Below are 72,089 nucleotides of genomic sequence, written 5' to 3' on the forward strand. Positions count from 1 at the left end.
TTGATTCACCACTTCAATTTGATTCATCTTCCTGTAGGGGGAGAAGCGTCCACACCTGACACCAGAATTTCATTTAGCCATATAGAACAAATCTACACGGTCTCAGTTAGTGGAGATGGGACTCTCTTCTCTGTTGCAGCCTCATTTTGTGATTTAAGATGAAAAGACTGGTGTTTTTAAATAAAAACCTTGCCAATACTGCATTTCAGCAAGTCATGCGTCAGTGACTTGATGCATGACTATATGCTGACATGCATACATTATTTTATTTTTTTTACATATTTTTTACATTTTGTAGAATCCTGCATTTTCTAAGGGCTGAAAGTAATATCAATTGACATTGAAAAGTATTTGGATAAATTGTTTATTTAGTAAACCACAGAGTAATTGATGATAGATATAGAGAAGATATTCCCCCACTTAATAATAAAACATCCAAAGTAGTACGTTACTGTGTATCATTTAACATGTGCTGAGATTCCCTCTACTCCAATCTGCATGTTACCTTGATAGATAAAACCATTGCAAACATTAATGGATATATTGTATAAAAACCAGTAACCATCATGCCATATACTTTATCTGTCACCAATTCTGCAGAAAAAAGAACTCATACATGTTATCTTTGTCGGAAATGATGCAGTAATGAATAGATATACACTACCCTGTCATATAGAAGAACATATAATCCTAAAAAATGTATTGAAGATATGTGTTATAGGATAGTTAAGCTCATGAAGTTTTGATGTCACAGATGCCATTGTTCACCATTCAAAGTTACAATACATTGTCAAAGCAAAGCAGAAAATGCTTTATTGTACAATTTGGCTCCGTGTACAATATCTGGTCCTGTAATTGCAACTGCATTCTTCAGTCCATCTTGTCGGTCAGGTTATGTGTACATCGAAATATACATCCACTGGAAATAAAGAAGGAGATGGGTGATTAATGCATTTCAACGGTACAGTATCTGCAGGACTGGCTCTGCAGGACTGGAATAAGTTTTATTACCTCTGATTCTCGCAGAGACATGGTCATTCCGTCCGAGAGCTGTTTGAAGATTTCTGTTGGGAAAAATATCAATTGCGTTATTCGGGAAAAATAACAGAATGAAGGCAGGAAGGAATGGCAACGACTAGATGTGTCTGTTATATATTCATGTACAGGTGAAGGCTGTACTTTAGTGATTCCTGCTGAAAGGGACACAGAAGACATGAATGGCGGATTCTTAAAGGTAAACTAGAAAAATGGGGAAATAATTGCAAATAAACTGCAAAAAGTTAGGTGCCCAACTTAAAGGTGCAAATGAAAAAAGAAGGAGCAAATGTTTCAGCTACTAGATAAGTCACCAGTGCTCTTAAAGGTAACACACACTTTTTCTTAATATACTGTTCACCAATCAGTGGTGAAGACAAACAAAAACATGATCTGTTTTGTGCTTGCATTTGGGACAATTTAGAGGGTTAAAGTAATAATCAGTGACATTTTCACTTGGGTTAGTAAATGTCCATTTTGCTGCTCTCTATCACTGATGGATAGAAAACAATAGTGATTCAACCTATATTCAGTTCATGAAAGCTTTTATATTTGCTGTTCTGAACACCCCGTGTCTGGTAGCTCTTTCCTGGGAAAAATCCTCTGCGGCACAGGAAGTGATGCATTTTACAGTTCGCATTTGTTTGGAATAAATAGAAGAAGAACTGGGTAGTTAGCATGAGCAGCGATAGCCACCATGGCTGAACAGACAAAGAAAAGAGAAACTCAAACTTCATCCACAGAAAATCCAAGGAAAAAGTCACAGTACTGGACACACTGTTTGATTGACAGGTGATCTCTGGGAAGAGCAGTGCAGAAACACCACAGCAATGAGCGCTGAGCAACAAAGATGGCTCCATTTTTATTTTTTTTATTTTTTTTAAAACTCACGGATCACTTTTAAGATCAGATTTGCTGCAAAAACCTGTGAAATAATTTGTGGCAGCCTGGTAGATGATTGCTTCAGAACCAGCAGAGAGAGGAATTAATGAATTCTACTGAAAGAAAATAGCAATTTCATAGTGTTATCTACTGTCATCAGTTGTCCGATTGAACTTCACTTACTGCTCATGCAGTCCATGCGAAGGACCAGACTGATGAAGCTCTCCAGCGTCATGTTTCCAGTGGAGGCTCCGTAGCGCAAAGCCATCAAGTTCAGCATGTCATCGCTGACCCTCATCCCTGTCCAACACACAGAACAAGGACAGGAGCTCATGGATTTTATTCATTCATTTCAGCCACTTGAGACATTATAAAAATCAAGCAAAAGTAAAGCAAAATATACCACTGAAATTGGGCCAGCAGCCATGTGAATAAACAGCTGGACTTGGATTCACTTTGTTTTCCAGCCAGGACTTAATTACCCCATTTGGGCGAATTAAAGGATGTGAATTGTTGTGTCTCTAATCTGACAAAATTGTGACTTTGACAAACAAAAAGCAGAGGCTTGAGTCACAAGCCTGAAATACCGGTCAGGTGTAATTTCTGTTGTTTAGTTTAGCCAGACAAGAGTGAAGCACCACTCTTATTACCCCTGAGGGGTTTGATTAAAAGGTCTGGAGCACAACAGTAAACAGCGCCCCACCTTTCTGTGCAACAAACGTCATGAAGATAATTCCTGTCACCTGTTGAATCTTGTCTCCCACAACAAATGAAAATTCCCACACTTCAAATAACACTTGGGTTTCATAACACGGTTTGGCACCATAAAAATTGTTTGAAAAAAATTGTTTGAAAAAAATCGCATATGTTGAAGACATATGCGATATTTTAGGCAATGTAATGGGGGGATTGGTATGAAGTCAGAGCAGATAATTACGGTGAGAAAAAAATTGCATAACAGCGCATCAAAAGGGCATAGCCTAGGCTACTACAGAGTCGACAATACGAAAATACTCAGCATAAAACACACAACAACGTCGACCGCACAAGTACAGTCATCCATATGCATCACATTCACAGCTGCAACACCATGTCAATCGAACAATGCCAATATCACATCTACTGTAGAAAGCACCAGTGCATGAAGACCTGGCTTCGCTCTTCAATGTCACAAATCCGACTCAACAGCGTGGCTGTTTGTCATGTTCACAGAGAGAGAACGGAAAACTTGGACAAGAAGAAACTGTGTCAAGAATGTGTTGAAGTTACTGATCGGCGCATGTACGTTTTAGGGTCATTTTAGAATCAGTGTCCCCAGCGTCCCCAGTGTAAATGACACCTATGCCCTCTCCTGCTCTTCAATCTCCTTTTTTCCTCCAGTGGCTCTCTCCCTCTTCCTCTTCCCTGTAAAAACTGTTCACCTCAACAAATAATTTCATCTCTAAGTAAAGTGTCCACCACACGTGAGCGGAATGAAATGCTGGTATGTTTAATAGAGACTTTGCAATTGCAGCCACAGCAGGTGCCATGGAGGTCCATTCGAGAACTGGCTGTGCACAAATAATGTGAAATATAGAACAAACTACATGGATTTTTTTTTTTTTAGCTTACGTTACTTTTTTTGGACAATGCGCATTTGTTTCTTCTATATTTACATTGCATTGTATGTTTTCTTATTGTGCAAATAAACCTCTCAAAGCGTTCTCATTTGTTAGTTAACATTTCTTGGTGCAAGCTATTTTTCAGAACATTTTTAACAAATTATGCTTTTAAAAAGTGATGGGGACAAAATCGGCCATTTCAAAAAGTGGTGGGGACATGTCCCCAGCGTCCCCAGTGTAAATGACACCTATGGGTTATTGTCTAGTCAATCGCAGTTTGAGAGCAAAGCCCTCTAGCAGGCAAAGCTCTCTGCCAGATAGGCATAGTTTTTCTGATTTATCCGACAGCACATGAAGGCACCATTCCTCTCTCTCAAACTTGGAAATGCTTTCCATGCAGAGACACCCACACAACAGAATGTATGTCTCCGCCAGAAAAATAGTCCCTGAAGAAAAGATTGTTTTACGAATTAAATTCAAACGGCCATGACTTCTAAACCCAGGCACAAATGTTGGCTGAAGCAGCAGAGAATAGGTTTATCACCTTAACGTTTGAATAAAAAATAAATATTTTTTTTTAAAAAAAGGTAAATTGAGTGAATATTCCCAAATCTAAAAAGGTATGTTATGCTTTGGAAAATAGTCAGTAGTAATGTAAAGTACTGCATGCAGTGTAGTAAATGGGCTAAAACATGCAAAAACACTGGTATGGTCCTTTAAGGTATTTATTGAACGCAATGTTTTTTGCTTTCCAACTGGTTTGGGGAAGAGTTTACTTTATCGAACGTGGCCAACCGCATGTTCTCTACTCAGTAAAGACTTCCCTCATCAATGGGAAGGAGATGCCAAAGAAGAATCTTCATTTCGAAATGGAGATTCTGTCGGGAGAGATTATTGTATAGTTGATAGTCTACCTGAAGCCATGATTGCATTCCTCAGCTCACTCAGTGACAAAGTTCCTGTTCGGGAAACGTCGGTACTGAAGAAAATGTCCTGGTGAAAGAGAAGATTGTTAAAACTCTGAGGTCAAGAACACAAGAAAACACAAATCATGATCAGGGAAATCTAGACATAAATCTGGATGAACCTGCATGGCAGTACAGTCATTGTCAAAACAATGATAAAATCATGCTAGTCTTTTAAGCAAGTATTTTCTAATTGGTGTCTGTCATTAGAGGAAGCCACTAATCATCAGCATGAAATGTTCTAGCATGTTCTACACCTTCAGCTAGAATCATCCATTCACCTTGTATGTGCCGACTTTCTTCCACAGCCGAACAAATTCACCACTGTTCAGCTTGCCAGTGATTGATGTCTTTGAAACCAAAAGTTAAGGTGTTCATCAAAGGTCTACATGTTGTTGCATGTTGGACCTAAAATCTAGTAATATGAGTTATATCAACAGATGGACTTGCAGTTTTCCCTGTTTCCCTGTAGTTATATGTTGTTGTTTTTTCAAGCAATTTAGCAGAAATGGAGAAACAAGGGCAAAAATATATATCTTTCTTTCCAGTGGAATGAAGTTTCAGATTCTTGCTGTATATACAGTATGATGTAGTTGTGCCAAATCACAACGAATAGCTCATGCATGACAGGATACGTCCATCAGAGCAACCATACTGCGACAGGCATCCAGGCTAAAGCCTCCAGCTTTCAAGTCCCCTGCATGAAACAGAAAACTTATGTTTGCATCCACCCGCAATGTATCTGTGTGACACCACATTAAAGTGAAGCTTATTTCTATTCAAATGTGTTATTAAGCTCTCATGCCATCTGTTTGTGTGGAGTTTGGCAGTCCGCACCTTGGAGGATGTTTTGATTCAGAAGCCTCTGGAGCTGCTCAGCATCCACTTCCTCATACTTGAAAATAAAAGAAAATAAGACAAGTTGACTTTAGTAAGTTTTCTGTCAGTGATATTGCCCCCAGAGCACAACAACGTCCTGTTCATGTAGCAGAGTAGCATTGCCACTGCGCAGTGATTTTTACCTGTAGGCTACACATTCTTTCTCACCACTGTCACTTTCTATGTAAACAGGGAATGTGCTCTTTGATAGTTATTTTTGTATCATATTTTATTACTAATCCCATGCACAAACTAGCTGACTTGCATATCATTTAAGATTACTTACCATTTAGTTCTAGAGCAACAAATTCTATATCATGCTAATCACCTACTATCACTCACCATAGTGTATGCTAAAGTGTTAGTATGGAGCCTACTATCACTCTATATAGTGTATGCTAAAGTGTTAGCATGGAGCCTACTATCACTCAACATAGTGTATGCTAAAGTGTTAGCATGAAGCCTACAGTCACTCAACATAATGTATGCTAAAGTGTTAGAATGGAGCATGCTATCTCTCAACATAGTGTATGCTAAAGTATTAGCATGGAACACTGGAGCCAACGATCTACCAGGGACAAATGGATGATTTTGGTGTCAGTTGACCAACAGGCTAATCTCCTAAAAACATGGTGTACTCCTTCAAGATCCTTACATGGGATGCCCAGCTTCAAGTCCCATCTGTCACAATCACAAAATTAGGCTACACTATCTCTTTCTCTTTCTTTTCACAAAGAAAAGAATCAATAGCAGGCTGTGTATATTTGGGTTTGATAAGCATGTCTCATGTTTCTATGTCAACACAACACAAATAAATGTAGCTGTATTTATCCTCTTGGGAGCGGCAATTACTTTTGGTCTGAAAGGTTCAAATACAACCAATACAAAAGACAATCACAACTTTACAGTGCAGTGCAATAATTAATATTCTGCAATATTAACAGGATGTTCAGTCCAGATTTCAAACTGTTTTTAAATTTGTTGTTTGAGTTTCAAGTCTCCTAAGCTATATGTAATTTGGTGGACAAATAAAAAAAGTGCCTTACAGTACCATGGATGCAAATATTGTTATGCAAACCCCAGTGGAAATCAAACCCCTGGCTCTGGCAGTGCACTTAAATTACAGTGAGACACAAAATACCTGGTCAGAGTATTGACGGAACAAGTTTTTCTTATTTTCGTCATCAGATCCATTCTTTGTCCCTTTGGGCTAGAAATTAAAAGAAGAAGAGACATTAAGCCCTTTCAGTTCCAATTAATAAATGCAAAATGCAATACTTGTTTCTCAGACAAAAAGTAACACAACAGCAATATCAAAATATTATCAATATTACAATATTTTAAAATCTTGCACACCTTTTCAACCTCCACACTCTCATAGCTATGGTCGCCAGAATTCTCACTGAGGGGAAAGACAAAAGACTTGTATTTAGTGTGCATTTTTTCAAATAATAGACCAGTAACTTGTGTTTTTCTAAGCAGAGAATTTTTACGTCACTTGAAGTTTTCACATTCCTACTGTCTTTCTCATAGCTGCCATCCCTTCATACACTCATAACAACATTCAGACAAGCTGTGGGTGGAGAGACTGTGCCTACTGGACATGGGTCTCTCCCTTGGAGAGGATGGAGAGGATAAAGGAGGCTGTCTCGTTGGGCTTGAAGGTGGACGGCACAATCAGGTATTCCCCAGGCTTCAGCATGAACAACTCCATGACTTCACGCGCATTCATGTAGGTTTTCGTTTGGGCGACAGGCAGGTTTGTGCTGAAGAAAGACGCTGGGAACTTCCCCGTCAGCGTCTTGTACTGTAATAATAAGTGGATATTTCATTCCTATACAGTGTATACCCATCACCATAGCTACATAATGTAGCTGAGGGATGTGTACTGTGTAAAATTTGTAAAAAGCAATTGTTGAAAAGGTTTTGTAAAAAAAAATGTGACTTACTTTTTCAGTCACCTTGGAAGAAATGAAAGAGAAAATTAGTTCATGTTGGGGAAAAAAAAAACAATTAGTTCAAATACTTCTTCAAGTGAAATAACATGACTGATACATGCAAATAACCACTCAAAATACAAACCAGACTCTGACCCGGACTCAAACCAGACTCGCTGGCCAACTGCTGTCTTACCTACAGATAGTTTGCATGGAAAGACTTTGACTGTCCCTTAACTGTGATCTTCTGCTTACTGTGACTGTCCACTCACTGGTCATAGTCTACAGTCCTTTCAAAAACAAGATAAGTTTGTGGGACTGATCAATTGTTTAATGTCTTTTTGCTGGTCATAGCCAAAGAGTCTCAAAAAGTTACAGCCTAATCTTAAAAAACGAATTCATCGAATTTAATACAATTTAATACACTTGCTTGGAAAGCCTAGCATAACAAAATGAAGCGAGGGCAAACCACACTCTGGACTGATGCTCATATTCACCTATTTCTTCATGTGTTCTTAAGCACTATGAACATTAGAGAAGGTCAATTACAGCAAGTCCATCATGCTTAGCTAAAGTTACAGCTTCCACGTGAGTGTATGGCATTACCAAAATGGCCTACACCACATAACAGCAGCATTAAAAGGTAATATTTACCTCATATATAGAGAAACCAATGTGGAGATTTTGGACCAGGCGTCTGTTTCTCTTGTCAGGCTTTTGCATGAGAGACACCAGTATGTTGTTTCCCCCCTGTTCCTCAGAACATTTTTCAAGTAAACTTCCAATTGAGACCCGAAACTGTGGGTTTGTCCAGAAGCTGTCTGAAAGGCAAAGAGGGAAAAAATAGCATTTTAACATCTCGGCAAGAGTAAGGTGAAGCTTGCAGCTCCAGCAGATCTCTCTGAAATTCTTCCATATACTGTATAACATACAACGTAATGCAATAAGTGTGTTAAAAATGATGGGGTAGAATGTGACATGGGTGTTACCTGGCAACTGTGTAACTGTAACACCCTGCTGTATAACATATAACCTTGTGCAATATGGATAGTCCATTCCTTTGGGTAGAACAGGACATTGCTGCAACATGGCAACTGTGTGTGCGGTGAGTGAATGTGAGAGTATATTCCAGAAATTGCTTAAGCAATTGTATTAGTCAGTGTTGCAATCAGTGTTGTATGTACAGTGGTCATGCTGGTATTGTGGGAGACAATGACTTTTAATTGCAGCTGTATTTATGTATTTTTATGGTTTTACTGTGTTGCTTTACTGTTTATGTGTTTAACTGTGTGCCTGTAACTGTTGTTTTGGACACTCGATGCAAGATGAGTTTCGGTGTAAAAGATTGCTAAAGTGGGGTCATTTCTTATCTTATCTTAACCACTTTTCAATGTCCCTGGTGCTCTATTGTTGTTCTACTGCTCTAGTGGAATTTGGGTTTTCATAAATGTTAAATGTGAAGAATATTTACATTGGTAGACCCTAGCATAGAATTCTCTGGTGCCTGCAACTCTTTAGCTTCTATAAATGGCTGTCTGTTCTTTGTCAAATATAAAGCTGCGCTAGGTAAATTTGCACTTTGGCGACCCCAAGTGGCAGCAGGTGTTTGAATTTTTGAAAGTTTGAAGGATCATGTAGCAAGACATCAGTGACTGTGCACTCCTGCAACCTCACATTTAATTAAATAGTAACTAAACCCCAAACCCAAATCTATGGTGAAGCCTGACACCTAATGGTGAAAAGTAGGATACTGAACTGGCCGTCTGCTATTTGCTGGTCTTTGGTGCCATGTGATATCACCAACTGTTGTACTCTATCCCCTGGCACCAAAGACCAGCCAGTAGCAGATGGCTAGTTCTGTAGCTGGTGGCTTCACCACAGATTTGGGTTTGGGGTTTAGTTACTTAAAATTAAAATTCTTCTTTGTGGCTGGTAGGAGTAGAGATTGTGAAAAACAATATTTTCTCAGCAGGTTCAGCCATCATTGGTGAGTCCAGCTTTCTTTGATTGGAGCACTCACTCACTGCTGTTTAGGAGACACTTTTGTATTTTGCTCTTAAGTTTTGCATCAAGATGATTTCCCACAAGTGTCCATACCTGACACCTGAAATTAAATGGGTAAATGGGGCGAATCTATGGGTCACAATTAGTGGGGATGGGAGACTCTTCTCTGTTGCAGCCTTAATTTGTGATTTAGACTGATGAAATGGGTGTAATTTTTCACACAAAAATCTTACCTAGTGCAGCTTTAAAGCGTTTTCCAACAAATAGAATGAAAGTACAACAAATATACAACAAAATGCATGAGTCCTTGTTTTAAATTCAAGACCATATATTCTGTAAGTACCATGATAATTCGTGCATCCTCCAGCAGTGGTCCCTGCAACCCATCTGCCGTCATTGAAGGAGGACTTCCAATGGCAAGAGGAGTTTCCATCAAGGAAGTCAGGGCACAGAGAGCAGATGTCAAGGTCTGCATAGAACTTACAGAAGTCTTCCATGGTCATCCTATTGAACACATTGAACACATTGAACACACATTATTGCTTTTTCTCCTGAGCACTGTGCTGAACAATTATGAAATGCATCACGTCACATCACGATGCGATTCAATGCGAGTGGGTGGGAGTCAGTGTGGCGTTTAGCTATCTGAGGCCATCTCAGGAAGTGTTGATGACTGCCTGCCTGTCTGAACTGAATATGCCTCTTGATGTCAAGTTCAACATGGCCAGGGGATATTGAGGTAAAGCTTTATATTATGGTTGTCTTTAAAGAGTATGCAAATCCTGATTCTTATAATTGAATACTATTTTTGCATTTGCCACACTGCAATGATTTCTTGATCTCCTGATCATGCAGTTAGAAACACTGTAACTGTATATCATCAGCATACTCCAAATGTTAACTATTTGATGTGCCACCCCCAAGAATATGGAGCTTCTAGTGTGCCAACTTTATTATTATAAACTAGTTCAGTGATTATTATTGATCAATTAATAGATACATATACCAATAAATATAGTGATTAATTAAAATGTTCATTAAATGTGTAAATAATTCCATCTCATAATTATGTTTTTAAACAATGAACAAATTGTACTGAATACTGAATTCATGAAATGATTCTAAAATATAAAATTTATTTTTATGTAGGTTGGACTTTGCATTATTTTGAGCACACTGGCTGCATGGGGTCTAAATAAAAACAATAATCTTAAAATAAAAAAGTGGCCCAAATATTAAGTGTAAATAGAAAAGCATTAGATAAATGAATTGTAAGATGGAAAATGAATCGTTCATTTTCAATAGTTTTAAAAAGTTTTAAATGTGACTGAGACAATTAATTGGAGGGTGTGCACACTTACGCAAGCAAGGTGTTGTTGTTTTCCATTTGTGTTTCCATAGTGCAGTAGCATTATGGGAAAGAAACCAAGGAACATTTTACAGTGTGTGGCCTTTTGAGACCCATTTTTTAATGTATGTTCTGTTGTACTATAGCAGCCACATATATCATATGTGTGTGTGTGTGTGTGTGTGTGTGTGTGTGTGTGTGTGTGTGTGTGTGTGTGTGTGTGTGTGTTTTGGTTGGTTGATGTAGAAAACATGTTGCACATTTGGGTCTGTTAGAAAGGTCTATTAGGTTTAACTTCAGTTTAATTTCACCATGCTTACCAAAACTCTCCATCATCACCCACTGAAAGGCACATTTTACGATCTTCAGGACTCACAGTTTGCCACAGAGGAGACCTTGGAAGACAATATGTAAAGGAACTAATTAGAGAGGCAAAATGTCATTATCAAAATCATATGTTCTTAGCATTAAGAATAAAGTTACAGCACATGTCCTGGGGGTAAAACTGAAGTTGTTTTAACTTTCTCCTCATCAAGTATGCATATATCGTATTTACATGTGAAGATTATCTGGCTTGTCTGTTGGTGTGGACCCAATATTTTAAGCTGCCTGTAGGGCAAGAAGTGACACTGTAATATTAGGCTTTTGTAACATAGCAAAGGCATGGCAAAACCGGTTTTTGATGATCAGGAGGAGATTATCATGAGACAGCTAGGCTGGATTCTCATGGTTTTGTGCCAATATCCTTAACTCTTTCATGCAAGAATCTCAGGTAAAAGGTAAAAAGGTGGAAAACAAACAAGGGCTCCCACATTGCCCAAAATACTAAGCAAAATAATGGGAAGAGGGAAACCACGTGTAATGCAGAAAGTAAGAACATTTATTTATTTAAACATGGGTTAGCAGGCTGTGGAATGCTGACTTAATGCACACTTGGCAATGTGCTGCAAATCAGTATACTCTTCCTCAGGCAGCAATAAAGAGTTAACTACAGGGTAACAACTTTATAGCTAAGGGGAAGAAACATATGTTTTTAGGCAAGAAGAAGAAATGTCAAGTGTTCTCTTACTTTCTGCATTACAAGTTTCCCTCCTTTCATTATTATGAATTAGAAAAAAGCGTGTATTACTAATAAAGAGCTCATACAGAAAGAGACAAAGTGGAAACATCAATATTTTGTTTCTTGTGGAAACCTGTAGGCTTTAAGCTACAGGCAGCAGTGCAAACATGGTCAAATGCAGTCTAAAGAAATGGGTGTGTATGTGACAGAGACATGGTTACTGAGAACTGAAGGCATCCTTTTGTGTCTTTTTAATAGACGCAAGACAGAAGGATTTACAGTAAAACAGACTCACAGAGGATCATGTCACACCATGCCACAGACCCACCTTCGCAGTTCTGTTGTTGTTGGCAATTATACTTTTTTTATTATTTTTTTTTCTCTGTGTAGTATGATGTTCGTGACTATGCTATCTTTTATTTAAATTTTTTTTGTATGTTAGCACCTTGGTCCGTGAGGAACGACATTTCGTTCAGCCGTATACTATGTGGATGAATGACAGTAAACTTGAACTTGAACTTGAATCATACAGCCAGCACTCCAATTACATTCTAAGAAACTGTGCAACATTTTTAGGGACTGTGCCATACATTTTGTCAAAATGAATAATGTGGATGTTAGGAGTTTGCACTGTATTTTTTCGAATCTCAATATTTCATCATCTGCAAAAAGGAATCAGAGCAAGTGCTTAGTGAAACAATCACTGATTGGGAGAAGTTCTTACCGATCGCTCCAGTCCCCGTTCCACTCTCCTTTGCCCCAGGGGTTCCACAAACGAACTAGATTGACTGCTTTCCCCCGGCTCATCATCTGACCAGAAATCAACATGCTATCATCAGTGGAGAATAGTCATGGAGCTCCCCGACCCAAAAAGTCCCGAAATCGGTCGACATCTTCCGAAAGTGCGGGGGAACAAACCATGGAAGTGGAGATATCCCTGATGCAATCAATAAATGAGAGACTTGGCAAGTTGGATATACTGGTCGAGCTGCAGAAAGATCTCCACGACCTGAGGATAAGTTTGGAATTCAGCCAAGCTCAAATTGATGATCTGAGTAAGGAGAATGACTCATTGAAAGGTACTGTGGCTACTATTCAGAGAACAATGGGGAATGTCACGAAAGAAAACAAACAGCTTAAGGAAACGTTGCTTGACGTGCAGAGTAGATCGATGCGGGATAATCTGATTTTTTCGGGGATTCCTGAGAGAGACAATGACGACTCAGAGCAAACCATATGGGATTTCATGTGCCAACAACTGAAATTATCCCAGGAATCAGTACAAGACATCTCCTTCTCGAGGGTCCATAGGCTGGGTAAGAAGGAGAGGAATAAAACTCGCCCCATCATCGCTCGGTTCGAGCATTTCAAACAAAAGGAGCTAGTGAAGACCTACGGAAGCGTAATGCATTCACTTGAGAAAAAAAATGTTGCCCTGTTTTTCTGAATTAACGAGATAATTATCTCAGAAAAACAGAGCAGAATTTTTTTTTTTTTTTTTAAATGCTCTGTTTTTCTGAATTAACGAGATAATTATCTCAGAAAAACAGAGCAGAATTTTTTTTTTTTTTTAATGCTCTGTTTTTCTGAATTAACGAGATAATTATCTCAGAAAAACAGAGCAGAATTTTTTTTTTTTTTAAATGCTGTTTTTCTGAATTAACGAGATAATTATCTCGTTAATTCAGAAAAACAGAGCAGAATTTTTTTTTTTCCATGAAAACTTTTCTCAGAATTCTGAGATAATTATCTCGTTAATTCAGAAAAACAGAGCATTTAAAAAAAAAAATAATAATTCTGCTCTGTTTTTCTGAGATAATTATCTCATTAATTCAGAAAAACAGGGCAATTTGTTTTATCTCAAGTGAATGCATTACGCTTCCGTAAAGACCCGAGGCAAGGCCCTTAAGGGTACAAACTTTTGGATGAATGATCAATTCCCAATGGAGATTAATGAGAGGCGGCGAAAACTTACTCCCATCTTTAGGGAACATAGGATTAAAAACCATAAAATTTCCTTAGTTGTGGACAAATTATATATTGATGGGCAGTTGTACAGAGATTCAGAGATCACTCCGTGGCTGTTTTAAAGTTTTGACTGCCTTGTCTGTCTGTTTTATCTTTTAGAATGAAAACGCGACCTAGTCATACTGACTCTATTAATTTACACTTGTCAAAGAAAGGTTTACATATCGCTCATGTGAATGTGAACAGTTTGGTAAATAAGGTGGATGAGATACTAAATGTTGTCCAGAAGAATAATCTGCATGTGCTTGCTATTACTGAGACTCATCTTGACCAAACCATAACAAATGGACAAATTGATTTGAAAGGATACAATATTATAGGAAGGACAGGAACAGAAGAGGAAGAGGTGTTGCCCTATATATTCAAGAGCATCTGCTGTTCAAAGTGCGGGATGATCTATGTGTGAATGGACTAGAGATCCTGTGGATTCAAATTCACCTCCCTTTCCAACAACCAACGTTAATTGGATGTGTTTATAGGCCCCCAAAATCAAACACGTTATACCTGGATAAAATATGTGAAAGTATTGATCTTGCTCTGGATGAAAGGAAGGAATTATTTATGCTTGGGGACTATAATATTGACTGGAAAAGTAGTCACTCTGATGGGAACAAGACTAAGTTTACTCAATATATAGAGAGTCGTAATTTATTTCAAATGGTACAGGATATCACAAGGTCCTCAAGAAACAAATTTGGGCACAGAACTGAAAGTATTATTGATCTGATATTCTGTAATGCTCCAAATAAATGCTCAAATGTTAAATCTGTCCCGTTATCGTGGACAGATCATAATATTGTGTGCATTACTAAATACACCAAAGTGCCAAAAAGACCTCCTAGAGTGACTATAAGACGGAGTTTTAAAAATTTTAACTTAGAAGACTACCAGACAGATTTGGCCGCTGTTCCATGGGACCTTGTGTATCTTGAGCATGATTTGGATTGTGCTGTTGATTGTTTTACGAAATTGTTTACTGATGTTGTTGAGTACCATGCTCCTATAAGGAAAAGTACAATTAAAGCCAAATCATCCCCCTGGATTGACCAACAACTAAGAGAAGCAATATCTCAGAGGGATGAGGCAAAAACTGTAGCATCTAGGTCAAGATTAGATTCAGATATTATGCTATATAGAAAATGCAGAAATTTTGTTGTAAAATTGAATCGTCAGAAAAAGACCCTATATTATAAAACAGCTTTTGAGGGATGCAGAAACAATTCAAAACAGATATGGCATACAGTGAATGGTTTGCTTGGTAGGTCAAATAGTACAAGTCCTGTTAGTGTGGAGGTTGATGGAAAGATTAGAACAAAACCAGTAGACATTGCCAATTACTTTGCTGACTATTTTGAATCAAAGATAAATGATCTCAGGTCCAATATGAATAACAATGCCTCAAATGAATTACTGGTAGGTGAAGTAGACAAAAAGATTATGAAGGGGAAAAATTGCAGTTTTGTATTACCAGATATATCATTAGATGACATTGAGAAAATCTTGATTTCACTTCCTGATAATAAATCCCCAGGGTACGATCTTATTGACAACAAATTGTTGAAATCTGCAGCCCCATATATTGCTAGACCTGTAAAGTATCTATTTGATCTTTCTTTGCAACAAGGAAAGTTTCCCACAGAATGGAAACATGCAAAAATCTGCCCCATTCCTAAGGATGCTAAAATAGCTTTTACTGCACCCAACAGTCGCCCAATTAGCTTACTCTCCTCCTTAAGCAAAATTTTGGAAAGAGTAGTAAGTGATCACATTTGGAAATATATGGAAACTAATAACCTTCTAACCCATGCTCAACATGCATATCGTAAAAATCTTTCTACTGAAACCGCTCTGTTACATATGACGGATGAGTGGCTAAGTGCCCTGGATCAAGGTAAACTTGTGTCGCTACTTCTTCTTGATTTCACTGCAGCGTTCGATTTGATAGATCACACAATTCTACTTAAAAAATTAATTCATTATGGCTTCAGTAAGAATGCTATTAATTGGATGAAATCTTATTTAAACGGTAGAAAGCAATCTATTTATGTTAATGGCTCCTTTTCTTCTCCACGTATGATTACCTGTGGCATCCCACAAGGGAGTTGCCTCGGACCATTGTTATTTATTATATACACAAATGATCTTCCCTTAGTGTTAGCCAACTCAAATGCACATATGTTTGCGGATGATACAACCATCACTGCAGTGGCAGATTCACAAACTCAGTTGCATGAATATTTATCAAATGATTTTAAATGTGTCATCAAATGGGTGGAAAACAATAAATTGGCATTAAATGTAAATAAAACGAAAAATATGATTATATGTACTACAAGAAAGAGGAAGAAATTGAAGCCATGGTATTTAACATATGGCAGTGTTCAAATTAAAGAGGTTACAGAAGTCAAATTATTGGGAGTTAAAATACAAAACAATCTCTCATGGATGGCTCATATTACAGATCTTTCTAAAAGAGTGATGAAAATGGCAGGAATGGTTGGACGAATTGCAAAGTTTTTATCTAAAGACATTCTAAAGGTAATATCTCATAGTCTAATCTACAGTCACATTAATTATTGCTGTGCAGTGTGGGGCAATGCAGCTCAGAGAGATATGAGGAGACTGCAGATCACACTTAACAAGGCAGCAAGAATGGTCTTAAGGTGTGGGTTTGAAAAAGGAGTGAGTGAACTACATATTACAATGGGATGGCCCACAGTAGTAGAGCATGTGAGACAACATTCTATAGTACTAATTTCAAAAATTCAAAAGTTTAAAAAGCCAGTTAGTATTAAGGACAAACTGCTATTAGTACGTGATAAACATCAAGTTAACATAAGAATAAGAGATAAAAATCATTATGTACTACCAAAAATAAAAACTGAAATGGGAAGACGGACTTTTATTTTCAGAACTGTTAAATTATGGAATTCATTACAATAACTCACTCAAGAACAGTACGGCGGTTGGATTGTTGATTGCAAGATTTCAAGATTTAAATGTAGTTATCATCACACTATTGTATTGCACTGTCAGTAGGTTTGTAGAGTGAACACATGTAGATAAATATGTGTATATATGTAGGTCCATACGGGATAAGTGTCAATGTATGTAGGTTATATGTGTCATGCATGTATGTATATGATATATGTGTGTCAACAATTATGTGTTGTATAATATGAATTATTGTATGCTTAAATGTTTTTAATGTGGACTCTTGGAAGATTAGCCAATAGGCTAAAAGAGATCCAAATAAAATAAAATCAAAATCATCAGTGGAGAAAGCATCATCTTGCTTGCCATAAAAGGATCACCAAATCCAATTCGCTCAAGGCTAAATTAGATGTTGTCAAAGTCTTGTTTATGTCTTGTTTGTATGGGAATATTTTGAGATTGACTTATTTTTCTTACACAGCTTTAACTGAATTTATCCATGACTAGTTTAATTTAGAGTCACTGATAAAGTAGAAATACACCCATAGTCTATACAGGCCTGCACAGGACATGAGGCCTTACAGTAATACAGTAAATACCCTACAAGTCACATAAATGATTCGAATCATTTGTCAAGCTGCGCTTCAAGTGGAAGCTTAAAAAATTGAGCACAAGCTGCTGGGAATACAAAATTTTAGGATCATCATGAGAGAAATGTAATAGAAATTCTACAACACCGACAATGCAAATATAGGTGTTTACCTGTTTGACACCAGTGACAGTGTAGGCATGGCCTTGCACCAATCCATTGGGTGCTACTGTGTTGGCAGATGTCTCCTACAAGACACAGATATGTATTGTTACTAGTTGACTAGGCGTGGGATTACACAAATAAAACATACAGAGACGGCTGAATCAGTCATTATACTGCAGTAGATTCTTATTTAACTCAATAAATCAACCACATAACCACTAAAACTAAACTTTGCCATGCAGTTTTCTACATGTGAAGAACTCATAAACAACTAATGAGATGGCTTATCCAAGTCAATCAAAGAAACAGAGACTGAATAGTTTGAGGAACCTTTACCCATAGTTAATTTTCAAACGGTCTATCTAGTTCTCTTGTGTAGTATAATAGTTTTTTAATCACATAATATGTCAAGTTAACCACAGAGCAACATTGAATTATCTTTACCAAACCTCATACTGAACATTGAATTGGCATTGACGATGCAATCACACCCTTTAGTTATAAAAACGTTTCTCAGAGGCAGAGCTGTTCTAGAGTTCTAAACCTGCAATAAGTGATTTCAGACCGTATAACCAATCCTGAAACTTGTGTTGCTGTTTTCACCTCTTTTCTAAAGTTTGTTGTCAAAACCCAGCCCAACTCAGTAGCTTTTCACTCGCTGTTTAAAAGCAGCGCTCACCCCCCCATTCCTGAAAAAAATGATCGTAATGGCGGAATCAAAAAAGCAAGCGAGTAAACTTGCTATCTACCTCTTCACTTGTCATTGTGGGACATGTAACCTTCAGCGGGAGAAAAATCTGGCAATACTTGTAACCGACGACACTTCTCTGTAGGTGCATGCAGCTTAGCTACTAGCCTTTATGTACGGTTTGTTCTTAGGGGCTTCCGCAGTCCAGCAGTTTTACTGTGCTTTATTTACAAATGTGTTGCGATTTCTGTCACCTTCTAGTGGTCGGAAAATCGCTTATTGAAGTTTTAAACTTCAAACTGCCAAACAACCACAGTTTTTCTAATGTTAGACCGAAGCCAAAGAGCAGGTAATATTATGAAGCCTAGAACTCTTGACTGAAGAAAATGCATAGCCATACTAAGTTATCTAGGTTAGCTACTTAACCTAGCTGATCTTCCAACTTCAAACTAGCCATTCTAGCGTATAGCTATCTAGGTGAGCTAGGTAAGCTAGCTGCTGACCTTCTAAGATCATGAATGAATGAAAAAAAGAAGTCATTGCCATTTATGTTTTATTTATATTTTGACCAGAATTCCTTCTTTGCTATACAAGTTTGCCAGTTAGCTAATTTGCACTCTTAAAAACTGGTTCTTTCACTCCGCCCATTGAGGTTTAACTCAACCAATGACATAATTTCTGCCTCCAGAGCACAGGCTTGTCTCGCAAAGCAAATTTAACATAGTTAAGGTAACTTTGTGATAGCTGCCTTTACAAAACCTAACAATGTCAACCCTGGATTACCAGTCTCACAAAGGCAGTTATCAAGTTACTCTGTCAACTCCAATCCGCCAATCCAGCTATGAATGTGTTTTGTAACAAATAGCCAATCACATGCAACATGGACAGATCCAGACCAATATGAGATAATATGAGATAAGATGAAACTATTGATCCCAGTGGGGAAATTAGGTTGTTGCAGCAGCAAAGGTAATATGATTCAGTGGGGAAAAGAAAATATCATATAAGCACACAACTAGAATATAAAAAGAAACAGTAAAAATGGTAGAAAATAATAAAATAATCAAACAACAAAAAGCCATATACAATAAATAATTGTGGGGTATATAGGCGTAAATGCATCAGTAAAAAGGCTTATCTCTGCCCCATCATTAAGATACAGTGGAAATACTTCTTGCTACAATACTGTGTCGTCACATTGAGGCTGTAAAAAGATTTTCTTTTCACAAAGGCCGCCTCATATTCGCCAGGGCTGCAGTGATTGGCATATGAGTCACAGTTATCTTTTATAGCCAGAGTGGGTACATGGCCTGGAAACACTATAAACATTATTTTATCTCTGATCTAATAAGTGTTATAACTCTGATATAATAAATCATTGTGGAAGACAAAGTTCTACTGGTCTATAAACACTGTTGCCCTGTGTAAACTGTCAATTCAATAGTATACAGTTAGTGCACAGTTAGTTAACAGTTAGTGTACAGTTCTTTGTATCACTTGTCACTTTCATTTGAATGCAATGTTTCTGTTCAGATCAGGTTTTGGAGATGAAATTGTTGCAAAAGTCCTGAAGGAGAGCTGATGCCATTTTTTCAGAGAGCTGATTGGTGAGGAGGCGGGCTTTTTCTAGGTTTGGATTCGATAGCCTGAACATAACCTGCTCCGGACCAGATTAGCTGTGCAGCCTCAGTTACTATGGTGCTCCACCCCGCTATGAAGTGAACTACCTTTGTGAGACCAAAAAGCCAGAGTTAAGCCCAAAGTTAGCTCACTAAACCACTAATCTTGTTTCGTGAGACAGGCTCTGCCTTTGAGAAATGTTTGTATAATTAAAACTCCAATCTGTTTTTTTCTTGAAGTGACATATGTGTGGGATGTTTACGCTTACCCCCTGAGGTGTGCCACACCCCATCAATGATTTGGATTGGGCAGCTCTGTACATGAGCTGCCACAGGTTTGGAGGGGAATCTGCCAACTGGATACACATATGAACACCACCGGTGAAGTCCACCAAAGCCTCTGAGGGAGTTCCAGCACTCATGTCTGAGTAGGAACCACACACCCTGACAGAAGTGGATATGATAAGACTTTGATAGGCGCTTCAAAAACAACAGATTTCATGCATGTATTTTATAAGTTATGCAGAGAAAACACCTTTGTGACTGAGACAGAGGAGAATGCTATATTTCTCCATTCATCCTATGCTGGCAAGAGGCCGGCATACTTACTAATTATCACTTCTCTATGTGGTTTATGTTACTACTTGGATCACATACTTGGCATAGGCCTTCTCCAGCAAAGCAGGCCAGAACTCATTTGGGGTTTTGGAGTGAACGAAGATAAGTCTGTCATCAATTGTTGGTAGCTTGTCATCGATGATAATATCCACCCACCTTCCAAATCTCCAGAACTGAATAATGAAGGAAGGAGAGAATATGAAGAGTTTCATTCTACAAGTGAGATATGCACCACGTAAAAGAACTCTTATAGAATGATTGTTAGCACGAAGGTGAAGCATGATATGGGTTCATGACTTCAGTCACTGTAAGGCATTTGCTTACAATAATTACTCTGTTTTTGAAATATTGACTGAATGCAGTCCTTTCCAATAGTTTTTGTTGATGGTATTACAATAAATCCTTTTAATTTCAATATACTATATTCAGTTCTAGCCTCAGTCATACAAGTTGTGCTGTGACTACTTACCCTGAAGTGGAACAACCCGCAGTACTCCCCATCAAATGATTGCTCAAGTGGCACAACCTGCTCAAGGATGTGATTCTGGAACGTCAGAGCTCCAGTTGAGGCAAGAAACCAGCAATTTCCTGAAGAAAAATGTTCATTTTGTCAGAAAGGTATACAGTAATATGTGGGCATGCCAGTAAAGTGTGTATAGATTCTTATTAATGAGGCAATTCCCCTACCAACTATCCCTTGACCAAAGTCAAACCTGGAGACACCGTCGACTATGAAGGATGGGTTTGGAACAATTTTCTGAAACAGAAGGAGAGCTGATAAGAAAAGAGAGATTTCTGAAGGTTTAATAGTAAAAAACCAACTTTCACATATTGTCAGTAAATAATAATGTCATGCTAAGCTTTGTCAGGTTTGCTTTTTGGCCATTGCTGTTCATCTTAAAATCGGAAACCCTGAGAGTTCGTGGACATTCGTTCACTCTAGTTGAGAGTGATTTGGGATCTCTACGGGTGAATCTTTAAATGTAGCCACCATCACACTTACCCCTGGTCTCAGCCACTTCACTCTGGTGGAGTCGGAAGGGCTTAGTAACCCCTGTCCGATGGAGTTTTTGTCCGGGGGGAACATCTCGTCAATGTACCTTACCCCTCGGGCAAGGCAGTACTGCTTCAACTGTTGGAAGTCTTGGTTGAAGAACCTCTCGGGGTTGGCGAGGCTCCCGTAGCCGTTCTTCTTGTGACGAGCCTCCATGATGTTCAGACACACACCGGGAGGAGGCATCGCTGCAGTGTGTGGGTTCTGTTCAAGAAAAGGGGCAACATGAACGGTCATATGATTTTGCTTTCAAGTTTGTGTAATGAATGGCGAATGTTGGAGCAATACAGTAGCATTGGTCACCTTTATCACTTTCAAATAGTTCTTCCCAAATCTAATTCTGGCATTTTGGCATTTAGTATATATGACATACTGGGGACAGGCTGCATCCCTTCTTTAGACTCAGTAGGCTTCATGATACCTAAATTCATATGATGCCTTTATATCTCAAGGTGGTCCTCATTTCTCCAAAGTGAGATGGGATATTACATATGACATATTTCTGTTAGAGTTTGAAATTAATGCCCAAATCTAACAAGACCCAGCTGGATCTGATGGGTTTATGTCAGGTTGGGTCAAGCTGAATTTCTCACTTCATTGCTCAGGTTTAGTTCAGAATCTGGTTGAAAAATAAAATACAGTAACAGCAAAAATAGTGTTCGCTGGGCTTTGTTCAGACTATTTGAATCCCAGCACTGGTTCAGGTTCATAGAAAAGCTTTTTGGATTCAGGTCAGTTCTGCCCCACTCATGGTAACCTGCACCTCCTCTCATGTGTCGCACCCACCTGCATGCTGTGCTGGCAGCAAATTTGCACTGGAGGGGCAATGATCTCTAATCTTTCTAATCTGAAAAACTAGTCACAGCTATACTCATGTGATTTGGAATAATCTAGTCAATTATTATTATTAGTAGTAGTAGTAGCAGTAGGCTTCTAGTATTATTCTTGTCGTTATTATCATTATTATTATTGTCATTATTATTATTATTGTTATTACCTTATTATTATTAATAATATTATTAATAATATTATTAGTAGTAGTATTAATATTAGTGTTATTATTATTATTATTATCATTATTATTATTATTATTGCTATTATTATTGGTGCAGGCAGTGGTGGTGTTTACAAAGAAGGATATAATCTAGTCTACTATGATAATATATAAGTATAAATACTCTTTATAAGTGATTTTTCTCCAAAATAATCAAATGGTCAGTAGCCTACAGTAACTGCCAAGACAGTTTCTGTAAATCTTCAACCAATTCAAGCCGCATACCCCAAATAATGAAGTGTAAAATAACAAGTACGATTTCTTGAACCAGTTAAGCACCACAGGTTCAAGTCTAGACAACTCTTCCATATCAGCGACCTCTGGTTTAACCTAATGGAAAAAAAAGATAATAAAGGCGATCATATCGTTTTTCGTTCAGATACGTTCAGATCAGGACGAAAATCTTGTGGCTTTTAATGTTTTTCACTGTCTTAGGGCACAGATAGTGATAAACTGGCAGAGCTGCCAACCTGCTGCTGCAGGTTGGCTATTATCACATGAAGTCACCGAGCTCTCTTTCTGCCAGGCCTACATTTCGAGACGAATTTGGAAGTTTTATGCAATGAAATGGTTTAAATACTTAGTTATGTAAACGTCCGAAGAAAAAACCGGAGCTATATTTTGGCTTATGATGAGATATGCATAAAACATATTTTAAATTGCGAAAACGCATGCGCTCCATCCAAGGTACCAAAATAATAAATAGTATTACTCTGAGTTGCATGGTTCCCTACAGCAAAATTGCGAAGTCTGAATCAACCTGCTGATGAAGAGCTTACCTCACCGGCTTGAGAGAGAGAAAGTGGGAATAACGAGGAGTCCTTCAGTAGGCTGGAGGTAGAGGCTGTGCGTCGGTGTTATATCCTGCCTCAAACACCTGAGGCTGCTGACGTCGGCAAGGTGTCCTACTTTTGCTTTCAAGCCATTTCCAAGTTATGATAATTTATCCAGGCACAAACTCCGCCTGCGTTTGGCGCAATTTGTCTCCAGATGAAGCCGAGTGCGTTATTATCCTTTAGACACTACATGTAGTGTATAGATAGATAGATAGATAGAGAACATATAAGTAATATGAAATATAGAGAAAATATAAGGACACAAGAAAGAGACTTATAGGTCAGTTTCCACTGCTGTAACCTGTAATTTACAATGTAACTGCAAAGCCTATAAACCATCCCACTCTGGACTGACTGGACTTCTTTGTGGTTTTGGCAACGTTTATCTTCAAGGATTTGTTAATATAACACACTGTAACTTTTACAGTTTTGGCAGCATGCAGTAAAAAGGCACAGTTTGGCCTTGTTATAAGGCGTCCTTTCCAGTGAACTAATTTAGCAGGGATAGGCTGCCTTGGAATTGACATAAGCATAATCGCTTGTTTATTAAACCAAGTTGCACAACTTCAAATGCATAAAATGACTATTAGACCAAAAGAGGCATTATGAAGTATATAATATACAGTATATAGGGTTAAGCTTTTTGTTTGTTTGTTTGTTTGAGAGAGAGAAAGAAAGAAAGAAAGAAGAAAGAAAGAAATTAACACACTACACACCATTTCTTACCACATTGTACATTGGTATAATTTGTTTCTCCCCAAGTGAGTATATCCGATTGACTATTACCAGTGTGTAACAAGGTAAACTCAGTAGAATATCACTGAAATTAAGCAGGCTATTCAGATGTTTATTACCAGTGTTAATTTGTTTGTACACATGAGACATTAATGCCATTTCCCATCATGAAAGGAAAGCATGAAGAGCCTGTGCCAACCTCTTAATGAGATATCACACTGATGAAAAGTGAAAATCAAAATGGCAAAGACATAAAAAAAAAGTGATTTTAACAGACAGTAGAGGGAGATTTTCTGGTATTTTCTTGTGTGAAATATGGCTTGTAAAAGGTGTAAAAGGTAAAGAGAATTCTCTTAATTAATGCTACATTTAATAAAACTGTTACTACAAAAAAAATTAAGTGTCAATTAATAATTGCATTTCATTTTTCTGTCTTTAAGTTATGGATACATTACTGAATTTATAAATTGATTTGTAAAATCATTTTTAAAAAGGCATTTAAATTTCACTTTTTACTTTTCCATTTACTCCATCTCACAATTCATTTGTCTAGCTTCAGCATCTACACTTTCTGCTTGGGCCACACTTGATTAAATGACGATTTAATTAGACAACATATATAGTAGAATAGAATAGAACCCCTCTTGTTAGGGGTGTGTTCAAGGAGAGCCAGGACCCAGATGCAGAATCGAACAAAAACAGTTTATTTTCAAAAGTTAACAGAAAATCACCTTGCGGGACAAAACTAAGGCAGAGTACAAAAACCAAAATCCCGAGGTAACAAAGTAACAAACAGAAAGTTGCCTTGACGGGAAAAACGAGACCATGAACAGGCAAAATAACGTTAAGTGTCCAGGAGGGAAAAAACTCACTAGAAAACTGGGACTAGAGTATCTACAAGAGAGACGCTGAGGAAACACAACGACAGGAGATCTTCACGAGAGCGAGAAGGCATGAGACACGAGCATGTGCGGGAATCATCTGGCACTGGGGAGAATTTGGAGCAGGCTTAAGAAGCCGGGCTGATTGCGGGATGAGAGACAGGTGTGCCTTGTGAGCCTCACTCCCGTGAGGATCGGCCCCGCCCCTCTGCATGTACCTGCTGAGGGAGAGGGAGAAAGGAAAAGGATTAGGTGGGCGGGCAAAACACAAAGAGCCAGATCATGACAGTACCCCCCCCCCTCAAGGGACGGCTACCAGACGTCCCACCAGGCTGGTCAGGGACACCGAGCAGGGTGGGTGGAGGGGTTCCGGAGGAGGGATTCAGGGGCAAGTGACCTGGGGGCTGAACAGGGGCGGAGCAGGGAACCTCAGGCGGACGACCTGGAGGCAGGACAGAGGCCGAGCGGGAAACCTCAGGCGGACGGCCTGGAGGCAGGACAGAAGGGCAGTGTAGGTCTGGACGATGGCCTGAATACTGGCGACGAAGACGGGGCAGCTCCGGAGATCGACCTGGAAGCTGGCGATGTAGGAGACGCAGCTCTGGAGGACGAGCCGGAGGACGACCAGAGTGGCGGAGCAGCTCTGGAGGACGGGCAGGAGGACGACCACACAGGCGGAGTCGCCCAGGAGGATGACCTGGAGACCGGCGACGTAGGCGGGACCGTGCAGGAGGTCGGCGACGTAGGCGGGACCGCTCAGGAGGTCGGCGACGTAGGCGGGACCGCTCAGGAGGTCGGCGACGTAGGCTGGGCTGCACAGGAGGTCCACGACGTTGGTGGAGGTCAGGAAATGCAGCAAGCACCAGAAGATTCGGCTGCAGGTCGGGGCAGGTTGCAGGATCTGCTTCCAGCGTCTGGAGTACAGGACTGGAGCCCGGCGGCGGGAGTGCCGGACCAGAGTCCGGAGACTGGAGTACAGGAGCAGAGGCCGGAGACTGGAACGCAGGAGCAGAGGCCGGAGACTGGAACGCAGGAGCAGAGGCCGGAGACTGGAACGCAGGGCCGGTACCGGTGCTACAGGGGTCACTGGAGACATAGAAGTAGTCGGTGTCACTGGAGTAGTCAGTGTCACTGGAGTCGACGGTGTCATCGGAGTCACTGGAGCTGGCCAGAGACTGGAATGCAGGACCGGAGTCCTGCAGTGGCCGTCGGCGGAGATGGCCGACGGGGAATAGTTGGGCGTCGGCAAATGCGGCCGACGGTTGGGAATCTGGCCGGATGACGGCAGGCATGGCCGGAGGAGCCAGAGGAACAGGAGACCGCCGCAGCTCGAGGACTGGGAGCTCTTGCGGCGCAGGAGCAGGAGATTGCTGCAGCTCAGCAGGAACTGGAGATTGCTGCAGCTCAGCAGGGGCAGGAGACTGCTGCAGCTCAGCAGGGGCAGGAGACCGCCGCAGCTCAGCAGGGGCAGGAGACCGCCGCAGCTCAGAGACTGGGAGCTCTCGCGCCGCAGGAGCAGGGGACTGCTGCAGCTCAGCAGGAGCAGGAGATTGCTGCAGCTCAGCAGGGACAGGAGATTGCTGCAGCTCAGCAGGGACAGGAGACCACCGCAGCTCAGAGACTGGGAGCTCTCGCGCCGCAGGAGCAGGGGACTGCTGCAGCTCAGCAGGAGCAGGAGATTGCTGCAGCTCAGCAGGGACAGGGGACTGCTGCAGCTCAACAGGGACAGGGGACTGCTGCAGCTCAGCAGGGACAGGCTGGACATCAGTAGTGGCGCTGGGGAACGGAGACTCTGTAGCGTGGAGCAGCGGAGACTCTGTGGCGCTGGGCAGCGGAGACTCTGTGGCGCTGGGCTGCTGAAAGAGCCAGTGGCGTCGGAAACCATGGGGACCTCGCCTCCTTTTGGAGACTCCGCGGTTCCCCGTGAAGAAGGCAAGGCGAGTCCCTTCATAGGGTGACCGCTGGACGTCAGGGTGGCTCCACAGCTGATCCATATTAGTCTCAGGGAATGCAGAATCAGGACAGGTAGGAGGCGGGCTAACCGGCTCAAGACAGGCAGGTTGCAGACTCACAAACCCGAGCCTAACCGACTGGAGTGCAGGCGGGTTGCGAGCAGTCCGAGGAGCAGGCTGAAGGCTAGCAGACTGGGACTTGGACTGGTAGCTCGGCTGCTGCTGGGGCCTGGACTGGTTGCTAGGCTGCTGCTGCGGCCTAGGCTTGGGCTGATGGCTAGCTGGCCGGTTGCTAGCAGACAAGGCTGCTTGACGGGCTAAGTAAGCAGGCAGGGAAAGGGGCTGAAACCCCCCGGAGCTTTCTTCCACTGCCGGGACACGAGAGGGTTGGGGCTTGAGTGCGCTGGGGACAGAGCGCAGGCGAGACAGGCAAGCGGACAGGGAAAGGGGCTGAAACCCCCCGGAACTTTCTTCCTCTGCCGGGACACGAGAGGCTAGGGGCTGCCACCCGGAGGCGTGAAGCGGAGGATGATGAGATTCGGCTCACCAGGAACCTCCTGTTCCCTGGTGAGCCTGGCCTCCGGGCAGCGGCTGGCGTAATGTCCCTCTTGGCCGCAGTAGAGGCAGAGTCTCCCTGTCATCCGCCTCTGTCGCTCCGCTGGGGTCAGGCGCGCCCGTCCGAGCTGCATGGGTTCCTCCGCTGGGGGTTGGCGGGACTCGTGGGCGAGGAGGGTGGAGCCTTGAGTGGGTGGTGCGGGGTCCTGGACGGGAGGCGGGGAACCGGCTGCAGGTCGTCTTCTCCTGGTTTCCAGCCTTTCCCTATTCCTCTCCCTCAGTCTGTTATCTAGTCTGATGGCTAAATCTATGAGTTGGTTAAGTGAGGAGCATTCTTCACGCACTGCCAGCTCATCTTTAATTTCACTGGAGAGCCCTTTACAAAAAACAGCCTGAAGGGCTGCGTCCCCCCACCCGCTCTCCGCGGCTAGAATGCGGAAACTTACAGCAAACTGTGACACTGGCTGGTTTCCCTGCTGAAGATCCAGCAATTGACCCACTGCCTGTCTACCCTTGACTGGGTGGTCGAAAACCCGCTTCATCTCATCAGAGAATAGTTTGTAGTCAGTGAGGAGGTCTGATTGCTGCCCTGAGATGGCTAAGGACCAGGCGGCTGCCTATCCTGTGAGTAAACTCATGACCAATGAAATTTTAGCTGACTGAGAAGCATATGTATTAGGCTGTTGGCTAAACACTAGTGAACACTGATGGAGAAACTGAGCACGTGTCCCTAAATCACCGGAATACCTGGCAGGTATAGGGATGTAGGGCTCTCTGGTTTGCTGCGCTGGACTGGCGGTCTGGTCAGCTGCTTGGAGTCGAGGGGAAGAGCCGGAAGGTGGAATCACTTGGTCTTTGATGGCCTCCAGTTGGCCGCCCAGTTGAGACACGCTGGCGGTGAGCTGCTGCAGGTGTTCCATCACCTGGAGCAGGGAGGACTCGTGCTGATTAACCACTGCTGCCTGGCTAGAGAGCGCCCGCTTAAAACTCTCAGATTCTGCTGGGTCCATTCTGGCCAGATGATTCTGTTAGGGGTGTGTTCAAGGAGAGCCAGGACCCAGATGCAGAATCGAACAAAAACAGTTTATTTTCAAAAGTTAACAGAAAATCACCTTGCGGGACAAAACTAAGGCAGAGTACAAAAACCAAAATCCCGAGGTAACAAAGTAACAAAGTAACAAACAGAAAATCGCCTTGACGGGAAAAACGAGACCATGAACAGGCAAAATAACGTTAAGTGTCCAGGAGGGAAAAAACTCACTAGAAAACTGGGACTAGAGTATCTACAAGAGAGACGCTGAGGAAACACAACGACAGGAGATCTTCACGAGCGCGAGAAGGCATGAGACACGAGCATGTGCGGGAATCATCTGGCACTGGGGAGAATTTGGAGCAGGCTTAAGAAGCCGGGCTGATTGCGGGATGAGAGACAGGTGTGCCTTGTGAGCCTCACTCCCGTGGAGATCGGCCCCGCCCCTCTGCATGTACCTGCTGAGGGAGAGGGAGAAAGGAAAAGGATTAGGTGGGCGGGCAAAACACAAAGAGCCAGATCATGACACCTATTCTCATATTCTATAAGGATATTGAACAATATCTGAACACTGTACTATACTCTTCCAATAAGAAACGTGTGAAATTACAAATTTTTAATTCCCTCCCTTGTTGTAATTATGTTACATACCACTGGCTGTGTTGTAGGCTATGCATTCTAGGTATACTGGTGTTTTTGTATTTTCCTTTGTAATTATGATTTGACACATCCTTTTGGATGAGGCGGGTCAAGGAACTGTTTAGGTGAGGATAACTTGGTTCAAATTGTCAATAATAACTACATAAACTCAACAACTGCCATACCTAATTTTTCAACAATGTAAAATGTAGTCATCAGGAGCTAAATTCAGGTCAGTTAGTCATCAGACACAAACTCAGGTTTCTCCCCACATTTTCCATAGGGAGAACGGAATAAAAACATAATTTCAATTTTTGTGGATTGTTTTCGTATCACTGGCTTTTCAAATGGTAAAAAAAAGGTTTTAAAAATTTCAATGAATGGAAGTTGCCTGCGCAAAGTAAATTAGGCCTACCTAGTTGTGTCTTAATGAACGGAGATCACGCTTGTTTGTAATAGCTCAAACCACAAGCGTCCATTATACAAGGCTTGTAGAATAAATTTATTAGACTGAATAGCAATAAACCGCTAAGCAGACCAATTGGCAGAGGAATCCATGTTGCTGGTGCAGCAACAAAGGAAAGTGAAAATATACCCCAACCAGCATTCCTGACTAAAGTCTCTTCCCTGAGCGCATAGCTTCACTAAACCATTAAAATCTGTTATCAGGTTATAGCTGACCCTTGTTTTTATGTATCAAAATGTATAATTATTTTGATCACTTTTTAAGAAAAAAATTAGAAGAAAATCACAATACACAGCAAGACACACAACTCAACAAGATTTTCATTATTTACTTTCAGGTGTGGCGGACTCTATGGACATTATTCACCATAATCTGTGGTTTGGGTATGTTTAACACACGCAGTTATAGTGTGTGCTTCTCAGGGTTAAGGAGACACGGTCCCTTTAAGAAAGTCTGGTTTTCTGAGTGACGTCAGCTCGACGTAAGGTTGTTGTGTTTTTGGGCAGCGCGATGTAAATTGTCTTGCTCTGTGTGTTTCAAATAAATGACACACGAGTTGATGTAGTCAACGAGAGAAGTTGTCCGTCTCCACATTCCTGCCACTTCTACACTGGTGACCCCAACGTTTGTCTGCTGGACGTTTCCAGTGACAGCTCTTCACGAACATGGCGACTAACGCAGTTTCCCTCGAACTGCCGGAGTTCTGGGAATCGTCGGCCTCAGCCTGGTTCACCCAGACGGAAGCGCAGTTCGCGCTTCGGGAGATCACCGCGGACGCCACAAGGTACTTTTACATGGTGTCGGCCCTCGGGAGTTCAACTGCATCCCGAGTGGTGAACCTCCTCAAAACTCCCCCGCAGCAGGATAAATATGAGACACTCAAAGCCCATCTGTTGAGAGCTTTTGAACTTTCCGACGCCAAGCGGGCTAGCCGGCTCTTCTCTCTGCAAGGCCTCGGCGACAGCAAGTCGTCTGAGCTCATGGACAGGATGCTGGATCTCCTGGGTGGGCACAAACCCGATTTCCTCTTCGTCCACCTGTTCCTGTGACAGCTGCCTTCCCAGGTACGGGCTGCCCTGGCCAACACCGCCATCACTGACTGCTGTGCTCTGGCCGAGGAGGCTGATAAATTTTTCCTGGCTGGTCAACAACACTGCGCGGCCACGCTGCTTCCTGCCCCAGCTCTTTCACCACTGCCTGGAGGCACAACGGTCGCCGCCGTAGCAACAGCTCCTCGTTGGCTGCAGGACCCCGGCCTGTGTTTTTGCCACGCAAAGTTTGGGCCCAAAGCCAAGCGGTGCAGATCGCCATGCAGCTTCAGCGTGGCAGGAAACGCCGGGGCGCCGAACAGGCAGGCTGCTGTTCATCCAGGACACCATCTCCGGACGGCGTTTCCTATGCGACACGGGCGCACAGAGGAGTGTCCTGCCCGCATCGGGAGTGGACAAATTGGCCGGAGGACACAGCCCCCCCATGGAAGCCACTAACGGCAGCCCCATCCGCACCTACAGCACGAGGTACGTGGCGCTGTGTTTCACGGGCCAGCACGGGCTGATCGTCAACCCAGCCAAGTGCCAGTTCGAGCTGACCACCATCGACTTCCTTGGTCACCACATCACCAAAGACAGGGCAGTCCCCCTCCCGTCGAAGGTGGACGCCGTCACGAACTTCTCGCGCCCGCTCACGATCAAGTCCCTGCAGGAGTTCCTCGGCATGGTGAACTTTTACCACCGCTTTATCCCCCAAGCTGCTCGACTCATGCGACCCCTGTACGAGGCTCTGAAAGGCAAGGCCCCCAAACACGTGGTGGACTGGTCCGCGGAGAGGGACAAGGCGTTTACGGACGCTAAGACTGCTCTGGCTAACGGCACAATGCTGGCGCACCCGTCACCCACGGCCCCGATCGCCATCACCACGGACGCTTCGGATTATGCCGTCAGCGCAGTGCACGAGCAGTGGGTGGGCGGTGCCTGGCAACCGCTCGCTTTCTTCAGCCGCAAGTTACACCCCAGTGAACGAAAGTACAGCACCTTCGATCGGGAGCTCCTCGGCCTCTTCCTCGCCATTCGACATTTCCGTTTCCTGCTGGAGGGCCGCTAGTTCCCGGCGTTTGTGGACCACAAACCGCTGACGTTCGCCATGGCTAAGGTGGCCGAACCGTGGTCCGCCCGCCAACAGCGGCAGCTCTCCTACATTTCGGAGTTCACCACGGACATACGGCATGTCGCTGGCAAAGCCAACCTCGTCGCCGACGGCCTCTCCCGGGCCATCGTGGGGGCCGTTCACTTGGGACTTGACTACGCTCGCATGGCAGCTGATCAGGCCGCCGACCCGGACGTGCAGGCTTACAGGACGGCTGTCACAGGGCTGCAGCTGGAAGACGTGGTTTTCGATGACGCAGGCACCACACTCCTGTACGACGTCTCCATGGGTCAGCCCCGGCCCGTTGTTCCCTCTGGGTGGAGACAGCGTGTGTTCGACGCCGTCCATGGCCTCTCCCACCTGAGAAAAAAGCCATCTATAAAGCTGGTGGTGGCCAGGTTCGTCTGGCACGGGCTCAAAAAAGACGTCAGAGACTGGGCTGGCACCTGCATGGAGTGCCAGCGCTCTAAAGTGCACCGCCACACCAAAGCCCCCCTGGCGCAGTTCCCGGTGCCCGAAAGGAGGTTCGACCACATCAACGTGGACCTGGTGGGCCCCCTTCCCCCCTCCCACGGTTTCACTTACCTCCTCGCCATGGCGGACAGGACCCCTCGATGACCGGAAGCCGTCCCGCTGTCGTCGTCGACGTCCACCGAGGTGGCCCGGGCGTTTATCGGGTCCTGGGTCGCCCGGTTCGGCACCCCATCTGACCAAGGCCCACAGTTTACGTCCGAGCTCTGGAACGCAGTCACAGAGGGCCTTGGGGTGAAGCTCCACCGCACCACCGCGCACCACCCACAGGCCAACGGGTTGTGCGAGCAGTTTCATCACTCCATGAAGGCCGCTCTTTGGGCCAGCCTCAAGGACAGCAGCTGGGTCGACAGGCTCCCGTGGGTCATGCTGGGCCTCAGGACCGCCCCTAAAGAGGACCTCCAGTCCTCGTCTGCCGAACTGGTTTACGGCCAGCCGCTGCGGGTCCCAGGGGATTTTGTCCCTAACCCCACGGCTCCCTGGTCTGCAGCCCGCCAACGGGCCATGCTCTGGGACAACGCCAGTGTTTTCGCACCGGTCCCCACTTCGCATCACGGCCTCCCACGGTCTCACGTCCCCACAAGTCTGCAGTCGGCAGGGTACGTTTTCATCCGCCACGACGCCCACCGTGGGCCCCTGCAACCTCCCTACGACGGCCCGTTCCGCGTCCTGGAGACTGGGGACAAGCACTTCGTGGTGGACGTCGGTGGCAAGCCGGAGCACATTTCTGTGGACCGCCTCAAACCAGCTCACCTGGACTTGGACCGACCCGTTGGCCTGGCCCTATCCCCGCCGCGGGGGGCGCCCTCCTGCCCTGCCTTTAGTTTCAGAAATAAAGCCACTGAGACAACTTACCCATGTGACAACTAGATCTGCTCTCCCCTGTTTTACCAGGGTAGCTTGTTACCATATCTATCCACTTCCAGCTATTGCATTAGGAAATAAAATGAACCTCAATTTTTGCTAGCAAGTTTCAAATAGTAGCAGCTAACGTAAGCTAGCTAGCAAAGTTGGAAAATGGCATCCATTTTCTCTCGACTTGCCTCGGTAGCTTTTCATCTATTGTAGACATGGTGGACTATTAATCTTTGAGGCAAAACAATTACTGAAATATGCATGTTAAGTTAAAATAATGAAAACAAATTATTCCTAGTCTGGCCTTAAAGGAAGGACAATTAGTGAGCTAGGACTTCATGACGGTGTAGTAAAAATCATTTTCTACAAATCATGTCTGTTCTTTATTGTATCAGTACATAATTGCTAAAATGGAGTAAAAGTTGTATTAGTGTAAAAATGTTGCTTTAATTGAACTTGCATTTGGCTGTGATTTTTTCACACAACTGCTATTGACTCAAGGGTTATCATTTCGGGGCTAACCAGATATATATATATATATATATTTTTTTTGGCCTATGGATTTTTGGATCCTGTTTGCCAATCATTCTATTCCTAAAATGGGTAAAATAATTTTAGTAAAAATGACGTATGATGAAGTTATTACATATTTTGACATGTTACTGAATTTTTAAAAAATATTTTGAAATATTTTGCTTACAACCATGGTGCCGAAGATACATTATCCTCGTATAAGAAAGCCACAAAATGCTGGAATGCTAAGCTAAGTATGGTTAGTGAGTTTTATTTATTTTTTTCATTGCAGCTTCAAAACCCATCAGAATCCACCTTGAACCCTTGAAAGAAAACATAGCCAATATTTGAATTGGACGTAGTTAAAGGCAATTATTTTACACTCCTTTTCATTTTCATGTTAGACTGAATGGGTGCGGGATCTGGAATCCCTTATTTGGGCTGAAAAACATCACGTTTGTGAGGACAATAATCCTCTTTTATATTAAAACTGACAGATTTACTGATTTACACCTGGGACACCAGGTGAATGCAATTAACTGCAATTAACTAGCTGGTAGGATAGAAAACCAGTAGTAGTCTGATGAACTAGGAAGCCAGAGAGTCAATGAATCACTTTCAAATGAACTTTTAGGGCCAAATTAATGTTATTGACTCAAATGCACTTGTGGGACACACAATCAATTGTAAAATACTGTTTTGGAAAACACAAGAAAAACAAAAACAACCAGTTGCCCATTTACTAATTGTTCATTAAAGTCCAGACTATACTCTGCCTTTACTGCACACAAAAGTAGCTGTCACCATTCAACATTTGAAAACTGGTGACAGCTAATTTCAGACCATAAAAATCAAAGCACTACAAAGACGAACAAGGGAATGAATGTTTTGTGGAGATCAGCCTGAGCCTCTTGGCAACTGGAAAAGGAAGACTCAGTTCAGCATAGACTTGCATCCTTATCTCTGTGAATGCAAACAATCTTGCAGGTGTCACAGTCTGCTACATAAGAAATAGTTGATGGATTTTATCATAATTGTGAACACTGGTAATGCCTCAAAGGAAAATGTGTTGAGGCAGAACAGTTGTACTTTGGGGGATTTTAGTCTTACTTCAGTTCTAGTATTAAATGTCAAGGGAGTGGTGCTTTATGCTGCAGAGGATCTAAGTACACATTCATTGACAGGGTTTCAAGAATCCTTTAATATGGATTTGCAGGCTTTGCTTGGCAGGCTCTGAAGACATATAGATATATGAAGTGAGAAGTGGGGGTTTTTTCCCTTCAAGGACACCAGAGTCAAATGAGGATATTTTTAATGAGCTCAAACAAAATGTTCATGGTGTGAAAAGAGACTGACTTTGAAACAGATGAGCTTACTTTAAGACTTGCAACAGGATTTTCCTCCGGATTCTCTTCGTGACCTGTTAGAAAGAATTGTACCTGTGGAACTGATTTATGCTTGACAGATTTGATTTCCAAGAAGTATTTCACATTGGATGAATGAATGAATGAATGAATGAATGAATACTTCCTTGCCCTACAAATTTGCTGATTGAACTGATCATTCTCAGAAAATATCACCTACTTTCAGGACAAAAGGCTCAATTGGTGGAAATAGACATGAAAACTGCACACTTTTGAGGTTGCTTCCATTTTTGACTGGCAATTCAATTCCAGGAGACGATAACACTTGGGCCATATACTTTTCTAAACGGTTAACAGAATATTCCTGTCTACCTGAGGTGTCCCGCCCACAGATAAAACTGTCCACCAGCTACAGTCTTTGACTGAGCAATACGTTTTTATTGACATCGAAATGTACCCATAACCCTGTGTGAGTCAAACGGCATAAACCAAAAGTGAAAGCAGTAAGATGTTTGCATGCCACAGTAACCAGTTTAATATGGGAGTAAGCCAGTCATCATAACCAGGTTTCTCATGATCGGAATATGAGCTTCACCAGGTTATTCTAACCCAGTTATGTCATTTTTACATGAGAATTTGGGGTAATAATTGATAATAATCTCACAATTTACTGTAATATAAAGATAAGCAATAAAAATGATAGCAATAATAAAACAATAAAATCAATAAAATAGGATATAAACAGTTGTGGGGTTGCATAAACAGATGTTGCCGACAATTTCAGAAGGCCATGTACGTACAAGAAAGTGTTGGGGCATTATACAAAAAACTATAGAACACACTTTACTGATACCGAGAGCAAATGTGCAGAATGTGGCATTTTGGATATCAGCTTTAACTTAGATAACTGATGTATGTATTGCATACTCTTTCCACATTGGTAATAAATATTTTGTTGTGATATTCCTAGCACACTCTTCATGGCATTTCAGAGTGTGACCGCCCCAGTTTATGAAGTGCATTTTGCTATAAACAACATAAACAACACAAATGGTATACCGTATTTCCTCTAATAGTGGCCGGTAGTCAATTAAAAGCCGGGTCTCCGATAATGGCCGGGGCCGTGGTCGACACGAACAAATAAAGGCCGGCCTCAAATACAGGCCGGGGAAAAAAACAAAGGAAACAAGACTAGGTCAAAATCTAGTATATGGCTGGACCGTGTCCGTCTCCTCTCTCCGCCACTGTTCTCTCCACCGCGCCCACGGCCCGTACCTATCGGGGACACCCGGTGACGCATCGTTGTCAGGCTCCCGCCGAAATCTCGGCCGGATCACCGGGAACAAATCGGCGCCCAGCTATCGGCACTGGCCGGAACCGTGCCCCCGGGAAACTCAAAGCGTCGGCAGTAAGCCCTCGCCGCACCGAAACCTCCATGCCGCCAACAGAACAGAGGGCTGTCAGGTGGACTGAGCCCATGCGCTGGATGAGCAATTTTCATTGGAATGAATGGGCCGCCATCTTTGAATGCCTCATCCATAGTTTAATACATCCATGGACTGAGCTCGCGCATCAAAATAAATGGCGATATGATATAATTGTATAGATTCTACTTTAGCTTCAGTTAGCTTCAGTTAGCTTCAGCTTACATGCAAACAACGGTGGATACCGGTAAACTCCTGGCGCCAATGCGATGCATTGCAGTAACAAAAAAACGGCTACCTACCGTACCCCAACAGCAGCAGATTAGAAAATCAAACTTCATACTAAAATATGAGCAAATATACTTATCAAACAGAGGGGATTAGAAATAAAGGCCTGTCTCTAATATAAGCCTGCTTCCAATAAAGGCCTGGTACCCTCTGCAGTTGAGGTAAATAAAGGCCCGGGCCAATATTAGAGGAAATACGGTAAGTAAACTTCTGTCACCACCATGCACACAGAACTCACTCAGCACAATTGGCACAATTTTTGCCAACACTCCTGTCAGACTTTGAATGACATTTTCAGTCAATTTGGTATGTGTGGCTGCACTGTGCCTTGGTAGATAAAAGGCTGAGCACCAGTGGTTTGCTGTTATAATTTGTGTATGGTTTGTAAGCATTCATTATGGAATTTTTTTTATCATGGAGGGAACATTCTCCACACCCACCCACCTACACACAAACACACACACCACATATACATGCATGTTTCCACATGTACAATCTCCCATCTATTTTTCTCATGTAATTGTTGCTATGCTTTTGCATCTTTGAACATGCAACTTTGACTGGTTTGTTAGCTTAGATCTGCTGAAGGATATCACTCACTACTGTTCTCAAAGATACTGTTTTGGTTCACTTATTTTTACTTGTCAAGGCAGCGGCAAGGTAACTTTACTATATAGGTTGAAAGAACAGATGAAGAATGGTATTCTTTGTTTTCACTAGCATCAGGAAGTTGAAATAGGAAATGAGCACAGATCATTTAAAGTTCATATTGTAATGCAGCCAGGTAACTTGCTTAGGTAACTAGCTTTTTAAAGCTGAAGTGCTGTGTTATTTGAAATGAGAACAAGTAAAAAAAAAGGGTCTAAGTTATCATTATAGCTTTGAATTATTGTACTCCTGCTAGAGGGCATCAAAATGAGATGCACAGTTTAACAACATAGAGAAGTTGAAGAGGAAAATTGCTAAAATTGTAGATTAACCACAGTTATTGTATCAATAAAAATTATAATTTGGAAGAGCATGGAGACAAATCATCAGTGTATTGTGTCCAAATACTTGAGCTCACTCTTTTTTTGGTAAGTATTAAGTATTGAAGTTAACTGGCTTCCTTATTGCACCCTTGTGGCTTCAAACTCCTTTTATGTAACTGAGGTTTTATCTGGCACCTTTTTAGCGTCTTCCACAGAACACTCTCCTGACATGATTTGAGTGACAAGGTAAGATCCAACAGAGAAATAGTATCTAAAGGTCAAGCCTGCTTGTTCATGTACAGGCTTAACAACTCGCAGAAATAATTAGACTCCCATGTGACATTCTACTGTATGCAAATCAGTGGGAGAGCTGTATGTACTTGCCTCTAGTGGACTTACTGAAAGCCTACGGGAGAGAGACATGAGAACTGGTTGCATAACACAGGCCTCCACTTACAATTTATCAGAATACTCTAGAGTATGGATACGTGAATGCCATTGCTCATACAGGTTACTACCAAAATAAAGGAAACCCTTGAGTAAATGGGGGACAAAGAATGTTGTTGCATCCCTCCAACAGAGTTCCAGACATTTGTGAAATCTATGCCAAGGCACAGTAAACCTGTTCTGGCGCCTTATGGTGGCCTCATGAAGACACTTTCATGTTGGTGTCTTACTTTTTTATGTTGGTGTAACATATGCAAACATATCTCACATTTGTTGAATGATGGGAATGTGTGGTACAATTACACAAAAACATCCAGAACAGCATGTCTCAAGTACCGGATGCCTTGGGGAGAAAGCCTATAGGTTTTTGACAACAGGATGATACTCAAGGGATTTTCACTGGGCTAATGACATAGGGCTTAACTCGTACAAAGCCCTAAAGGGATAGTTCACCCAAAACTGAAAATTCTGTCATTATCTACTCACTCTCATGCCAGTTGAAAGACAGGTGAAGCTTGTTATTCCACAGAACATACAGGAAGGTTGCCAGCATGACTCCATAGCAGCCTTCTCCAAAACAACTGAAGTCAGTAGGGTCCGGTTCTTTAGAGTTCAAAAAAGTACTTTTATGGCCTTTTTTTGCCGTTTTTTGGAACTCTAAAGAACTGCTACTGCTGCTTACCTCTCAAAAGACTGACCAATCAGAAGTCTCTTTCACGTCTCCAGCTTGTACAAAATGCGGCTTCTAGGTTTTTAACTGGTACAAAATAGACAAAATGACAACACTTAAATTCTGGCATCTCTTCACTGGTTACCTGTTTAGGTTTAGAACTGTTTTAAGATTTGACTGGTCATTTTTAAAGCATGATTAGGTCTGGTTACAATTACTATAGCCTATCACAGATCTTTCAACCCCCTATGAGCCAGTGTGCAGCCTCAGATCCTCGTTCTAAAGTCTAGGCTGAAGACTAAAGGACACCAGGCTTTTGGCTCTGAACCACCTGCCTGAGGAGCTTAGACTAGCAGAATCACTATCATCAATTCAATCTTAAACTTATCAGACTTGCTTTAATGTGATGTGTAATGTGATGTGTGTAATGCGTCTTTTATCCTATTTGCTGTTGGGTCCCTTCGTCTTTTACTTGTTTGGAATTATTTTATTTATTATTTTATGATTAACTTTGCTTTTATTTGATTGCTAAAGCTAACCATAGCCGTGACAGCATTCTTTTTGCCTTGCAATTTCATTTCCACTGGCACAATCTGATGCTTGTGAATATTCCCATGAACACACCGTATAGCCACCCATAATGCCTCTAACAATGCCCCAGGTCAAACAAGGCAGTAGTGGACTGAGGTCTGAGAGCAAGTTGAATCCACCAGAGCCTGGTGGATGTACTGGTGTACTGCACATGTACTGGAATACACTATGTCCCAGCAGGAGCGGAGACCTACTTCCATCTGTGGACACTAGTTGTGCTAGTCCCTGTGCAAGTAGGACTTGCTGCCTTTGAGTGTTATGTAAAAAGGCCCTTTGTGTGGGGCATCTCAGCCATAACTTCTCTTTTCCTTTTATCCTCCAGACTATCAGATTTCAATCATGTGCCATCATGACACAGGAGTCTACAGGTTTTCATTCCAACTAAACTCTACAGCAGCACGAGTTCAACCAGAGAGGAGGAATTAATCTGTGAAATCAGCCGCTGTGGTTTTCGGTTGGAATGAAAGCCTGCAGACTCATGGGTCACGCTGGCACATGATTGAAAACCACTGCTCCAGGGTAGGGGGTTGTTTTGTCCCAGGAGGTGAGAGGGGTGGACCGCCCGGGGCTCTACATCCAGCAAAAGTCTTCACAGCGGAAAACTAAGCACACTATTTGAATGCAGAAAAGATCTTCACCCTCCTTTGGGCGCCAGTTCCCCCTCTGTTTAGATCAAGCCGCACTGCATTGCCACCCCCCACACACACAAATATGAAAGATGCCAATGCACAGATCACTCGTTTGGTATTTACCTTAAGAACCCTTTAGCTTTAACATCTGTTGATTGCAAAGAGGCCATGTCTCATTGAGCAGAACTTGCAAATACTTGTACGACTAGCATTGTGGGCATAGTTTCCTATCAATAAATTAAATTAACTTTTGAGGTTAATAATAATGTGGCCTCCATTAAGAACATTATGACAAGAGTCAAGCTCCTACTGCATGATCCAACAGGGCATGGCTCTGTTATTTTTCTCCAAGACCAGTTCTGTGGCTTTGGAGCGGATGTTCAAAATGATGACTGATAGGCCAGGACCTCTATGTATAAAGCTGCTCACAGTGAAACTATGATCTTACCAGCAAGAAAATGTGGAAAATGATTCAAATTTAATATTATCATACCGTCTAAGTAAGACCAATTCTTATGGATAAAAGTCTTGAGAATGCTTTCAACTAAATTATTTATTGTAACAGAGCTCAAGGTTAGGAGTTGCCAGCAGGTGGCTGCATTACCCAGACAGAGGAAGAGAGCACACACTTCCAGGAAGGAAACATTGCTTTTTTAGGTAACACTTAACTTGAATTGTTAATGCATCAGGCTTTGGTCATAATGCATATGAGGCATCATAAGCACAAGTACAAAGGATATTTTCATCACATCATAATCACAACAGAAAATGTCATATTATAATGCATTAGGAATCCGGTATGACAGAGTTATCCGGCTGTTTATTTTGGTCATAATGTATTATAAGAACATAATAATCACATCAGAAAATGTCACAATGTATTATGAATCTAGGATGATACTATTATGAGGTTGTTACAAGTCATATTTGTAAAGGTTTTTGTTTATAACCGGTAATAGTAGTGGTAAATTTGTATATCCATACCAACCCCATCCCTTATCTTTGTTCTTTTCAAATTGATTTATGTATTTATTTATTTATTTACAGTAGTTAGGACTGCAACACTTTATCAACAAGTTTAAAAAAATTGGAAAAAAGTAAATGGTATGTAATATTATTTAATGGCAACAGTAAAGAAAGTGTAAAAAAAAATATTTGTGGTACATGTATGAACTTGTCATATCATTTAAAACCTCACCTAATAATATGTGTTAACATTGGCTCTGAACTGTAACTGTCTTGTTTGTATGAATTCTTAAGTCAGGTTTCATCAAATGAATCATTAAGGGAGTCATGACACTTCACAAGAAGTATCACCATTTACTATTTACTGTAAATAAATGAGATTGAATGATTGGTGACTGGATTAGGCTTTTTCCACAGGCACTTAGATATAGGTGGAGACTAAACCACTGTATGACCTTTCATTAATCTTCTTCTGTGGGGTCTTTGAAGGTTCTAGTTAACACCTGCCACCTCCTGAAAGCTTTAACTGAACCCTTAAACAGACTTGCACCACATGATGCAATCTCCTGGAAAAGCAGTAGGGGGCAACAGTGAGTGTGTAGACCCAATCCTGCTTTCATTTAGTAAAGTTTGGTCTGTTGTGAAACATCTGAGTCACATGACTTGGCTCTAGCAATCTATGATCATCTAGTCAACCTGGTCAGAAAATGTCATGGCTGTGAAAAACATGTCATGTATTGAAGGGAATGGGGAAATGCATTTTTGTAAACAATGTCATCACATGCTCATTTATAAAAATAAAAAAAAAGTGAAAATAAGTTTGTTTTATTATTTACCAGACTTTGACTTCTGTATATTCCCAAGATTTATTGGCAGATTACAGCAAGTGAAAGGCTCATTTAGCAGTATCTGTAATACAAAAAAGAAGGGATCAGTACTGTGTATACTATACCTTTGTAGAGCATATATTATTATGTGTACCTAGTCTATATGGTATATGTCAGCCTAAATTCAGTTTAAAAGGAAATAACCAGTTATGAAGGTTATGGTAATTCCACAGGGGCAAGGCTTTCTTTTATTGTCCAGTTACACCAAAGTGCCAGAGAAAATTAGAAGCTTTTTCTTGATAATACACTGATGCATGCATTGTGACCATTCAGCAGAGATTAATCTTATAATACCAAACTTATGCAAACCTTTAAGAATGTACCTAGTGCCATGAAATTAGAGGAAAAGTATGTCTCACAACTTACTTTTCCAAGTGTCTCTGGAGGTTTAATAAACCTTGTCCAAGTGGGTAAAGCCATGAACAATTACTATGTAAGAAAAAGAAAGAAAGAAAGAAAAGTATTGCCTTAGTATACAAGTAATCTTGGACTATTGCTAATATAAACCTTTAATACCTACAAGAATGTTCATTAAATTTATTTGAAATAGAGAACATGTAGCCTAATTCTTTAGGAATTCTTCTGTTAAACTCCATTCTAAACCAAAGACAACTACAATGAAATTGTAGAAAGGAGTAACAATGTTTTTTTAAGTAATTCAGGTAATTGTTGCTTGTTGTTTTTTTTACCCACTGCCATTTTGTAAAATCAAAGGTATCAGATTTGATCGGCATCTGCATCTTTTCCCCCCATTCTTTTGGCATAGTTTTGTTTTGAACAGGGTAATGTATGCTGATTCTTCATTAATTTAATGTCTTGTCCAAAAAATTCAAACAAGGATAAACTGACAAGTCAAATAAAAATGACAACCCAGCAAGAAACTTGCACATCACTGAATTTGGCCAGCAGATGGCAGTGAAGGACTAAACGTTATTGGTTGCCATTACAATAGAACAGACACAGCTGGATCTTCCATGATTATACATGGAACACATGGATCCATATCTTCCTCTCAGCAAACAACGCCATTGATCCAACACATTTAAGGACAACTTTATGATTGATCCAGTATGATACTGGATGACTAAAACTCCAAGTTTGACTGGTTATTTTTAGAATGTTGTGGTTAAAACAACAAAAAACTGCAGTTCAGGCCCTGTTGCTGATTGAGGATATATATACGTATATATTAATTATAAATGCTTATAAAGATATAGATGTTGTACATTTACCAATTACTGTGTGAAAAGAAAGAGTGTGGGTTTGTAAGAACACTGATGTATATTCATAAATTTATGAACACTGCAGTGCTTATATTCACAGCCATTGGCATCTAGGACAATATTTATCCAGTGATCCAGCCCCTTTTGCACAATCCACACTACATCTCATTTGTCTCAAAGCTTAAAAATCCTTCTCTAACTCATCTGCTTCTCTTTATCTACATCTCCTTCTTTGTGATTGGTATAGATTTAATAAAGGAAATCAATAAGGCATAATGGCTTTTACCTGGATTCTCCTCATCAGTGTGCTTCATAAAGAGAGGAACTATCCCTAATATTTTGTACATTCAGTGTAGTTTGGACTTGTTTTAGCTGCAGAGATATATATTCATACTCCACACAATATGATTCCTATAGGACAATTGATGTACTATTCATTTGTATTTATTGTTGTCTTCTATTGTAGACATGAGAGAGCAGAATTATTTCTTAATCTGTGATGTTACACTGATATACAGCACCATTAACATTGAAAAGATGGGAAAGGTTGCTGTTACAGGGGAGATTATTGCAAATTCTGGCTCAGAGCTCATACTAAGCTATATAGTTGATTTAGATGTAAAAGTTGTGATTAGCATTCTGTGTCATTGTCAGTGGAGCAACTCCAGACTTCTGATGGCATCACGAACCTTACTTATCCATTTTTTCACTTTCACTGAAACTTTACAAGATCACATACCAATATTATGTGGAATCTTATGTTGTATTTGCTATTAAATATCCAGAGTTGACATCCAAGAGAATCTCTGTCCATAGGGATTCAGGCTACTCAGACACGCTGCTCTCTGGTGGTACAGGAGTATCTCCAAATTCACTTTACAGTATATGAACCCTGTCCAACTTTGGATTTATTCAATTTCTTGACTGAAGACTCATATATGGGCAGAAATATGTGTCACTAGAAACTGAAATTGAATTATTTATATTTGAATTGTTCAACTTGAATAATTGCATTAAAAAACTGAATTTGAATCACATAATTTGAATTTGTATTGTTTAACTTGAATAATTGCATTGAAAAACTGAATCTGAATAGCATAATTTGAAATTGAATTTATTAGTTTGAAACTGAATTCCAATAAACTTGAAACTGAATGTAATATTATGAAATTGAATTAATTTGCTCTGAAACTGTATTCTCCCGGGCAAGATGGAACGCTTCACTGCCTCCATGTACCAAAAGGTGTACAAATCAGCAGCCCAGCCCAGAAAAACCTAAACGTGATCACCCTGCTGACAGCGTACCAGGCTGAGCTTTTTCAGGACATGGGTCACCTTTTAGATAAGGGATCCCAGAGTCCGACTATTTGGGAGGAGATATGTGTCATCACTGACCTCATCTTCCGTGTGTCCAGAGGTGTGGTTCAGTGCTGTGGCCGCGCCATGGGCCTGGCTGTGGCGGGGGAGAGATCGCTGTGGCTGAACCTCTCCAGCCTGCCTGACCAGGAAAAACAGGTCATAGTGGACTCCCTGTTTGACCCGTCACAGGCTTTGGGCTTATTTGGAGAAGCTGTTACTGCAATGCAACAGACCAGTGACCTGAGGAAGAAGCAGGGGAAGGCTTTCGACCTCTGCCTTCCCCGCAAGATGACACCTCGCCCGCCACCACCAACCCACCCGGGTTTTGCGGCTATGGCAGCAAGAGGGCGCAGCGGGAGCTTTAAGGGACCCAGACCCCAGGCACCTGAGCAGCCAGCGTCTCACCAACATGGAGCCCAGGGCCAAAAACACTGGGGCAGAAAGTCCTTCGCCGCTGCCACCGCTGCTCCCGCTGCTCCCGCTGCTCCCGCTGCTCCCGCTGCTCCCGCTGCTCCCGCTGCTCCCGCTGCTCCCGCTGCTCCCGCCACCGGATCGAACTGCCCATCCCGCCCGCCGGAGGGGGAGAAGAGGCGGTCGACTTAGGAGCCGTGGTTAGTGGAGACAGAGGCTCAGCAGTCAGCACTCAGAGAGATCCCTGCTCTGAGCCTCCCCAGGACAGACTGGCAGTTTCCTCTTACCCCCAAGATACGGAGAAGAGAGGTTCCAGACCAGTGTCCCGGTCAGCGCTGTGTAACGGTCCGTTATGTTCACTCCGTTCACAGACAGGGAAAAGCACATGTTCCCCCAGTGCTACTCAGTTCACATACCCCCCCTCAACACCCTGTGGGGACAGTTCAGAGGGAAGTGGGAAAGTGTCACATAATGCTCTCACCAAGCACTTTACATGGTTTTTCAATAAAGAAGCCACTGATGCAGCCAGGCTTGTTCATAGGGCGCAGCGAGCAGTTCAAAAAGAAAAGAAAAGAGAAAACCAAAAGGTGCAGGACAGTCCGTCGCCACAAAAGGGCGCAGCTGCTCCAGCTTTGAGCATCAGGCCGCCAGGTCCTCTTGCTGTCAAAGCGGAAGAATGGCGCGCATGCGGAGCTCACCCCTGGGTGTTTACAACCGTTGTCAGGGGTTACAGGCTCCAGTTTGCAGCGAAACCACCGTCTTTCAATGGTGTGCTGTTCTCAGAAGCCACGGGGGACGCCGCAGAGGCTTTAGAGAGCGAAATTTCTTCTCTCTTAAGCCGAGGGGCAATTCAAATTGTGCCGGAGGAGGAGAGGAGTCTGGGCTTTTACTCCCGGTACTTCCTCGTCCCGAAAAAGGGAGGTTCATTACGTCCAATTCTGGACTTACGTTTCCTCAATTCACACCTCCGGAAATACAAATTCAGGATGGTCACACACAATGTTCTGTTCCGCTCGATTCGACCAGGCGACTGGTTCACATCAGTGGATCTGCAGGATGCTTATTTTCACATAAGCATATATCCAGCACACAGAAAATATCTCAGGTTCGCCTTCAAGGGCGTAGCCTACAAATATCAGGCTCTGCCATTCGGGCTGTCACTCGCCCCAAGAGTCTTCAGCAAGTGTGTAGAAGCAGCTCTGAATCCGATGCGAGCCACGGGCCTCAGAGTGCTGGCATATCTAGACAACTTTCTCCTCTGTGTATTTGGGCCTCGAAATAGATTCTGTTTCTTTTCTGGCTTTTCTGTCACAAGTTCGGGTGGAGAAATTTCGCCAGCACCTGGCTCTGTTTTCGCCGGGGAAACTCCATCTCGCTACGAGCCTGCCTCCGCCTGACAGGGCTGATGGCGTCAGCCATTTCTGTCGTTCCTCAGGGGCTGCTGAGAATGAGGGATATCCAGTGCTGGGTATCCTCGCTGCGTCTGGACGTACGATGTCACCTCAGACGTATGGTGAGGGTTTCCCCGGGATGCCTCCTGGCTCTCCGTCATTGGAGAGACCCGGAAGTGTTCACTACTGGTGTCCCCTTGGGAACGGTAGTTATGAGGAAAACAGTGACAACGGATGCTTCACTGACAGGGTGGGGAGCAGTATTCGAGGGGAGGTCAGTAAACGGGACCTGGCCCCCGAGGCTCCGTCATGCTCATATAAATTACCTGGAGCTGTTGGCTGTTTTCCTAGCGCTCAAACATTTCCTGCCACTCCTTGGAAAGTGTCATGTGTTGGTCAGGTCGGACAACACGACAGCCGTGGCTTATATAAACCGGCAAGGTGGCACGCGGTCTGTAAAGTTACACAGACTAGCCCAGAGTTTGATATTGTGGAGCAGCGAGCGCCTGCTGTCATTACACGCGATTGTCCGTGGATGTCCCCGTCCATGGACAATCCGTGGAGGCAATCCGGAGGCCATCCATGGATGGCCTCCGGATTGTTTTATGCTCCCCGCTTTCTCCTGAAGCTCTGTGTCACACAGGCTGCTGGGCACACACAGCCCCCCTGCGTCTCTCTCTCTCTCTCTCTGTTCAATTCAAAGGGGCTTTATTGGCATGGGAAACATACGTTTACATTGCCAAAGCAAGCGTGAAATAAAAACAAAAAATGTATGTACAATTAAAGATATACTAGAATAAAGAAATGTGTAACCAGAGCTGTGTAACATTGCAACATTGCAGAGTAGGGGTTTCTGGCACAACTTCACCTACTTCCAAGGTGCATGGAGAAGGGAAAAGGGTCTAAAAAGGTCAAAACTCCAGCAACACTTGTAGTATATAGAACAACTTTATTGTTAGACCAACGCTTGTGGCCTTCATCAGGGTCCATTGCAACATTGCAATGTTACACAATGTTGTTTAATTTTCAGATACATTTTCAACATATATGAATATAACCATAACCATAATTATAACCATATAACATCAATCGAGTTTAACACTACAATTTGTCAAAAAACACAAATTTTATGGGGACCCACTCAATTTCCCTGGGACCCACTCAAATTACCACCTGTGGGTCCCGGGGACTCACTACATTGAAAACCTATTTACATCACTGCATACTGTATCTTAATCCGAGATGCGACAATAACTACATATATGCTATCTGCAGGACACAAATGTGAAGGCTACAGAACATGCAAATAAAGAGTGGTCCTTCGCCTCTGACACTGTGTCCTTGTTCCAAGATGATGATGGAGACCTATTATTGAGCCTACTAATTTTGTAGTGACTCATGTTTTATGTTCACAGCTGCCTGAGGAAATTTTGCGCATGATCTTCATCCTTGTGGTGCTACAAGATGGCGACCCTGCAAGCCGTACCCTGGCTTTCACGTGCACACATTTCTGGAGGATAGTGAGAGAGGAATCCTTTCTGAAGGAAGCACACTTCTGCTGGCTTGACAGTAAGTTGAGTGTCTTTCCTTCTGCCCTCCTCCCATCTTTTTAGATGCAAAGCACCTCTGAGCTATAGGTGAAAGTCTCTCACTCACAGGATCACGGTAAGCTATAGGTGCACTCAACTTGGACATGCCGGCTTGCCGCTTCTTACATTGCAGCGAGGGCAGAGCAAAGGGTTTGTGGGTGGCAGCTGTATGCTTCTGGCTTGAAAAAAAAAAACAATTAACCATCAAAGCCAAACTTAAAATCATGTTTGTGCTTCTGCACGCATTTTGATGGTAATCCATTGACAGATTTAACCGTGATTTAGCTATAATATGTGCTGTGGGTCAGGTCGGCAAAACCAGCGTATGCTGGTCCAGGTTCTAAAATGAATGTAAAATGATTTTAATCATAATATAATCATTACTTCTAAAAAACACTGGACTATTTTTTTTTGTTTTGTTTTAGATAAGTGTTTATTTTAATTTCACATTTCTCTTGCAGTGGTGGTAAATTCCTTGCTGTGGTGGCGCACCACTGCTAAATGAATACCAAGGAAACAGAAAATTTCATATAAAAAAAATAAAAATCTGAACCATTTTACACATGAACCCTTCTGTTCTTTTATCATCAGGTGTGGTGAACTGGAACGCATTTTCAGAGGAGTATAGAAGGACCTACAGAACTCTGTATCTAATCTCCTGTTGCATTCAGTGAAATTCTCTCTACAAAGACTGTGAAGGCTACAGGAGATGTGGAAAGAGAGGAAAACTGTAAGGATTCTACTCTGAAAATGACCTTGCAGGATACTGCAGCATTGACTGTTTTTATGTGGCTGGAGGCACTTTCTCTGAGTAACCTCTTCAACTCTACCATCAATATATGAATTACAGGGAAATGTGTATAAAATGCAAGGGTTAAGATTCAATATTGATAAAAATTATACCTGTAACAGCTATTAAGTGACATACAGTCCACTTCTCTACCAGCAATACTTTTTGCAGGGCAGGATAAACATTTAAAAAATTGTTTTTCTCACTTTCACTGCTCACAGTTATGAATCTTTGGCTTTTTAGGGAGCTATAATGTGGTAGTAAAACCCACACAGCACCAAAATGTAAGCATGAGAGGCTCCTCATGCGACGTGTTTGTCTGTTTTATTCCAAAAGTGATAAAACTGAGATGCAGTGCAGAAAACATTTGAGTAAAACGGCCCAAATCAGATCGGTGCTGCAGGTTGAAGAGCAGATCTTCTGTTCGGTGACTCTTCTGGAGGAATCGGACGTCTGACGCTTCGGCTGACCTGGATAACGTTGTTGCCTAATTTTGTACGGGGGAAAAAAACATCTCTCTTCTTTCATTTTTTATTAGTAGATGGGCGTCTGAATGTGAAAAGACACCCAGAGGTGATATACATTTGATAATTAAAATCAACTGGAATAAAGATCGATTCATAGTCACTTTATTCCCCTTGCTGCAATTTCTCCTCGGCTCTTCTGTCATAATTCAGCTCACAGGAATATTGATTTCATCTGTGACCTCTGACCTCTATTACTGTTACTTTGCTGAAACTTTACATGAGTAGAAGTAAAAATGACGAGTAAAATGTGCTCAGAGTAAAAGTTACTGAGTTACTTCAAAACAAGACTGATGGGTGGGACATTCTGGTCCAGTGGTGAATGTTCATAATAAAATATTGGTTGTATCATTTCAAGCATTAGGCTTGGTTACTGGACCATGCACGCTTCAAAATGTTTAATATTTGTTAAGCAAGAATACACTGCAAAAGCCAGTAACTTCAATGTGTGATTGTGCTAGTAATGGAGATTTATCTTCTTTATAGATGAGAAAAGTGCCCTGCTGTCCACAGAGGGCATACTCATCCAGATATTCATCACAGTTGGACATTTAAGCCAAATAACACTTTCAGTTATTTAGTACTCTGCGGTGGAGGAACTCCATGCACACTGCTCTGCACAGTTTTGCCTTTCTCCTTTTGCACCTGCTGAGAAGAATTTTAGGTGTGCAGACACCTCAACTCACCAGTACTCTATGTGGTAAAAATTACATACAGCAACATTTTGATCAAAACAAAGTCCAGCTAGATTTACATTGATCAATCATGCACTCATCACATGTCTTTTAACACTGTGGACACAAGAGGACAAAAATTACTGTTTTAAGCCTGTTTCCCTTTGTTTAATGATTTGATGAATAATTACCACCAAGATTCAAGGTTCTTTTATTTGTTACATCCCATTATACAAGTATAAGATAGTAAAATTCTTGTGTTTCGGCTCCTCGACATTGCAGCAACAGAAAAATAATAACACTAGTTATAGTAATAATAGAATAATAGAAATAGCAGCAAGTACATACATATATATACAGTATATAAATATATACAGTAAATACAGCAATAAAATAACAATAGTGTGACTAAATAATATAAAGTGTGTAGTGTGTGTAAGGTGCGGTGTGTGTGTGTAGGTCCAGCCGTAATACATATGCATATGTGTATGTAGTTGTTTGCTTGTCTGTGTGTGTTTGTGTATGCACAGCTACATCTGTGTGTGTGTGCGTGTGTGTGTAGCAGGGCAGACAGGCCACAGGTCGCAGGCCGTTAGTGTCCATTGTTCATAAGCCTGGTTGCTTGGTGGAAAAAGCTGTCCCGTAGCCTGCTGGTCCGGGCCTTGAGGCTGCGGTACCGCTTGCCAGACGGTAGCAGCTGAAACAGTCCGTGGTTGGGGTGGTTGGGGTCTTTGATAATCCTACCACTGCACATAAATAGAGAAAAACATGATTATAAAAATAATGATTTGATGAATAATTACCACCACTGCACATAGAGTAAAAAAAAGTATTATAAAATGTATCAATTTAATGTTGTGATAAACTATCATTTGCAAAAATCTTTATTTTAATCACCGGTTGTTTTGATCTGTCAATAATTAGTTATAGTCTTCATTCTTTATGCAAATTCTGCGTTTTATACTCTTCATTCTTTATGCAAATTCTGCGTTTTAAATGCTCATTGAACATCATATCTTATTCTTCAAAGTTATTTTTTTTTCCGTCGTAGTAGCTAATTAAAATAGATGAGAAACAGATGAAAGCCAGAATGCCCTCGGAGGGTCATACACCTTTAAGAAAGAAGGGGGCGTAACTTGAAAGAAGGAGGCGTAACTTGAAGTGGGCGTAACTTGTAGTCTTGCAGGTTGCAGACAGACTCTATTGGTAAATTACCATATATGTTAAAAATGCGGTAGGATACTGTTTTCATAACAACAGTATATTCACAATTTCCATACATTCTGAAGTTATTCAGAATGTATGGACGGGTTGCGTGACCCGTCAACTTTCAAAGCAAGAGCAGAATCTTTTTTCCCAGATAAGGACATAGCTGTAAAACAAGGTAAGATATTACATACTTGATTCTAACCATTAACGCGACAATAAAAATTTATTTTAGTTAAGTTAGCTGTAGCGTTAAAATCTGGGGCAGTGTTTTGTACAGTAACGTTAGCCATTAGCTAACGATCGTTACTTTTATCTTTCTCCTTCAACTCTGCACAGCAAAGCTTGCAAAAATAACGCTATACTAACACCATTTATTCGACCGCCAAAAACAGATCTGCTTCTCCAGTTTGAGTTTTTTTATGGGTGGGGCTGTAGAGAAAATATTGGGCGAGTTGCCTTGCCGATCCATTTCACTAGAGCCTCTCAGCAGAGCAGTCACAGTGTCATCTCTACATAAGTTCGCTAAGAAAGGATCAGAAAGACACAGAAAACACAGAATCAACCTGGCCGATACCTATAACGTTACATACATTTTGTTTTTAAGGGAAGCAAGTCGTGTGTTTTATCCATTAACGTTATCTTCCAAGCCTCCACAGGTTTGCTAGCTCTTTTCTCCTAGCTAACTGGTGCCTGTGTGTGAAGGCAGGTTTGCTGATAACATCCCACTGACATTATGTGATAACTGTCTATTCAGCAAACGTTATCTGCTTGAACATAACTCCACGCTTGAGGTTAAAATCTCAATATCTGTAAACAAAGTTCGACTTTTGTGTCTCATAAACTAGCTTAAGCCTTGCTCACTGCAGATAAACAGAATTTGGGCGCGTTTTCGGCAGTGTTTTATGCTGTAGCTAACATTTTGGCGGTCAAATTTCTGTTGCTAGCCAGGTATTGGAAGTCTTACAGACAGATTTGTATTCCAGGAAAATTTGTGTAAAAGTGGGTATATTGCATTAACTTACTGCTTTCTGCCGTACATTTCAGACTGAGCTTGTCATTTCCAAAAAATAGTCATTGATTCCCATTTCTCATCATTCATACACAGATGGTAGCAGTACAACTTTCATTTCTCACCCTTCAAGACTGACACTGACACTGCAATAGTGCCAACCCCTACCTCCAAAGGTAAGTGTTTGATCAATTAGGAGAAGCCATTGCCAACTTTGCTCTTAGCAGTTGCAATAATGTACAGGTGCAAATTTTGTAATGTCCATACCCAAAACTTTAAAACGTTTTGTATTCATGTGAAAAAACACAAAAATGTGGCAAACTATAGGTTTGCATGTGGGATAGACCAGTGCCCAAGCACTTTTAAAACATTTTCTGCTCTAAGGTCACACATGCACAGGAATCACAGGGATTCTAAACCACAGAGTGGAGAGAGGTGTCAGTACAGGGGTAACCTGACCTGCCAGGTTTCTGGATGTACATATGTGGCAGATAGTTTTTCAGTGTTATGCATGCACCTCAGATTTCACATCAGAGATGGAAAAAAGATTTCCTGTCCCTTTGAAGGCTGCTCTAATTATTTCAGAGTGAGAACATCTTTTGCTTCCCATTTATCAAGGAAACATAGCAGGTATTCACAGCAAAGCAGACAAGTCAGGATGAAATTGACAGTGTCCAAGCCCCAGATGAGACTGAGCATCCATCCATAAATGGTAATGAAGAAGATGTAGGTTTTGACCAAGACACAATTTTAAATAATTTGGCTCTGTTTTATTTGAAAATGCAGGCCAAAATGCTTTTGCCAGCCAGCACTATACAGTGCATTATAGAAGAATTTCAAGAAGTCCACAGCTGTGGAATGAGAGAAGTTCTTGCAAAACTGCAAGAGAAAGTCAGTGTTAGACATACCCCAAACTGAGATAGATAAAATAATCAATGAACTCTCACAAGATGACAAACTACCTATATACAATGAAGGAGTGTTGAGATCAGATAAAACGAGAAAGACATTTTTCAAAAAAACCTTTAACTATGTCAAACCCACTCAGGTGTACCTGGGAACTGATCGTGTGGGCAAAGAATGGTTTTGTCAATATGTTCCTGTTAAGGAAAAATTAAGATCCCTACTTAAACAGTCCACGGTGAGAGAGCAGTACAGCCAGTCAAAAATGCACCACAGTGTTGACATGGTTTTAGAGGATGTGAAAGATGGCAAAAATGTGAAAGAAAACACTCTTTTAAAAGAGTCTCCCTCATCATTGTCACCCATTCTCTACCAGGATGCATTTGAGGTGGTAAATCCACTTGGTTCAGGTAAAAAAAACACACAAAATCCTGGCAGTATACATGACCATGGGTGAGATCTTGCCACACAACCGATCCTCGGTTGATCCAATGCAACTTGTGTTACTTTGCAGAGAGGATGATTTTAAGTCCTTTGGGCAGGATAAAGTGTTTTCAACTCTTCTTGCTGACCTTAAGGATTTAGAGGATACAGGTTTTCAGTCTGAGGACGGCAGTACTCTTAAGCCAGTTCAGATCAATGATTCGCAACGAGACGAAACGGTTTTAGAATGTTCCAGAGAAAATTGCAGCGGTGTGAACTGGTTAGTTGCAGAGCGTCTGAAGCCGTTGCCTGGGGTCTCAAAAGACCTACCTTGTCAAATCGCCAAGTGCAGTTTTAGAACATAAGGACGTAAGACGTATTTCTCTTCAGCCAATCAGGAAACAGCGCAGGCCAGTACGAAAACATGGCGGATTTCTGGACAGAGGAGAGGGAGGATCAGCTCATCCAACTTTTTGAAGAACAGCATTCACTTTACGATTGTAGCTCAAAAACATACTCCAATAAAATAAACAAAAACAACGTCCTTTGCTCGATTGCAAGCGTCCTGGGTGTGTCCGGTAACTTACGTCTTGTTCTTTTTCATTTACGTTAAGCTAATGTTGTGAGTTAAGTTAGCTAACGTTAACAAACAAAACACCGGTAACCAGCCAAACAGTGGTAACGTTTAATCTGTTCATAGATAGTAACGTAGCTTGTAGGCTCTTGGTCAGAAAACAATGATTGTAGCTAGCTACTTAAGCTGATGATTAACATTAGCGGTTACATGATAACCGTGGCCAATGAGTTGTGGCATTCATGAGAATAACGTTATATGAATATCTGTGGCTGTGGCAGTTTGTCTACGCTAACGTTAACATTACCAGAAACTTGAAACTGACAAGCCACCGCCATGGGCAGTTATATAATGTTAACGCTAAGTGGTTATTAACATGCTTCTGTAAATCGATTTGTCAGGTATGGGTATTTTTTGGGTAGTGTAATGAACGAAACTGGTGTTGGAGGACAGTGGACATAATGGTTAGTTCCCTGCTCTGTATGTTTCTGTTGTTAGTGTAGGGTCATTTCCAGCGTTATGGATCTGACGCGGGGACTCCAAACAGCTAACAAAATGCCTCAGAAAATGCAACTAGTTAAGCATAAATGAAACCATTCACATATACATTAATGGAAGATATTGTCTTGAGCCAATAATATTATTGTATTAGCTGTGTTAGATAGCTGACGCAAATAGCCATTGCTTCGTAAAAGGCTACATTGAGATGTGATCTAGATAAATAGAAGAGGCCTAGACCTGTGATTCTCAAACCTTTTCATGTCAAGAATCCCCAAATAGATACGCATTAGGCCACAGAACCACATTCAATAAGATTTTGTCCTGGACCCAGCTAGGAAGATATTATGTTGTTGGATATGATTTAGAACAGAATTGCAGAGCAGAAAAGAGGGGAGTGGATTCCTAAGCCAGGGCAACTCATCAACCAGCTCCTAGCCCTGCAAGTTGTTCTTGAATATATCTTTGATATTTCTCAAGATTTTCAAATATACAGTTTGAGTGTTTTTGATGAGTCATACTACCAAACTGTCAAGAGTTGTGGATGGATATCGCAAGAAGTGTTTTTTTAGTGGATTCCCTCTGCCCCGGCCTGCTCCTGCTGGAAGCCCTTCTGCTGCCTCCACTGCAAGTTGTTGGCTGGCCCAAACTACAGGGCCTGATAGAACTCTGATCAACAACCTGGATTCCAGTGGGTCTACTGAAGAGCTGGAGAGATTTATTGAGGTGAGCTATCGAAAAGCAAACGGGAATATGTCTCAGAAAGATACAAACTTTGGGAACACTGGTGAAAGAGACAAGAAGAAGATCCTAAAGGATATCAATGAGGATTCCAGACCCTCCCCGGGCAAAAGAGCGTGTTCTGACAGTGATGGGAGTGAGCCAACAATGGAGGTAGAAATTTCTCTGCTGCAATCCACTGATAAAAGGCACAGTTAAAAATGACACCAGAAACAACTAAGCGCATCACTTTCTCTCACGTTCACAGAATGGGAAAAGTTTCTGAGGGTAGGCCGAGAGCCATTGTGGCTCGATTTGAACATTTTAAAGAAAAATAACTTGTTAAAAGCAAGGGCAGGGAACTCAGGAATACATCCTTTGGAATGAACGATCAATTTCCTCCTGAGATAAATGCGAGAAGGAAAATTCTATATCCAATTATGAAGGAGCACCGGAGATTAAATGCACGTACCTCATTGATTGTTGACAAGTTGTACATAAACAACCAGTTGTATAGGGACTCAAAGGTTACTCCGTGGTTATTCTAGATCTGTGTATGGTCTGATGGGTTGTCTAGCCCTGGACTCATGATGGGTTTTTTGTTTTCTGTAGCATGTCAAAGCCAAGTAGGAAACAGGTACGCTCAATTGATTTGTCATTGCCGAGGAAAGGATTGCATCTAGCACATGTTAATGTTTGCAGTTTGCCTAATAAGATGCATGAGGTTTCTGATTTAATGATGAATAATAATGTGCATATTTTAGCCATAACTGAAACGCATTTAGATGACACAATTAATGATGGACAGATTCACCTTGAGGGATTCAATATGATGAGAAGAGATAGGAACAGGTATGGAGGAGGAGTGGCTTTATATATTCAAAATCATATTTGCCTTCAAAGGAGAGACAACCTTTGTGTTGGTCAAGTAGAGGTAATATGGGTACAAATACAGTTGCCATATCAATTACCAATGCTTATTGGATGTGTTTACAGACCTCCCAAATCAAACATGTCCTATCTGGAAGATCTGTGTAGCAGTATAGATAAAGCAACACAAGAAAACATGGAGGTACTCCTATTGGGTGATTTCAATATTAATTGGAGTGATACCAAGAATACAAATAGAATAAAATTGTCAAGGTTTGCTGAGACCTGTAACTTAAACCAAATGGTTACAAGTGCAACAAGATTTTCCACTAGAAACCATGAGAAAATTGAGACATGTATTGATTTGATTTTTAGAAGTTTACCAATGCAGTGTTCTGAAGGATATTCCATTCCTGTGGGTTGGACAGATCACAATATTGTGACGATAACTAAAAACACCAGAGTTCCCAAGAAACTACCGCGTATTGTTGTTAAGAGAAGTTTTAAAAATTTTAACCAATGTGAATTTCAGAAGGATTTAGCTGCGGTTCCTTGGGAATTGGTGTATCTTGAGGATAATTTGGATCATGCCACTGAATGTTTTACTCAACTCTTAACAGAAGTGATGGAGCATCATGCTCCAGTGAGGAAAAGGACTGTTAAAGCACGTCCAGCCCCCTGGATAGATGATGAGTTAAGCAAGGCTTTTATGGAAAGAAACAGTGCAAAAGTTGTTGCATCAAATTCAAAATTGGATTTAGATAGACAGAACTATAAAAAGCTCCGTAATTATGCACTTAAATTAAATCGCAATAAGAAGGCTTCATTTTACAAGAATGCATTCAGAGATTGTAAAAATGATTCAAAGAATACATGGAATATTATACGAGGACTGCTTGGAACATATGTCTCAGCTCCTCCATCTAATGTTGATGTTGATGGGCACATACTAACAAAACCAAATGATGTGGCAAACCATTTTGCAGATTACTTTGTTACTAAAGTCAATATGTTGAGAGAAAAGGTTAAACACTCAAGTTCTATGAAAACCATTGTGCAGTCTATTGATGATAATATCATGAAGGGTAGAACCTGCTCTATGGCTCTTTCACCAGTGTATAAGGAGGAGGTGGTTCAATTGTTGGAGGCACTTACTGATGGAAAATCAGTTGGCTATGACTTTGTAGACAACAAATTACTTCGATTGGCTGCTCAGCAAATAGCAACTCCATTAACTTTCCTGTTTAATTGGACACTTGAACAGGGACATGTCCCAAAGAGTTGGAAGCATGCCAAACTTTGTCCCATTCCTAAAGATAATAAGCAACCTTTGACGGTGGACAATAGCCGCCCTATAAACATTCTCCCTGCAATTGGTAAACTGTTGGAAACTATAGTGAGTATCTGGCATTACATCGAGAATAATGATTTACTCACTATTCATCAACATGCATATAGAAGTGGACATTCTACTGCTACGGCTCTTGTGGATATGACTGACCAGTGGCTGGGACAGATGGATAAGGGTAATATAGTTGGGGCTTTATTTATTGATTTTAGTGCTGCATTTGATCTGGTTGATCATAATATACTGGTAGAGAAACTTTTGCATTATGGTTTCCAAGAAATTGCACTAAACTGGGTGAAATCTTACCTAACAGATAGAATGCAGTCTACGTTCATTAATGGGTCTTTTTCCTTTTCACATCTTATGAAGTGTGGTGTACCACAAGACAGCTGCCTCGGTCCACTTCTCTATTTAATTTATACAAATGACTTTCCACACATACTATCTAAGTCCAGCACTACAGTATTTGCTGATGACACTACTGTGTATACAGCTGGACTTTCAGCAGCACAAATAGAGGAGGCCCTCCAAATGGACCTACTAAATATTAATCATTGGGTCTGTAGCAACAAACTTGTCCTGAATGCCAGGAAGACCAAAATTATGGTGCTTGGATCTAGGAAAAAGGGGCTTGAACAGATCCAGTTAAACGTTTTTTCTGAGGGGGAACGCATTGAACAGGTTTCAGTTATTAAACTTTTATTCACTTAGATAATGGTTTATCATGGACTCCCCATATCAGTCACTTATCAAAAAAGATCACTAGCACAGCGTGTATGATTCGACGGATAGCTGGTTATTTGCCTATGGAAGTATTGAGCAGTCAACCCAAGCCTTAATTGGCAGTCAGGTCAACTATTGCTCAGCCATTTGGGGCAATGCGGCTATCGGTGAGATAGGAAGGCTCCAAAAGGCACAGAATAAGGCAGCTAGAATTGTCTTGAGATGTGCGTATGACACCCCAGTGACTGAATTACATAGTACTCTAGGGTGGTTGGCTGTAAATTACATCATTGACAAAAGCCTTTTGGGTTTATGTTATAACGTACATCATACGAAGAAACCAAGAGCTATTTATGACCGACTCCATTTGGTGAGAGATAGACATTCTGTTAATACGAGAACAACTACAGGCACAAATTATGTTATGCCAAAGACAAAATTAGAGCTTGGTAAAAGAGCATTCTCTTATCAGGCTTGTCAAAGGTGGAATAAACTACCTGACACCACTAGGGTAATGGCTATGAATAATTTTAAAAAATATCTTAAGTTAATGTATGTGAGACAATAGAAATATGTAGTTAATGATGATATAGTTCATTGTATATAAGGTGGGTTCCCTGCTGTATACAGGACATCAATTGTTGTACTTTGTTGTTTTAATGTTTAAATGTGTTTTGTTTTGGGTTATTTATTTATTTTTTGTGTGTGTTGCACAATGTATGGGGCTAATTGTGGGTTTTAAGTGTTTTAATTGTACAAATATTGTTTGTTTCTGTTTGAATCTATTAAAGTGATGGTTTTATTTTGAGGACTCTTGGAAGAATAGCCCAGTTGGGCTAAAAGAGATCCTAATAAAAAATCAAATCAAATCAAATCCTACAGTCATGGTGAACCTGGAAGAGTCATGGGACTTAAAAATAGTGTTTTCCAGGGCTGGAAAACTTATGTAAAAGGATACATGTTCCAAAAACATTTGGCTGGTGGCAGGTGTTAATACCCCCCCAAAGAGTGAAACCTTTGATCAGAATAGTCACTCAAAAATTCCTTTATTGAGCTAACTTCTAGTGAGCGAAAAAATATTGAAATTAAACTATTGTGTATTTGTCTAGTTTTTGTTTTTGAATGTGCTTTAGTTTTTCAGACTGGTGACATTACTGTTTTATTGCAGACAAAGAGGTGAGCAACAAAATCCATTCTCTCCGCACACAGTACAACCGGTATATGAAGCTGCCATCATCTGGAAGCGCCGGAGGAAAGACTGCCAGGCAGGACTGGATCCTGAGGAGACTGCGTTTCCTAGAGCCCCACATCAAAAAAAGAGCCTCACTGTCAAATATGGATGACAAGGTATGAATTTATTTTAGTAGTCCATTAGTTTTAACATTTTCAAAAACAATAATAATTGGTTATAATTGAAATATAAATAAATATAATAAATAATTCAACAAAATTGATTAAAGTTATAATATAGTAAATATAGAAGGTGCTTGTCTGCTTGAAGTTATAACATTTACAGAATGTTCACAGTGGAAATATAATACCGTTGATAACAATTATGTTATTCACACACAAACGGACACACACACAAGATAAAATTTTGTCCCACTGCCATGGAACAGCACCAGTGTCCGAGTTGACATACTGGCAAAGGATCTCTCGGTTTTTTTTTGCGTGCTGGGTTGTATTGGTGCAGTGTGGCAGTGCAGCTTGGGGAAGGGTAGGGCCAGTGTTATCAGGGCCTTCCTGATCGCAGAGGACTTGCAGGTAGGAGTCACCACACTCGTCGCGCAGGAAGTTGTGCAGCGTGCAGCAGGCCAGGACGATCTTGTCCACAGTCTCCGGCAGCAGGTGGATGTGTGTCAAGAAGACACGCCAGCGGTTTGACAGTATGCCAAAGGCATTTTCCACCACCCTGCGTGCCCTTGACAGCCTGCAATTGAAGATCCTCTGCTCTTGTGAGAGACCTCGGCTGGGGTAGGGTTTGAGGATGTATTCCTTCAGCGGGAATGCCTCATCCGCAGCTATGGCGTATGGTGAGAGCTGCTGGGTTCCTGGAAGTGGTGCTGGGTCTGGAATTTTGGCAGTCTTCTGCTCAAGAGACTCCTGAAGTGAGCATCCCCTGAAAACACCACCATCTGACACTCGGCCATTGCACCCTACATCAACGTATAGGAATCTGTAGCTGCTGTCAACCAGGGCCATCAGCACAATGGAGAAGCTGTGCTTGTAGTTGTAGTATGTTGAGCCAGAGGATGGTGGAGGTACGATGGTGATGTGTTTCCCATACAAAGCTCCAAGGCAATTTGGGAATTGCCACTGCTCGTGGAATCCCTTCGCCACTTTTTTCCACTCATCTGTGGTGTTGGGGCACTAAAAAATAAAGAGACCGAATTAAATGATATGGAATATGCATTAATTATGTTTGTCGTTTACAGGATGATGAAGCAGAGAAGGAGAATGAGGAGCCAGAGGAGGGGCTGGAAGAAGTTGAGGAGCAGGAGGTGGAGGAGAGAAGTGAACCGGAAGGAGTGAGAAGCAGCACCCAGCTTAATGTCATTCCAGCCAAGAAGAAAAAGAGAAGTGAAATGGAAAAGCAGGAAGCTGATGTCCTCAGTGCAGTAGGCACCTATTTTAGAAATCGAAGCCAACAAAAACCAGAAGATCAGATCACACTATTTTGTAAAAACCTCGAGCAGAAGATGAGGCGAATCCATGATGAGAACATCCTGCTTGAGTTAGAGCACCAGCTAGAGGAAGCATGCTACCAGGCTACAATGAGAGACCGGTCCAACCAAGCCCATCCCTCTCACACCTATCCCCCTGCTACCCACCTACTTACCAGCCATTTCCCTATGTACCTTCATCAGATTATTGAATTCTCATCTGAGAATCATTTGTGAATCCATCTGAGAATCAATACTCTGATGAAGGTCCATGTGGACCGAAACGTTAGTTTTCTTTAAGTAATTGTCTTCATTGCAAGAGCAGTGTGCGGGAATTTCTTCATTTCTAAGATATTAATGGGTAACTTTGGTATTTTTCAACCTGGACCCTATTTTCCCATCTTTTTGTGTCTAAGTGACTAAAGGGGACAACGACTTTTGAAATTGTTCCAGTATTGAGCGAGATCGCATCGCTGGCAGCCGCGAAACGAGCTGCAATGTAATCCGACGGGGCAAATCGCACCGTCAATATACATCCACTAAAAGTGCTTGTTTTTGCCACTGACAGGCTCAGATTGTTATTAAAAAAGAAACACTTTTAGTGGACGTACATTGACGGTGCGATTTGCCCCGTCGGATTACATTGCAGCTCGTTTCGCGGCTGCCAGCGATGCGATCTCGCTCAATACTGGAACAATTTCAAAAATCGTTGTCCCCTTTAGTCACTTAGACACAAAAAGATGGGAAAATAGGGTCCAGGTTGAAAAATACCGAAGTTACCCTTTAAGCTCCTCCTCAACGCACCTGCAAAAAATAAATATTGGATGTGCAAGTTCTTCTTCAATTGATATGACTTAATGAAATGTGTTTGTGTTTTAATTACTTGATTTGTTATTTAGACTTTTACTTATAATTTGTACTTTGACTTTTTCATCCAATCAAATATATGAATATCGTCGCTGTCCGATGAAAACCATGTATCTCCACTTTTTATGATTTTGACATTTTACTATAGATGGAATGTGCCCATTCTCCTCTATCTACTGTCAACTTTTGACATCTAAATGACCAATGAAAAGATGTTTTATTAGGTCATCTATTTAACGAGTATCTCCATTGGATGTCAGAAGTGTCCATCAAACCGCGTATCTCCAGCGGCGGGAGATACGCTCCCAAACAAAGGAAAGCTAGAAGGAAGTCGCCAGACTCGCCACTCACCAGTTTCTCCGTGTAGGATACCACCGTCAAGGTAAAGTATCACCATAAGCTTCTTGTTTGACAACTGTTTTCAAGTTTGTACTAGTTAACATTCATGTTCACGGTTGTCCTTTGTATGGATTGTATTACTTTATATTGCAATTCTTTACAATTCAGTGTTGATAGCCAACGCATAGCTCTCGATAGCTAGCTAGCTAGCTGGCTAATAAACATAGTCTCGATTTGTATTGTGATTAAATGGATAACAGTATCTTGTTGACACTGATATATTTGCTTCGATCAAACATGGGGTTTGCCACCGTCAACCTCAACTAACGTTACCTATATATCAGATTATTTGCCATGTCTGTAAACATACTTTTTATACCGTGGATATACCTTGTCGTTCTCGACAAGGTATATCCACGGTATAAAAAGATAGTTTGTTTACTGGTATTCGACCCTATGTCGCTAATGTTAGCAACTCAAAGCTTTTTTTATCATGACAGTGTTTTTTACTTATACGTTTGATTACTGACCGAGATGTGTTCATAAACGTCTGATTTCTCCAATCAAGTACCTTTAAATTATGTTGACTGTAATGTGCACTGTGCATTCTGTTTTCTCTTTTTCAGGATAGACATGTCTTATTCATTAGAGGAACTTTGTGCATTGGTCAATGTAAAGTACAGGGCACATGAGGCAGAAGCAGGGGCAGTAGTAGACAGCAGTGAGGAAGGTTTGTGGAAAAGTAGGGTTAAGTCAGCCAGAGCAAAGGATGCAAACTCTTAGCAACATTGAATTATGTTAACATTGCATTCAGTGTACTAAATGTGTTCCTCTTTATCTTTCCAAGATGCACTTGAATGTGACCAGATTGATTCTCCTGGTGCTGCTTATGTCCCGGATGAATCTGGAAATGAAGGTAGGTATTATTATTATTATCATGAATAATAACAATAGCTTTATTTGTATAGAACCTATCATAAAAAAATGCAGCTCAAGGTGCTTCACAGATCATAATGGAGTAAGAAGTAGTAATAAAACAGCACTAAATAACTGACACACTCTGATGCACACATAAAAGTGAGTGTGTGTGATGCATTTAATGCAGTATTGTAGAAGAGTGAATGCTGCATGTTTGCTAGTTGGCTTGCTACTATTTGCGTTCAGCCACACACACATTCACTCACTCTCTCTCTTTCTCTCTCACACACACACACACGCACATACCCACACAGACAGAAACACAGGTGTGCGCGCGAGGGGGTGCACACATGAAGAAGAAGTACTTTATTGATCCCCGTGGGGAAATTGATCCTCTGCATTTGACCCATCCTATACACACACACACATGCACACTCACACGCGCGCACATACAGAGAGAGAGAGAGACCCACACACTGACACACATTGTGAGAACAACATCCATTTATAGAATATTTCTTTTCTCTGTTTTTCATGTAATTAGAAGGAGAAGGAGAAGGAGTTGAGAAGGACTCCTCAGGTGGTGAGGCTCGTCTGGGAAGGCAGAGGAAGAGGAGAAATCCAGAGACCTGGAGGGTGAACATCCAGAAGAGGAGGAGAATGAGGGGCCAGTCCTATCTCCAGCCAGTGTTGAAGGAGGAAAGACAAATTGGGATGCCATGCCAGTCTGCGGCCTGCCAAAAGTCCACTAAACTGCACTGCAGAGAAGTAGAAGAGTCGAAGAGAGAGGAGATCTTTAAGTACTTCTGGGGGAAATTGGACTGGAAAGAGGAACATTTTTGTTAAGTCTTTGGTGGAGGTGAGCAGTGTAAAGCGGCGGCGGACAGGAGCAGATGAATCCAGGAGGTCAGCATCCATTTTTTGTCATGCATCGTGCACTTTCTCGAAGCAAACCCCTCGTATGAAGAGTACATCCTGTGGAGTGATGGATGCGGCTACCAGAACCGAAACCTGCTCTTAAGCAATGCCCTCCTCAAGTTTGCTACTGAAAAGCAGAAGCCAGTGACACAGAAGTATCTTGAAAGAGGTCACACAGTGTGACTCTGTGCATAGTGTGATCGAGAGAAGATTGAGGGACAGAGACATCTGCGTTCCGGCTGAGTACGCTGCAGTGATCCGGGGAGCTCGCTCCAATCCCAGGCCATACCAAGTGAGGTACGTGGATCACAGTTTCTTCACGGACTTCAGCCAAGTGAACATCTGCAAGTCCATCCGACCGGGAAAAAACGGAGATCCAACAGTGCATGACCTCCGAGCAATCAGGTATTTTATCATACACATACATTCTTGCACAAATATTGCCTTCTATGTTAATAGACATACTGTGTAATCGATTAAAACTTGACTTTTGTTCTCCTCTATCACTGTCCCTCTTTTCCCTTCCAATTTCTTCTATCCATCCTTCTATCCACTAGGTACAACGTGGATGGCACTATGGAGTACCAGATTCTCCACTCAGACGACTGGAAGCCCTATCAGTCCCCATCTCTCAGGAAGAAGAGCAGAGTCGCCACAGTGTCCCCACTGTACACATCCAGGCAGACCATTAAAGAGCTGAAGTTCAAACACCTGCAAGAACTGAAGAAGGTATTGCCCAAGGACTTCCACGGCTTCTATGATGGACTCGACCATGAGTGATGCCCATCACCAGCTGGAATCACACATTCATGCACACACACGAATGCACATAGGGGTTATGGGTGGTTAAGTGTAATTGTATTTTAACATGATTTTTTTACTTTACTGATTTTAAATGATATTTTTATAAGATCATTAATGTTCCAAGTATTAATTCAATTGTTAAGTATTATACATGATTTTGTGATGGCTTTACTGATTTTAAATGATATTTTTATAAGATCTTTAATGTTCCAAGTATTAAATCAATAAGTATTATAATTGATATAGTATTATATTGATAATTGATTGATAAGTATTATAATTTTCCTGACTTTACTGAATTTTCCTGAGAATAGGTTGTGACCATAATAATAATATTTAATATTTATTGGTAATGTCTTAACATTTTAATGTGTTTTTTACATGAATACAATTAATTTCAGCCTATATTGAGTATTGATTAAACCAATTTAACTTTATTTGGTCATCATTGTCTGCTAACATTATTCACAATGTAAAGATAGCCTATTGTACATGATTTTTAAAACATGCAATAGCTTATTATTTAGCTTGGATAGCATCAGAAGGTGTGAAACTTTAGGAGGCAAACACTGCAGTTTCTTTTATCAATGCATCTTAATAGCCTACGGATGTGTTTTGGCCAAAAGGTAGGTTTTTGTAGTAACTTGTATAGTGTAGTGTTCTGGAGAAACAGAGAAATTATGCTAGGAGTCCAGAAGGATAGCTTTGGATAAATAACGTTAAGTTTTGAGCCAAGGAAATCGCAGAGCTTTATCATCAATGTGAGCTCTGTGATTTATTGACAGCTGACAGCAGGTCAGCTGACACACACTGAAGATAAATCACAGAGCTTATTGTCTATCCTTGGCTCAAAACTTAACGTTATTTATCCTAAGCTATCCTTCTGGACTCCTAGTAATTTCTCTGTTTCTCCAGAACACTACACAACGCACGCACGTCAGTGTCAGCTGACATTGACGTGCGTGCATCAGTCTGATTCGGTAACTCTGATGAGTGTTTACGATGGTTTAAACACTACACTAGACTATATTGGCCATTAGCCTATGGATTATGTTGATTTCAATCTAAAATAGTAAGACAAAAGTGTCGAAACATGTAGGGTAACCTGGCTATCGATAGTTTACCAACTGAGTCGGACATAAACAGGAGACTCGAGGCTCACGTATGTCCACTTTCGCTCACAACAATCCACGTAAGTCCATTTAAAATGTTAAACGGTTCACTGATGACTGTAAAGATAGATTTTCATTTGTGTTGCTAAATGTGTCTAATGACAGTGTTTTAGGTTTATTTTGTAAGTTAGTTTCTGAGAAAAAGAGTTTTTTCATGGTCCTTAAAAAATAGATTTTTAGAGATACGTGGTTTTCATCGGACAGCGACGATATGCTTGTTAACCACATTTAATATATTTAATATTTAATGTGTATTTAAGATTTAATTGAAAAATAAATCTAATCAGAATGAATAATGATTATGTATTACATTTGCACTAAGTCACAAATATACAACTTCAAATACATGGGTGGTCAAAAAACAATCAAAAACAGATTTATATGGTTCTTTATCTCAATGATTCAATTAGTAAAGAGCCCCCACTCACTGTCTTCTTCACTTGCAGTTAAAACATCTTTATTAAGAATATTTCGGTACAAAGACCTTCATCTTTTGTTGCTGTTATGTTTTAACTGCGAGTGAAGAAGGAAGTGTGTGGAACCTTTTTTTTTGTCTTAAAGTCGAGATGAAATGAAAAATGCCTTTTTAACCCTTTTAGATCACATCCCCGGTCATATTGTGCACCTATTTAACAATATATGCCAAAAAAAATACAAAAAATCATTTTTTTTGTATTCTTATATCAAAATTCCATCATGTTTTCTTCCTGTAAAACAAAATATGCCGTGTGCTTACGTAAGCATGCCCATAACCAATTTCAACCAATAATATCATGACATCCACCCATCAATCAATCTTCAACTTTTAGCGCACAGTCTGTCTTCGGGTGTTATGACACGCCCACTTTTCAACGTTCAAATCAAATTCCTCCCAACGTTATGTCCCGCCTGCCTTCCTGTTTCACTCGGAAATACTTCACAATACGGAAGTTAGATACTCTCGAAATGCCGTTTCATCTCGACTTTAAGTGTAGTCTAAAAGTATTCGGACAGTGGATTGGGGGGGGGGGGGGGGGGATATGTATAGAAAGAGCTACAATTTCTGCACAGTTCACCTGATGTAAACACCTTCAAATTAAAGCTGAAAGTCTGCACTTAAACCTCATAGTCATTGTTCCATTTCAAATCCAATGTGCTGGGGTACAGAGCCAAAACAACAGAAAATGTGTCACTGACCTATGCTACTTACGGACTGCACTGTATATACTGTGATTTAAATTTTTTTTATTATTTTTACCTTTATTTATTCAGGGGAGTTTCACTGAGAGCAATGCTCTCTTTTTCAGGAACGCCCTGATCACATTCACACCTGGAAGCTGGTCAGTACAACCACAGTCTGATCTGCTGGCCACTGAGCAGCTCCACTGGAGCAGTTGGGGTTAAGGGCCTTGCTCAAGGGCACCTCAGTGGTGGTAATGAGAGAGGGGCAAGCGCTGCTTTTCACTTTCCCCACCCAGATTTATCCTGCCGGTCCGGGGGATTGAACCGACGACCTTCCGGTCACAAGCTCGCTTCTCTAACCTTTAGGCCACCACTGCCACAAAAATGGATAGAACTTGCCTTGAAGTAGTCATCTTTCAGGACACTGTAGATTGCGCTGCAGGTCTCAGGGATGATTTCAGCAACAGTGGAGTGCCCGATGCGGAACAGGTAGGCAAGACTCTTGAAACTGTTACCTAGAAAAGGGTACATCTTTGTGAGTGACTTGAAACTGACCACCCCGTATGAGCCAATAGATAATCCCTTTGTTATATATGGAGCTGGCTTTACTCAACTTTTAGGTCTGTCATGAATGGAGTCTGAGTTATATGACTGAGTGTATGTAGGCTATCTGACTACAGGCCTATAACTGAATGTTTCTCACCTGTTGCCAAGAAGCGGAGCGTTAACATCAGTCTCTCTCCAGATGAAATGCAGTCCCTGAAGTTGGTGTTATGTCTTTGTATTAATGGCCTCACCAACTCCTCCAGACGACGAAATTCCTCGGGAAGTAGGCGAGCGAAATTGGTAAAAGCCGCTATATCCCCGGCTTCCAACTCCTTACATAAATTGGCGTAGGCACCCTGTCTCTGCCGCCGCAGTAGCCAAAGACGGCTCCAGATCCTCGGTTTCCTAGCTTGCTGTCTTCGCCGTTTATTGATAAGTGTTACTGCAAACACTGCGAGCAAGTCACTGTCACTGTCATCCATTTCTTTCTTGCCAGGTAAACACAAACAGAAATCCAGCTAAGCTAAACTAAGCTAAGTATCAACGCAGAAGTAGTGGGGTATGCCAGTGCGTCGTTGCTATGGAAACGGTCATCCGTGTCTGTGCGCATTGGGGATTCTTTTGCAAGTTGCAAAAGTTGCAAGTCTCGTTGCGAATCATTGATCTGAACTGGCCTTTAAAGCATCCTTCATTGCCATTTCTGGCGACAATCTTGACTCCCACTGTATTGGTGGCTTCACAGAAAATTTCAGTTGTAGTAAACATTTCTGAAGGTATTGTTTGATTGAAAGAAATGTCTTTGTCAAAACACCTCTAGCCCTTGGCCCAAAACGAACAGTCACAGATTACAACCAGAGTGTTCAGCAGCTGTCCACCACTGACCAAAATATAGTACATGGAATAAAATTTGATTCAGTCTTTAACTCCTTGAAAAGTTTTCATGTGTGTGGTGGTCTCCCTCCATGTCTGGGCCATGACTTATTTGAAGGCGTAGTGTCGAATGACTTGGCTATAATCAATCATTTGGTAAAGGTTGAAAAGCATTTTACATATGACCAACTGAATAGGTCCATATCGAAGTTTAAACACTCTGGAAGTGATTCTCTCAATAAGCCATGTGAGGTTAGAGCAGATGGGAAAAGACTTGGGGGCTCTGCAGCACAGAATTGGTGTCTCCTGCGACTGCTACCAATATATGTTGGTGATAGCATAAAAAACCCAATGGATTGTCAGGCCTGGCAGTTGTGTCTTAAACTAAAAGACATTGTGGAGCTCATTTGTGCTCCCAAAATTCATCACAATCAGGTTGCATACCTAAAGGTACTGATTGAAGAATATGTGTATCTGAGAGGTGGCATGTTCCCTCTTCATCCTCTGAGGCCAAAGCATCACTATTTATTGCACTATCCTGACCTCATCCTGCACTTTGGGCCACTGATTTGTTTGTGGACCCTAAGGTTTGAGAGTAAGCATTCATATTTCAAGGAGTGTGCCAGGAAATTGCATAACTTTATACACCTGGGCAAAACATTGGCAGAAAGGCATCAGCTGCTTCAGTCTTACCTTTGTAGTGGCCAGTTGTTTCCTCCTACAATTCAGGCTGTTGGTGAAGCAAATGAATATGATGAGCACTTATATAATGATCTTATTCAGAAAGCAGTAAGGACAAGTGGCTAAACAAGACAAAGCACTTCAGAGGCACTGAAGGTGATATACAAAGGAACAAAATATAGCAAAGGCCTTGTTGTCATGGGCCACACTGATCATTGTTATGTATTTGGGAAAATATCACTAATACTCTTTAATCGCACACAAGTGCACTTTGTTGTCGAGGTGCATCAGTCAGTGCTTTTGATTGATCTTGGACTTCACTGTCTACATGATTCTGAGAAAAAATATCTATGTGTCAGTGCAGACAGTGTATGTGATTACTACCCACTGCCAATATATCAGGTGTCAGGCCTCTCAGTTGTTTCCCTGCACCACTCAGTATGTTCTCCTTAAACCATTGCAGGTATGGATGATGAAAGCCTTCAACAAGAAATTCAGAAAGCCTTGCCTGAATTGGACATGGCGAAGCTGAAGACAGTGGTCAAGCACCTTAGAGAAGATGTTGGAGTGGTGACAGCAGATGACGTTCTGCTTGTGGAGAGGGATGACCTACAACACCTTTTAACACCAATACAGAGTCGTAAACTTAATAAGGCCTTCAAAGGAACAGGTAAGAAATACATACAAATTGTATCAGTAACAGAAACGGTAGTCCCAGCAGGGCAACTCTTGGGAATCATGTATGTTATAATGCTTTCTCATATGTAAACCTGTCTGACCAGGGGGAAAAAAGGTAGCTATACTTCCAGGGAATTGTATATATTCATAAACACGAGTCCGTACCCGGGGATGCGCGCACCACAACTACGTGCAGACTTCCGGGGATGCGCGTGCCACAACTCCGCGCAGACTTGCCAAAAAGGCGCATAAATTTGGGAAAATGGAAAAATCAGCTCCGTCAGTCCCTGCCTATGCCAATGCTCAATGCCCATGTGCAGTTTGAGATTGACTGGCCAACCCGTTGAGGAGCAAAATGGATGCGGACAGACAGACAGACGGACGGACAGAGTGTTCCTCATTCTATAGTAGGATTCTACAGAGGTCATTTTTTGCTCACATTAACTAATCGTAATGAGAATGGGACTATTCCGTGAAAACCCTTGTATAAAAGAAGCTGTCGTATTCTATCTGCTATCCCTTTTATCAGGGACATGTTTGCTCTTGTAATCCTAATTTCAAAGACATTTTATTAACAGTGTTCTTATCAAAGTCTGGAAAAGTATGAGGGAAAAACTGTTGCTTAGTCAGATACATTAATGGTTAGGCTGGCTTTACACGGTGAAACTTTCATGCAACTTTAGTTGGTTGAAACTTAGGTGAAACTAAGTTGCAATTGAGTTGCATGGTGTAAAGCCCTCTGCAACGCACTTGAAACTTGTCTGAAACTCAGCCGCAACAGTTGCAAAACTCTCAACTTTGTGAAACTAGTTTCACGCAACAGCCAATCAAAACGCTGATAACATGTCACATGACGACGTCAAACAGCTGAGCCATGTCAACAAACGAACGTGAGCTAGGCAAATTACCGTTGATGATTTCAACCGATTTCAACTGATTGATTTAAACGCGACAACGGCTTATCACCATGAACAAAATAATAAAACAGAATATGGTCTCTTGGACGCTTCAGAAGGAGATTATCCTCTTAGACTTCATGCAAGGTTGGTAATGCTAAAGTTTTTCATTTTGTCAAACAGCTGAGCCATGTCAACAAACAAACGTGAGCTAGGCAAATTTTGTTTAAATTGCAGTTAGCCGGTGGCTAACGTTACCGCTAGCTTAGTTAACGTTAACATGACGGTTGTTTGAACATTTTGCTAACGTTTGTTGTCTGTTTTGTTAGCTAATCTTCTGAAATCTGCTGCTGTTATTGCAATCTATATAATGTTAGGTTATTAAATTCCTCCTTTCTTGACACCCGCTTAATTTTACACAGAGCGGAGATTCCTTTGGGACCCGAAGGATGAAACCTATTACAGAAGGGGAGACAGAGATACGGTCCTGGATGAACTTGCTGCTCTACTTGGACAGGATGAGCGAGGCATCAGCTACAACTGTAAGTGGCTACTTAAAACATGAATTTACAAATGTTATGATGTGTGATAAAGTAATCAAAAAGGTAACCCAGTAGCCTAGGTGAAATGATTAACATTGAGCTGAAACATGATGTGAAATATACAACTGTATTCCCTTGGGGCAATTTCGATTAGGGCTACAGTAATGTGCATCAGCAGGCTAAACAAAGGACAGATAAAAACTGGACAAACAGACAAGAACCACATTCATATAAATAAATATAGGCTAAATAAATAAATAAAATAATAGTACTTCACAGTAGGTAGCCATCTAGCTGGCCTTTTCTGGTTGTATCCAGCTAACGTTATCTAACTTTACTTAACAGGCACAGACGTTAAAGACAAGTTCCACAACATGAGGACCATCTTCAACTGTGAGGCCAAGAAAGTGGAAAGCTCACAGCGATCTGGTGCTGGGACTGATACTGTATATGTGCCACACTGGGTCCACTTCAGTCGGATGCAGTTTCTGAGGGATGTGTTTAAAGCGGGGCCAAGCCAGGACAACATGGAGCACAACCCGGTTCTGGAGACAAGCTTGGTGAGTAGGCTACCCCAACTACATCTATGCAGATGGGCGACATTCCTGGCATCCCTCTAGAGAGGTTTTGAAGACATATTTAAACACTGGTGTAAATACGAAGTATTGTAGTAGTCTTTTTTCTCAAACTGCCAACAGCTCTAGTTTGGGGAGATAACATCTCAGATCCTTTTTAGGGGTGTTTACACCAGTATTTGAATGACTTTAAGCCCTTTCTGGACATAATCCTGACACAGCCACCACTGAACACTTCATTTTATATATTTTTATATATCATTTTATAGGAGGAAGAGGGCAAACAGGATCATGGGGACACCAGTGCCAACAGCGGTCCAAGTACCAGTGACTCCAGCTTGACAACCCCTGAACCACCAACACCAAAAAAAAGGAAAAGAAGAGCAGAT

The 72,089-nt window shown here is 41.5% G+C and overlaps 1 protein-coding gene and 1 pseudogene across 1 annotated transcript; one reads left to right on the forward strand and one right to left on the reverse strand.

The window, feature by feature from the left end:
* Nucleotides 1–411: 411 nt before the first annotated feature.
* On the reverse strand, nt 412–23,352 carry LOC139923090 (calpain-1 catalytic subunit). The gene is made up of 22 exons (XM_078289500.1): nt 23,240–23,352; nt 21,356–21,610; nt 21,040–21,109; nt 20,822–20,940; nt 20,392–20,525; nt 20,004–20,178; nt 17,436–17,510; nt 12,436–12,521; nt 10,972–11,046; nt 9,647–9,807; nt 7,954–8,120; nt 7,312–7,323; nt 6,961–7,169; nt 6,728–6,764; nt 6,504–6,572; nt 5,321–5,378; nt 5,119–5,180; nt 4,765–4,833; nt 4,433–4,511; nt 2,101–2,217; nt 1,012–1,064; nt 412–919 (listed from the first exon to the last, which is right to left on the reverse strand). Exons 2-22 carry the CDS (start codon nt 21,590–21,592, stop codon nt 893–895), a joined length of 2,091 nt encoding a protein of 696 aa, XP_078145626.1. The 5' UTR covers nt 21,593–21,610; nt 23,240–23,352; the 3' UTR covers nt 412–892.
* A 21,029-nt stretch (nt 23,353–44,381) lies between these two features.
* LOC144542535 (uncharacterized) lies at nt 44,382–46,842 on the forward strand (annotated as a pseudogene).
* Nucleotides 46,843–72,089: the final 25,247 nt, after the last annotated feature.

The sequence above is a fragment of the Centroberyx gerrardi genome, chromosome 17, assembly GCF_048128805.1.
Source record: "Centroberyx gerrardi isolate f3 chromosome 17, fCenGer3.hap1.cur.20231027, whole genome shotgun sequence".
NCBI classification, from domain to species: Eukaryota; Metazoa; Chordata; class Actinopteri; order Beryciformes; family Berycidae; genus Centroberyx; species Centroberyx gerrardi.

What these genes read in the sequence shown, in the direction of transcription:
- LOC139923090 (XM_078289500.1), bottom strand. Translation starts at nt 21,592, where the DNA reads ATGCCTCCTCCCGGTGTGTGTCTGAACATCATGGAGGCTCGTCACAAG. An exon ending in GCGGGTTGTTCCACTTCAGG is followed by an intron (nt 20,526 to 20,821) that starts GTAAGTAGTCAC and finishes TTCATTATTCAG; the next exon opens with TTCTGGAGATTTGGAAGGTG. An exon ending in GAATCAAAACATCCTCCAAG is followed by an intron (nt 5,181 to 5,320) that starts GTGCGGACTGCC and finishes TGTTTCATGCAG; the next exon opens with GGGACTTGAAAGCTGGAGGC.